Source organism: Oryctolagus cuniculus, chromosome 13 (assembly GCF_964237555.1).
Source record: "Oryctolagus cuniculus chromosome 13, mOryCun1.1, whole genome shotgun sequence".
NCBI lineage: Eukaryota > Metazoa > Chordata > Mammalia > Lagomorpha > Leporidae > Oryctolagus > Oryctolagus cuniculus.
In genome coordinates, this window is record NC_091444.1 from 11,410,143 (window position 1) to 11,482,231 (window position 72,089).

The window sequence follows — 72,089 nt, forward strand, 5'->3', positions numbered from 1 at the left end:
TGCTAATATAAAACTAGGAGAAAGGAGAGTGTTGTAAATTTTAAGTATTAAATGAGTTAAGCATTGAAACTTTAAATACTGTGTAGAATATTTTAGCTATTAAATTAGTTAATTTTAATGTCTCAAAATATTTAAAAGATGATATCATTTCAGGAAGCATTTAAAGTAGTCCTCAGTATTAATTTTGTTGTTAATACAACAAAAGTTATATATTTGAGGGGCCGGCACCACGGCTCACTTGATTAATTCTCCGCCTGCGGCACCAGCATCCCATATGGGCGCCGAGTTCTAGTCCCAGTTGCTCCTCTTCCAGTCCAGCTCTCTGCTGTGGCCTGGGAGGGCAGTGGAGGATGGCCCAAGTGCTAGAGCCCTGCACCCGCATGGGAGACCAGGAAGAGGCATCTGGCTCCTGGCTTCGGATTGGCACAGCTCCGGCCATAGCAGCCATTTAGGGAATGAACCAACGGAAGGAAGACCTTTCTCTCTCTCTCTCTCTCTCTCTCTCTCTCTCTCTCTCTAACTCTACCTGTCAAATAAATAAACAAATAAAATAAAATTACATATTTGATGCACTGAGAACAAGACTATGTAATACTGTTAAAACTACATATCCAATATGGATAAAATGAAGCTATGCCGCCTATTAGATACAAAAGTTAGTTCCAGATAGATGAATGGTCCCAATTAAAAAAAAAAAAAACTTACAAAGATTTAGTTATCAGATAAAAGTCAGGCTCAGGGAACTTTTGTAAAAGGATTAGGAATATAGCATATTAAAAATAATCATGGCCGGTGCCTCAGCTCACTAGACTAATCCTCTGCCTGGGGCGCCAGCACCCCGGGTTCTAGTCCTGGTTGGGGCGCCAGTTCTGTCCCAGTTGCTCCTCTTCCAGTCCAGCTCTCTGCTGTGGCCCAGGAGTGCAGTGGAGGATGGCCCAAGTCCTTGGGCCCTGCACCTGCATGGGAGACCAGGAGGAAGCACCTGGCTCCTGGCTTTGGATCGGCGCAGAGTGGCCATTTGGGGCATGAACCAACGGAAGGAAGACCTCTCTGTCTCTCTTACTGTCTAACTCTACCTGTCCAATAAATAAATAAATAAATAAAATAATCACACACTCCACCACACACACACAGAGTATTCCACAACATGTGAACATCTAGACATTTGCAAATAGATCATAGCAAAAGATATCATGTAGTTGGGAAAATGTAATCAAAATCCAAATGGTAGGATGAGCAGTCCAAAAGTGTCCATGATATATCATGTCAGTTTATAAAAGTGCATACTGATAAATAACAAACACATGAAGGTTTACAAATTTTATTTATGGCCAAGGAAATACAAATAACAAAATTCAACAGTGTATTATTCTAGTCTCAGATTGAATTTCTATTCAAATTGTGCAAACTTGTGTCTCCTTTGGTCAAGACAGTGTTGTGTAGACACTCCCATGTCATTTGCAGTTTTTACCATCTGTCTCTGATTTTATATCTGTACACCGTATTGGTACCCTGGATCTGAATCCAGATTGAGGATCTGAATCCATATCTGTTAATGACCATTGGGAGCCTTACCAGATTGGTAATAAGCCATGCCTGCACCATGTGTATGGTGCCCTTGTCTTTACCCACCCGTTTCTTTTGCCCTACTGATCTTCACCAGAATAGGGTCAAGCCAGACAGCATCAGGTGTTCTGAAAGAACAAGAGGGGAAGAGGATACAGTTATCACTCTCTACTTGCTTCCTGTACTCTCTGTGGCCACATATCTTTTATCCAGGATGTGAGCTATCCAGGGATTGCAACCTACACCGTCTGGTCTGATCCCAAGGTTGCTACCTCTAGAAGTGTCTATTGATCTTACTGTTTGACTCAGCTTTGGAAGGAAGATCACTTGCTGTACAAGGTTGAGGTTTTTAATAATGTCACTCACATGACTGGTGTGATCATATCTCTCTAGTTGCCAGAGGTCCCTTAGCACTCAAATACTCTTTATTACCACCCCTAACTTCATGGGATTCCAAACACTGAGGCACCTGGGAAGTCAGCATCTTTACGTGACAGTGAGGGGCTCTGTCTGGGATGTTATGCTGGTCTGAACCTCAGATCACTGCAGTGGTGTGTGTTCTAAAGCAGAAAAGGGAAAGAACCATGACCAGGAACACTGAGATTTAAATTTGCAGATGGAACCTAATCAGGTAGCTAACTCGTCTACTGCCACCCCCACCAAGCTCAGGGTTTGTCAGGATGCACAGCAGTGCCATGTTTCCTGTGCTTTGTGGTATAGGATTTAGCACTCGTACTGCCCTGATCAGTTGAGGGTACCATCTTACTAGCAGGCTTAGTGCCCTTTCTTCAGCTTGTCAGTGAAACTACCGACAGAGAGGATGGCCTTTGAAAAAAAGAATTCACTCAGAAATGAATGCTAAGGACTTGCAATCCAGGATGCAGAATCTATTACAAGCCATAGATGCATCCAGAGAGGTTGAGGTAAGGGGATGCTTGGAAGGTAAAAAAGAGTCCATGTAAGCTGCTCTGAAACAAGGACCACTGCAAAATTACGCCCATTCCTCTACTACTTGCCCCTGTCTTGCACTGAAATAAGTCAAAGCAGGAGGTATGCAGTGGATACAAACAGAAGTCTAGGATCTATGGTGAGCTTGTGACCCAGTGCTCAAGGGAGCTTCTCAGGGCAGATGGAGTTCAGGTAGCCTATGCCCCAATTCATACCACCTCTGAGGGACTCCCAAAGCACTTTGTCATGTATTCCCAGCTGTGGATTGCTCTTCACAGTCTGAGCCCAAGCATTGCTCAATGCTCTGTTTCTAGAGGAACGGGAACACAGCTCAGCTTTTTCCAGTCATTTCCTTATCTTAGGATATTAGATATTCTCTATATATTCTATGATTATTCTGAGAACTGAAAATTGGAAGTGGGAGGAAAGGAGGTGGGAAGGTCATTTGGATTTATCTTTCCACACCAGATACATCGTATATGTAGAATCAAACATATTTGTCTTTTTGTGTCAGGCTTATTTCATTTCAGATTCTGTCCTCAAGGTTCATCCATGATGTAGCATTTGTCAGAAATCCCTTCCTTGTTGAAGGTGAAGAATATTCTAGTCTGTGTTTATGCCCACTTAGTTTACCAATTCCTCTGCTGATAAACACTTGCATTGCTTCCGCATTTTGACTATTTTGCATAATAGTATAATAAACATGGGTGTACCAATACTTCTCAGAAATCCTGCTTTCGGATTTTTGATGTATATAGCCAGAAGTTAAATTGCTTTTTCATAAGGTAAATTGTGGGGAGCAACTCGGACTAGACTGTTACTGGAATTAAGACTTATTCTATGCATCTGCTCTCCCACAATATGGAGCTGGGAGAGGAGGAAACAGCTTCTACACAGCTGCCTCCAGTTCAACCAATAAACAGCAGGAGCTGCTCCTGATTGGAGGAGAGCAGCGTACTCGGCGTGTGGGTAGCAGAGTTGGGATTGGCGGAAGAGGACTATAAAGGAGGAGAGAGACAACATGCACCAGGAACATCTAAGGGGAACATCTATCTGAAGGAACACCTGAGCAGCCCCCGAGAGAGCCGGCCGGCGGTGTGCTGCTCCCCCGCGGAAGTGGGGAAAGTGGCAGGGGGAACCGCCCTTCCACGGAGGTGGAAGGGTCGGTTGCCAACCCGGGAAGAACCAGCAGCAAACCCGGGGAGGGCCGAGCAGACAAAAGAACAGCGCAGGGTCCTGTGTCGTTCCTCCACGAAGACGGGGAGTGACATAATGGTGCCGTGACTCGGATATGAAGCCTAGGCAGGGTTTAGTGTCGTTCCTCCACGAAGAGGGGGAGCGACATAATGGTGCCATGACTCGGATAGGAAACCTAGGCAGGGTTTAGTGTCGTTCCTCCACGAAGAGGGGGAGCGACAATAAATCTACTTTTTTATAAATTTCTTGAATAACTGCCATATTATTTTCTATAGTGTTTATATTAGTTTATATTCCCACTAATAATGTACAAGAGTTACAATTTGTTCACATCCTTGTATAAATATTTTGTTTCTTAATTGTAGCTATCATAATGAGTATGAGTGATAACTCATTGTGGTTTTAATTTTCATTTCCTTGATGATTAGTGCTGCTGATCCTCTTTGAGCTTACTAGAAATTCATACATCATCTTTAGAGAAATATCCATAGAAGTTCTTTGCCCCTTTGTGAATCAAGTTGTATTTTGCTGTTCCTGACTTCTGTGAGTTATCTATATATTTTGCATATTGATACTTTATCGGATATATAACTGAAAATATTTTCTCTTATTCTGTAAGTTAACTTTTCACTTTTTTTGATAGTATACTTTCATGTCTTAAATTTCTAGTTTTTATGAAGTCTAACATCTATATTTTCTTTTTACTTTGCATTTGGTGTCATTCCCCAAAATCATTACCACACCTAGTGTCATGAAGCTTTCCCCATATTTTTTCTTTATGCATTTTATAGCTTTAATTTTGACTTTGAGCAATTTGATCTCTTTGGATATTATCTTTGCATAACTAAGCATCCAGTTTCATTTGTTTGCATGAAGATATCCGGTTTCCCAGCACCATTTGTTGAAAAGATTCTCCTTTCTCCATTGAATAGCCTTTGCATTGGATTATCATGTTGAAAATAATTTGACCACAACAGGTATGTCCAGGCGAGTCCACAGCCAGGAGGCAGGACTCACATGAGTGGCAGAGGTCCATGTACTTGGATAATTTTTGCTGCTTCCTCAGGCACATTAGCAGGAAAATGGATCAGAATCTGAGCAGCCTGGACTTGAACAGTCACTCCTGTATGGATGCTGGCATCACAAGCAATGGCTTAACCCATTGGTTCACAATCCAGCCCTCACAGGATAGTGTAACAGAAAAATACAATCATGTCAACCAATAGTGCTAGAATAATTGGAAAATACATTTAAAAATGATGAGATTTAACTTTTTTATTTACAGTGTATATAAAAATTAATTTGAAATATAGCATAGACCTAAATGTAAGAATTAACATATAGAAGACACTCTTTATGATTTTGGATGAGGCAAAGATTTCCTAGAAAACTTACAGGAAGTATATGCCATAAATAAAATATGATATGAATAGAGTTGGATTTTAGTTGTCAAATTCCATTACTCATTATTTGATTGTTTTTATACATTTGTTGGAAAAATCAATCATATGCTGCATTTGTTGGAAATCAATATAGAATGTTTTAAATCTAATTTAAATCCTTCAATATTTAATATGGGAAAGAAACTTTTAGTTGAATGAACTGGAGTTAAATATTAATATCCCAAATTTTCATGAATTAAGGCATTAAAACTTAGCGATTTTGAATAGGATATCTTCAATGATTCAGTTTTTGCCCAAGTGCAGACAACTTTCAACAATACATTTTTCTGTAATTTCTGGAAACTGTTTAATGCCAGTTAATTTATATTAATATCAACAAATGTTCATTATTATTTGAACAACTCACGGTATAAATCAATGATAATAAATGTGACTGTATTCCTCAACTTCTGAAACTAGAGTGATAGATACATTGATGTGTATACATATTTATAAAAGTTTACAGAAGGCTCAGACTACTCACTATAAAATGCTGAAAATATTTATCACATTTTCTGACAGATATGAATAACATTCATATATTAACTAAGATGCATTTTAGCATAATATTTAAATTTTATGGTAGTATGTAATGTTTACACTTTACAGTGGTTCAAAATTTTACACGTGTGTTTTCTGGGTGCATTTTCCTGCCCCGGAGTCTGCAAGTGACGAATGTGACATGCTGTCTTCCTCTATATTGCATTGGAGAAATTGAGTCAAATGTTTGTACACTTGATGTCACTGCACTGTCTGTTGGTCAAGTTTTGATCTCACCAGGCATCAGGTTGAAAATAGTCGCATTTCTCAGAATCTTGCCTAAAAGATCCAAATATATCTAAATTTTCTTATTTGCACCAGGTTTCACTATTGTCTTAGCAGTTAACCCTTCTTTGAGGTCACAGGCTGGCAGCCAATTCTCAGTCGTAAACACTGTGCTGTCTTCAGAGTTAAAGTAGGAGGCACAGGACATTTAGACATTTTTCTAACTGCAACTTTGATGGCTATGCGTAAGAAGGCTGTATCGCCAGCGCTGCAGCTCACTAGGCTAATCCTTTGCCTTGTGGCAGCGGCACCCAGGGTTCTAGTCCCGGTCGGGGGCGCTGGATTCTGTCCTGGTTGCCCCTCTTCCAGGCCAGCTCTCTGCTGTGGCCAGGGAGTGCAGTGGAGGATGGCCCAAGTGCTCGGGCCCTGCACCCCATGGGAGACCGGGAGAAGCACCTGGCTCCTGCCATTGGATCAGCACGGTGCACTGGCCATTGGAGGGTGAACCAAGGGCAAAGGAAGACCTTTCTCTCTGTCTCTCTCTCACTGTCCACTCTGTAGACAGAGTGTAGGATAGAAGGCTGTATCAAGTACGTTTCAATCGCAGAGGTACTGATGTGTATATTCCTCAGGAACCTTTGCACAGAAGCCAGTGGATGTTCTGTCTGCTGCTTGATGATGGCCTAGTTCGGGGTTGTAGGTCAAAGTTTTGCAGAAAGTCTGGCTTGGCCTCCAAAAGGATGTCATGAACCTCTGCTTTATGACTCATTTCATTTTGGTAAACTATAAATTATTATTTTTCTTCACTGGAAATGCGTCTTTTTGTTTTTGTTTTTATCCCGAGAGGACTCCTTTGCCACACCCCCCTTTTCTGGCATCCATTACTTCTAGTGGGTTTATCACACATCCTGGAGGAAGTCCCACGCTGTGGATTAGGCTGCTTGTGTCCCTTGTTGTCTCTAACTGTGTCTCTGCTGCCCTATCCCTTCCCAATGGGCCAAACACATTCCTATGAATGCAAATAGGTCTGGAGGCCTGATGAAATTTATGACATGGAAAGTCTATGGAAGGTGTGGTATGCTTCCATCAGAGAGAAGGGCCTGATTTATTTGGAGTTTGTCTCTTGTGAAGAGGGCAGTGTTAGAAGAAGGACAAAAGATAAAGAGCATATGCTGCCCTGGGTTTGTCTTTCCAATGCATGCCGGGACCTCAACACAGGCTTGTTCGGCCCTAAAAATACTTGGGTGCCTTGAAATGTTAATTATTAACATGGTGGCTAAAGTGCTGTGGTGTGTGTTCAAAAGTAGGTTTTATATACAAATGGCCTTGTTAGTGTTGTCATAATAGCTTCAGAATTATAACAGTGTATTTGAATAACGTAAGTTATGAATGACAAAAATCAATCCACCCAGTGCATGGTGAAGTTCCAGTTGTAATCAAGATGATGATATACTCATGGGAAAATAGTAAACGGATTCTGATGGTCAAATGATCTCCTCCCAAGAATGCTTTATTTTATTATGTAGTAAAGACAACATGTTTTTAAAGATTTATTTTATTTACCTGGAAGATAGAGTAAGAAATAAAGGGAGAAACACACACACACACACACACTCTAACACAGATTGAGAGAGGTCTTGTATATGGTCTTTTACCACCACCCCCCACCCACCCACCCAAATACTTCAGTGGCCCTTGCTGGGCCAGGCTGAACCCAGGGGTCAGGAATTCAATCTGGGTTTCCCAAGGAGTAGCAGGGGGCCACGTAATTGAGCTACTTTCCATTGCTTTCCCAGATGCATTATCAGGGATCTGGGTCAGAAGTGAGCAGCCGGGACAGCACTATGATATGGAATGCTAGCCTCAAAATTGGCTTGTAGGTGGCTTAAGATGCTGCACCAGATTTTGGCCCTATTTGACTACATTTTTGATGCTAGACTTCAATATTGCTTTTTAGTCTAGGATGGAATTGTTAAGTGTTACCTTATTTTATTTAAACACTGTGACTGGTGGTGAGCATTCCCTGAAGCAATTAGGACACTTCTTGGAACACCTGCATTCTTTATGAGAGTGCCTGTGTTCAAGCTAATAAGATTAGCTTCCTGCTCATGTGCACCCTGGGAGGCAGCTGGTGATGGCCCGAGTAGCAGAGTCTCTGCCACTCGCTTGGCAGACCAGGACTGAATTTCTGTCTCCTATCCTCAACCTGTCCCAGCCTTAGTTGTTGGGGGCATGTGGGGAGCAGACCAGCCATTGGGAGAGTTCTGTCATTTGTCTCTCTTCATCTCTCTGCCTTTCAACTACATTAAAAAATTAAAACTTTTAAAACACCATGACTGAATGTCAATGAAATGTCTACTAAAAGAAATTTACAAAAAAAAAAAAAATCATTGCATTAGGAATGTCTTAAAGTCATTTAACAAAGTTCTTCAAGTAGGAAAAGTGGACATAAAGAATGGAAAATTAAAAACAAGGGTAAGTATTACTATTACTAAAAAAAGTAATTCCAGCTGTATCAAAAATTAAGTCACTTCTTTAAATTATATGAAAGAGAGCTGAACAGGAAGAGGAGTGACCAGGACAGAATCCGGCACCCTGACCAGGACTAGAACCCAGGATGCCAGTGCCAGAGGCAGAGGATTAGCCTATTGAGCTGTGGCACCTGTAGGACTCAGATGTCTTAATTAACATCTTAATTGTGAGGCTCACTACCCTCCCAGAATTACTTTTTGTTCATGAAATCAGAAGTCAGGCCAGCACCTTGGCTCAATAGGCTAATCCTCCACCTTGCGGCGCCGGCACACCAGGTTCTAGTCCTGGTCGGGGCGCCGGATTCTGTCCCGGTTGCCCCTCTTCCAGGCCAGCTCTCTGCTATGGCCCAGGAGTGCAGTGAGGATGGCCCAAGTCCTTGGGCCCTGCACCCCATGGGAGACCAGGAGAAGCACCTGGCTCCTGCCTTCGGATAGGTGCGGTGCACTGGCCGCAGCGGACCAGCCGTGGTGGCCATTGGAGGGTGAACCAAGGGCAAAGGAAGACCTTTCTCTCTGTCTCTCTCTCACACTGTCCACTCTGCCTGTCAAAAATAAAAAAAAAAAAGAAATCAGAAGTCTGTTTAAGATACAAGAAACATTTCATTTCCTGAGTAAAATTAAAAGAAATGTTTTTATTCCATCTTAAACATCAAAGTTTGGAGCACAAATGTCATGGATTTTCATAAAAGGTTTTTAAACAAAAGATGTCCAGATAAGTGTTTTTGAAACAGGCATGTGACTTTCTGTGTGTGTGTGTGTAATGAAAATCCTGGAGTTACACCTGCTCACATGAGGTTATGTTGCAATTAAACCAAATGAGTTGTAAACTTTGTAAATGAAAAGTGCAGTTAATACACTAAGCCTACTGATATCATAGTTTAATAATGCAGTGGATTGTGCTGACCGCAGCTGACTGGCGGCTGCAGCTCACTGCCTGTGCTCACCGTTATAAGGGGGTTTCTTACCACATATTGCTAGCCAGGGGAAGAAATCAGAATTGAATGTATGGGTGTATTGACATGTAAGTAAAACCATATAGGTGGAGGAACACCTGTATAAAAGCAATGAAAGAAAATGTGCAAGCACTCTGAAAAATCAGCATCACTGATAATTTTAAGTATAAAGGCATTAAATATTTCTGCATTATTAACTCACCTCCTGAAAATATCTTTGATGCATTCCAGTTAGTTAACTTCCTGCATTGACTTGTCCATGATATTCTTAATCAATTTAGTATAAAACTGCTTGCTGGGTATATTTTAAACACATTAGACAGGACTGTCATTTTCCAAATCATTAAAGGTGTTTTAATGATAGTTTTCCATTTTAACTTCTGCTAGCCCCTTCCGTTGTAATTTTATGCTTCAGAAACAGCAGTGATTGGCCATGTGTTTGCCTAGCTCAGACCTGTGTTCTGTCCCCCCACAGAGATCACGATTTTCACGTGGATGTTTCCCAGGAAGCTTACTCAAACAGCAGAATCGGGACAGAGAAGGCTTTCACTCTGTCTGAACAAACAACACATCCCTTTGTTTCCACCGCACAAACATTCTCCATCCCCATCTCTTGGTATCTCTTATACCGCCTTAGCTGAAGCTTCCTGTTTAACTCATCCTCCAGTCCAAACCACAGTAACTATGTTTGTTATCAGGAAATTGTCGTGTGACTTTGAGTAAAATCTCGATATATTTCTGCTGCTCTCTGGTTGAAATGAAATACGCATGATGGTAGTGACAGTGATGCTGACCCCTCCCCAGGATGAAATGGCACCATGGTTTCCTCTCCATTCTTGTCTGCCCCACGCTCTGCTCTCTGCTCTCTGGCAAGTGTGCTCTCTGTTGCTCAGCCATGTGTACCACAATGTGTTCCTGTCAAGACCTTAACATGTGCAAGTCCCCCTCTCTGAAGTGCTCAGTCCAGGCTCTCCCACTCTGGCACTCTGGCATCGCCTTCAGCGTCATCATGGGCTCTCCTGATCCTCCTCCAAGGCTCAATCTCACTGAGCTCCACCAGCACCTTGTACTTTCTGTATTGCCTTTCACACATAGATGTTCTTGCACGTAGCTTTCTTCCTGTTCAAGGATTATTTCTCTCACCCACCATTGATCGTCTGATTCCTTCACAGCTCTGGAAATTATATTAAAATAATCATTTGCTGAAAAGTACCATGGTGATTTTTCTTAGGGCAAGCAATTATTTCACATTTGATGAACTTGATGTGTATAAATCATGTTTTCTTAAGTAAAAACTTGGCACTGTCAAAAAAAATCAATAGAAGAGGAAGAAAAAAAATGAGAATGTGTGGGGAGCAACTGGGAGCAACTTGGACTAGACTAAGTTACTGGAATTAAGACTTATTCTATGCATCTGCTCTCCCACAATATGGCACTGAGAAGGGAGAAACAGCTTCTACACAGCTGCCTCCAGTTCAACCAATAAACTGTAGGACCTGCTCCTGATTGGAGGAGAGCAGCGTACTTGGCGTGTGGGTAGCAGAGTTGGGATTGGCGGAAGAGGACTATAAAGGAGGAGAGAGACAACATGCACCAGGAACATCTAAGGGGAACATCTGAAGGAACACCTGTGCAGCCCCCGAGAGAGCCGGCCGGCGGTGTGCCGCTCCCCTGCGGAAGTGGGGAATGTGGCCAGGGGGAACTGCCCTTCCACGGAGGTGGAAGGGATAGTAGCCAACCCGGGAAGAACCAGCAGCAAACCCGGGGAGGGCCGAGCAGACGAAAGAACAGCGCAGGGTCCTGTGTCGTTCCTCCACGAAGAGGGGGAGCGACATAATGGTGCCGTGACTCGGATAGGAAGCCTAGGGCGGATAGGAAACTTAGGAGGGAAGAAATGACTCGGATTAGGAAACCTAGGACGGATAGCAAACTTAGGAGGGAAGAAACGGGAAGAAATGGGAAATTACCGGAGAGAGAGACTAGCAAACAGCCTAGGGAAAAGCCGGACAAAAAGGGTGCCGGAAGAAGCTATTGAAAGCCTAGGCATAGACTCAGATACGGACTACGGGGGGAAGCTGGGAGAAATCTCTAAGGTCGAAAGCGAAAAGTGAAAGCTAGAACAAACAGACTCAGACGCGGACTGTGGGGAGAGGCCAGGAGAAATGAGGGAGGAATATCGTTGGAGGAAAGTTTGGGGAAACATACCGGGTAGAGAAAAGTGTTAGGGAAATTGAAGCCGCGGGGGGCAGGCCAAGGCGGAAACGGAAGCCACTTTGGGGTTCTCAAGTTAGCCCGGGAATGGGGGGCGAAAAGTTGAAGCCAGAAGCTGAAACGTAAGCCAGATTGGGATCCGTCTGATTAGCCCGGGGAGCAAAGGACGGGAAGCCAAACCGTGGGGCGGAGACGTATGCTGGGTTGAATTCGCCAGGCTAGCCCGGGGAACTTAGATTGAATGCTAGTGGCGGACACGTAAGCTACGCTGTGTTACTCGCGGAAGCCGCCGCGTGCAGAGAGAGCACGGGGCGTGAATAGATAGGGAACGGGGCTGGCACGAGGCCGTGGTGCAGACGCGAAGGGCGTGGAGACCGCGGAGCGCGCGAAGCCAAGCCGCGCAAAGCCGGGAAGCTGCGCAGATGAAAGAGGCGCGGGCTGAAGCGGCTCAGCTGGGAAGCCGCGGAGAAGTAGCCTCGGGGCGGGCAGCGGGAAGCTGCGGGGAGAAACAGAAGTTTGGAAGTGGAGTGAGAGAAATGGGAATGTTGGCAGACAGAAGTAAAATGGGAGAAATAGGAATGCCCGGAGATAGAGAAATAGAGAAATAGAAAGGCCTCCCTACAATACAACAATTAGAAGGCTTGGATTCGGTCTGCCCGATTAGTGAGGCGATGAGCACCTGGGCGGCTAGCAGCTTATGCGCCGCAGGTCACGGAAGACAGGCACGAATTAACATCAGTAAGGCCTCCCCACAAAAAGGCAATGAGAAGGCTTGGATTCGGTTTGCCTGATTGCTAGGTTTTGCAAGCCCCTGCAGGCAGAGCAGAGCATGCGCTGCAGGGCACCGAATACAGGCACGCATCAGCGCCTAAAAACCTCCTCACAACATGGCGAAGAGAGGACCCGGATTCGGTTTGCCTGATAGGACTTGTAAGAGCCTGTGACAACTCTAGCAAGTAGAGCAGAGTGTGTGCCACGGGACACCGAAGACAGGCGCGTATCAACGCCAAAAAATAAAAAGAAAGGGGGATCTGTGGGGAGCAACTGGGAGCAACTTGGACTAGACTAAGTTACTGGAATTAAGACTTATTCTATGCATCTGCTCTCCCACAATATGGCACTGAGAAGGGAGAAACAGCTTCTACACAGCTGCCTCCAGTTCAACCAATAAACTGTAGGACCTGCTCCTGATTGGAGGAGAGCAGCGTACTTGGCGTGTGGGTAGCAGAGTTGGGATTGGCGGAAGAGGACTATAAAGGAGGAGAGAGACAACATGCACCAGGAACATCTAAGGGGAACATCTGAAGGAACACCTGTGCAGCCCCCGAGAGAGCCGGCCGGCGGTGTGCCGCTCCCCTGCGGAAGTGGGGAATGTGGCCAGGGGGAACTGCCCTTCCACGGAGGTGGAAGGGATAGTAGCCAACCCGGGAAGAACCAGCAGCAAACCCGGGGAGGGCCGAGCAGACGAAAGAACAGCGCAGGGTCCTGTGTCGTTCCTCCACGAAGAGGGGGAGCGACAGAATGGACCACCAGTAAGGGTTCTTTTAACCTATATCAACAGTTATACTTGGAACTCAAATTCATTATTTAAAAAATTAACAGATTCTTTGATCTAGGTTTTAGTGAGACTCTTAAAATTTGGAAGGTATCGTCTATTCTCAGAGTCCCTTGGAGAATGACAAATTTCCTGGCAGGATAAACAGGTAAGAAAGGTTTAGATATCACACAGAAGCCAATCACCTTTCATTGATTTTCTGGATACAACAAAAGCTCTAAAAAGCTTCAACACTCTGAAGCACTGTACGTCTGACATGCTTGTAACTCAGCCTCTCCACCTCTGCTTCCTCCATCCCCTAACACCCTCCTGACTTCCTAACTTTGTCTTTTCATACATGTACACGCACTCTCATACAGATAGGTTTCTATGCATATGAGTCAGTCTGTTATAATCCGTTCTCAGACACCCCCTTTGCGCGTATTTTTAGATTTTGATAACTGATGTGTTTCAGACAAGCTTAGAGAAAACTATATTTAAGTTGTTTTGCTGCAATCATCAGTTCTGGCTAACATACCCTGGTTACCTAAGATGTGTGTCAGTTTCACCCCCTTTGCCCTCCCAGTGGGCAACTTAAGTTTCAGCTTACTTTTTCACAGAAAGCACTTTTATTTTTTAAAGATATATATGTGTGTGTGTGTGTGTGTGTATGAAAGGCAGAATGACAGAGATGGAGAGAGCAAGGGTGAGGGCAAGGACTCTTCCCCCTACTGATTCACTCTTCAAAAGGCGGCAACAGTTGTGGGGAAGCCTGGATGAGAATAGGAACCTGGCGCCCTCCTCGGGTCTCCCAGTGGATGCCAGGGAATTCCTCCACTGCTTTCCCAGACACATTAGCAGGAGCGAGATCTGAGGCAGTGCCGCTGGGGCTCCAGCTGGCATTCGGAGCGGGGATACTATCACCACGAGCAGTGCCACAATACAGGTCTCCAACTTACTCTTTACCATTGCTAAATTGCACATCTCCTCTAGATGTGTGTCTTGGAAGTCTTTAGTCAGGTCTCCGTCTACTTGCACCATGGGGTAGTATTCTGGGTAATGTGCTGTCTTGATTCCTCTCTTCATTTGTACTGTAACTGTGCAATTTGAGTTTTCTCCATAAAATTCCACTTTAACCCATTTGTCTACAGATCAGTAATTATCTTCCCACCCATCCAATGCTCAGTTCTCAGTCATCATCTCGCATAGTCTCTCAAACACATTTGACACGGTTGATTTTTCTTTCTTGATGCATTTTCTTAACTTGATTTCCAGTCTGTCTCCCCGGCCACGGACACCAGTCTTTCTTAATCTCTCTGTTGGTTCTTTCCTTGTGTAGACTTGAAAGGATGGGATACCAAGAGGTCTGGCACCTGAAACTCTTTTTAACTCTGTGTATTTAATTTGTTTTCAATTCAAAAGAATGCCTTAACATTTTATTGCTTGTAATTATTATATGCTAATATTTATACTTTAAGCATTAGGTTCTTCCTGAGAATACATAATATATGTTGTGATTTATGTACCTAAAATATGATTTAATCTCAGATATATATGTAAATTACTCAACTTGCTTTCACTTATTTATTTAGAATTCTTAATTTATATATTTGAAATAGAGAGATCTTCTACCTGCTAGTGCTCTCCCCAGAAGCCAGGACTAGGCCAGGCTAAAGTCAGGAGACCGGAGCTCCATCTGGCTCTCCCACCTCTGAGGCAGGGAGCCAAGTACTTGAGCCAGTACCACTGCCTCCTAGGGAGCACATTAGTAGGGAGCTGGGTTGGAAGCAGAGCCAAGCAGAATCTAGGCACGCTTATATGGAATACCGGCACCCAAGAAGCAGCATAACTAGTATGCCAGCCACCAGCCCCTTCATCCTGGTTTTACTCTCCACTTTTTTTTTTTTTCCATTTAATAACTGGAGTTTATATTTGTCTGGCTATTGAGAGAAAAGCAAAAAAAATCCTTAAATATTTTTATATTTATTATGTTATGTATCATTATCTATACTTATACATACATACACACCCACATACATACTGAGCCGCACACCCCATTTAGTTTCTTCCATACCATACTCACTAGCCTGTATCTGAGTAAATATCACAAATTGTGCTAGCTTTTCCTTTTCCATCTTCTCTTTTACTACAGTGAAGTGGATGATGTTCTCGTTAACAATAAATACTCTGGTTGTCTGGTCTCAGATCATAGCTTACAGTAACTTGGTGAATTTGGGTCTGTGACTCTTACCCCCTAGGTTTAAAATCTGGAACACAGGAACACAGTAACATTGCAAAGTCAACTTCTTTCTGTAGTAAGGGCCCACGTAGCCTTCCCCTTTCCACACTCGCCAACCCCATTTGTGGCATCTTCTTTCCAATTCACAAAACAATAATTCTTAAGAGCACCTTAAAAGATTGGCATTACTCTGATCAAAGCTCCCCACCACTGCCATGACATAAAACCCAAGGGGTATACTGTGGTATACAGGACTTAGCTGATCCCTCTGTTGGCCTCCGCTGCTCTCCCTTTCCCCATTCACCCTTCTAGAAAGCCTCGGCCAGCTTGACCCCATGCAGGGTCTGTGCACTTGCCGCACGCTTGGTGAACCTTGTCTCATTCAAGACAGTCTGTACATAGCCTGTCCTCATGGAGGTCCCCCAGCCTTCCAGGACTCAACTCGCTTCACTCATTTCAGTAGCATTTTTCACTAAGTGGCTCGTCTCTTTTATTCATTTTTGAATGGGCTGTCATATATTGAGAGCTAAGACGTTGATTTCCCTCTGCTGTATTGCTAGTAACACTAACAAAGGTAAAATGCAGTTTCTTAAACAATGTGAATCTATGGCTAAAGAGCTCTTGAGGACAGGGGGTTTCCCTGCGACTCAGGGCTTTCTTAGAACAGAGCCATGGAACTACATGCATAGCCGTCAGAGTTTGGAGCTTTGGACCCAAAGTTCTGTTTGAGTACTTTAGAACAAGCCATATAATTTTATCAAATACATAACTGTTTATGCATATGTTTTTTCTTATATATGTATGTATGCATTTGTATTTATTACATACACAGAGGGAGAGAGAGAGCATTGCACAGGCGTTTTCATTCTATTCTTTTTGCTTATCCCCGTGTGAGCCTTATGCCAGTTGAAGTGTCAAAGTATTGTGAATATTTGCCATTTGCTTCAAAATCTAAACAGAAAGAGAAACGCTAACTGTGTGGTGAATTGAGAATTCATCAGCTAAGCTCAGAGCCATCACAATTCATTGCTTCACGTGGAAACAACTTCAGTTAATTTTTCTGGTCATATCTGAATTTAGGGAGAGACAAAGAAGAATCGAAGAACATATTCTATATTTAAGGAATTGAGTTTTGTTCCCATGGAAACATTTTGGCAATGAATTTTGTAAAGAAAATGACTAAGCATTTTAGATTCTAATGCTTCTTTGTTTTTCAAGTTTCTAGAAGTCTTAAACAATTTAAATTATTGAAATTTCAAGTGTTTAATAATAGCAACAAATTGCATTTCTGCTGGAAACATGAAGGAAAAATAGTTCATTGCAATTATAGGCACTTTGAAAAGAAGATTAATGGTGGATAGTTCATGTGAATTTCATGGATTGTATGTGATTTACATTTCATTTCATTTCTAACTACATTTATAAAAATATCTTAAAAATTTTACAGTACTTCATTTTTATTGTTTACAACTTGAAGCGGGATTTATGTACATTTAGTAACTGGTTTGAATTCACATAAAATCATTTCAGCCCAAAGAATCTTCACTGAAAATAATTTTTTTTAAAGATTTATTTATTTTACTTGAAAGTCACAGTTACACAGAGGGAGAAGGAGAAGCACAGAGAGAGAAAGAGAGAGAGAGGTCTTCATCCACTGGTTCACTCCCTAAATGGCCGCAATGGCTGGAGCTGAGCTGATCTGAAGCCAGGAGCCAGGAGCTTCTTCTGGGTCTCCCACGTGGGTGCAGAGGCCCAAGCACTCGGGCTGGGGCCTTCCTCCACTGTTCTCCCAGGCCATAGCAGAGAGCTGGATCAGAAGTGGAGCAACCGGGACTTGAACTGATGCCCATATGGGATGCTGGCACTGCAGGTGGCAGCTTTACCGGCAATGCCACAGCACCTGCCCCCACTGAAATAATTGTGAATTCCTTCTGTTTACTTTGAAATGGATTTTTTTTCAGGAAAAATTAAAATTTGTGAAAAATATGCAAGTAAAATTTATGAAATCCCTTCTCATATCTTTTTTGAAATTTTAAACTCAGTAAGTTCTGGAAATACTCCTGAATTGTTTAAAATGAAGCTATAATTAAAAATAAACCAAAGAGCTCCATTACTCTAGGAAATCAAAGTAAATAAGATACATTTCCAATGCTTACTGATGATACTATTATGTAAATGCTTACATTTGATTCTTCTGTTTTCTATCTGGCCTCATGGCTTTATCGTTCAGAAATGAAACTTTGTTCATAAATTTTTTTCCTGAAAAAATTTCAATGTTTAAAGAGTAAACATTCTTGTAGGTTTTCCCTCTTCTTTCACCCTCTTCTTGACCTGTGCTAACAAATGCTACCTCACATCATACACAGCTGTATACAACCACAAACACACAAAAGCAAACACACTTCTTTACACTCTATCTTCAAATCATTATTCCATTTTGATATAGTATCCATAGGAGAAAAGATTTACATATTTTCTCTCTCTTACATTATTTTCAATTCTGCAACCATAACTTTCCTCTAAAACAGTTCTTTTATTTTTTAATATTTTATTTATTTATCTGAGATGTAGAATTACAGAGGCATGGAGAGACAGAGAGAAAGGCCTTCCATTCTCTAGTTCACTCCCCAAATGGCTGCAAGGCTGGAATTGGGCCAGTTAGAAGCTAGAAGCTAGGAGCCAGAAGCCTCCTCGGGGTCTCCTCCGCAGGTGGAGAGGTTCGGTCACCTGAACCATCTTCTACTGCTTTCCCAGGCCATAGCTGAGAGCTGGATTGGAAGAGGAGAAGCCAGGACTAGAACTGGCGCCCATATGGGCTGTCGGTGCTAGAGGCAGCGGCTTAGAGTACTACCCCACTGTGCTGGCCCTGCTGCTAAAGTTCTTGCCTTCCCTAACTCTTCTATATATCTTGCATGTTCATATGAAAAATTGTCACAGATTTGGTGATTGTGTATAAAGTTGGGCAGTTACAAGTATTTTTAAATGTCCGAAGTGAAGTAGCATTGAACAAGAGAAATGGGAATTTGAAAATTGAAAGATAATGTGATGTTTAAAGCTGGCTTTGTGTTTGACCCACATGAGCATGTTACTGTGCAGAAGGTAGGCTAGTCTCTCTGCTTAGTGAATATTTTTTTTTCTGTATAAAGCCAATGTAGGCCCTCAACTATCAAGTGAGAATTACTACAAATGGAAGTCAGAGGCAAGTGAAAATTTCTCCATTCCCTGTGTTCGCGAGAACAAGGTCCTGATAAGGGGTATGGACAATATTTGATGTCATTTTCCTTTTGATGAGATCTCAGAACAAAGATGAAGTTTTGAAGATTCTTGCTTGAATGGATGGTGCTAGACATGAGAGGCCCTACAGTCTGTGGGCAAATGACCTTTCCCAGCTCTGCAAAATGAATTTAAAACAAAGTTGCCCACATTTCAGGGTGGCCTCCAGGGTCCCAGTTGGTACTTTATTTGCAAAGTTACATCCTTGGTGGATTATATACATTTAGTGTCTTCAGTAGAGCATAGGCTATCATTCTAAGTTCAGATGACTATAGATCACAGCAATGTATTATATACTATACAAAAAAAAAAAAAAAAACTAGAAAAGAGGTGCTGATAGGATCCAAACATAAAGAAAAGGTAAGAAAATGACAAAGCTACTTGCATGTTTGAGCAGGGTTTCAGTTACTATATGTGTTGAAATATTGCAGGGTGCCTCACAAAATGTCAAATATTTCATGTTAATTGCAAATGTATTTAAGAAGTTCATTCCATGTAAGTGAAGGGTATTGGATTAGGGATTGGAACACAATAGTTCTCTCCAAAATGTTCATAATTTTGTTCAAATATAGATAAATTTTACCAATATTCTTAAAAAGAGTTTTAATACTCTTTAGTAATGAAAAGCCATTTTGAAAATATTAAATATTTAATCTCTTTTATAGTGAATATTTTAAGCATGCACTTACATTTCTGGTTTTTTTTTGAGATTCTAATTATGATTATATATTGTAAATCAAATGCTAATCCTAATGGATTTTCTCTAATATTATTATATTTCTTTAATAACTGCTACGTTTTATTCTGTAATAATGAGAAGGTAAATACATATCTTGAAAATTGATTTAATATATATCATGCAAATGGATATGAACCAATCATACATTTCATATACATAATAAACAATTTTTAAACATGGCAAAGCATATCATATATTTAAAACTGAAGTATATATTTCTGTGACAATTTTTGTATTATTTATAACATGGGTTTTAATATTCTTGGTTTTATGCTTTGATTGATAGTAAGAACTACCTAAAAATGTCCTTTATGCCAATACATCAAAGAAAAAAATGTCAATGTGTGGGAAAATATTTAGTGAGTATTTAATTCACCCAAAATAAGACTGTGTTTCCTTTAAAAGGAATTTGGCTAAATTCGGTATGCATCTATGATAAAAACCAGTCTGAGAACATTTCATTTTTTATTTTTCAATTTTTTTAAGATTTATTTATTTACTTGAAAGGCAGAGTTACACATACAGCATCCATGTGTTGGCCAAGCATTTGGGCCATCTTCTGCTGCTTTCCCAAGCCACTCTCGGTGAGCTGGATCAGAAAAGGATCAACAGGGACATGACCTGGTTCCCATATAGGGTTCAGGGATGCTGGTGGTGCAGGCAACAGCTTAACCCATTATGCCATAACATTGGCCCCCAACCAGCGTCTTAACCATTGTGCCAAATGACCACCTCTGAGAGTGAAGAGTGTGTGTGCAAAAACTGGCATTTCATAGAAATAACTGACATGATTGGAAGAAAGAGATTGGCAAATCAGAATAATTTCTCTTCTGTTTTGAAGATCAGCAATTAAAATAAGCAGTATTTCAGTAGGGAAAACGTACTGGATTTTGTAGGTTAAAATATGACGTCAGGCCTTGGGTTCTGTTGATGGCATTTTGAAGCATGTTTTTTTTTTTTTTATTTTTTTTTTATTTTTTTTTTATTTTTGACAGGCAGAGTGGACAGTGAGAGAGAGACAGAGAGAGAAAGGTCTTCCTTTGCCGTTGGTTCACCCTCCAATGGCCGCCGCTGCAGCCGGCGCACCGCGCTGATCCGATGGCAGGAGCCAGGAGCCAGGTGCTTTTCCTGGTCTCCCATGGGGTGCAGGGCCCAAGCACCTGGGCCATCCTCCACTGCACTCCCTGGCCATAGCAGAGAGCTGGCCTGGAAGAGGGGCAACCGGGACAGAATCCGGCGCCCTGACCGGGACTAGAACCCGGTGTGCCGGCGCCGCAAGGTGGAGGATTAGCCTATTGAGCCACGGCGCCGGCCCTTGAAGCATGTTCTTGAAGTCAAACTTCTCCTCTAGCTTTTGTACATCTGTGACAGCATTCGATGCTCACATAAGTTTCCTGAGACAGGTTCCATTATTATTCTTAGTTTAAGGCAAAGGGACATTAGTGAGGATAAATTCGTCTCCCAAGTTCATTTAGCTGATATGTGTCACTTTGAAAGTTTATGTGAAGGTTTATCTGAAGTTTATCTATACTGCTTTCTCAGGCCATAGCAGAGAGCTGGATTGGAAGAGGAGCAGCTGGGTCTAGAACCAGTGCCTATATGGGATGCAGGTGCCGCAAGCAGAGGTTAAACTACTGTGCCACAGCGCCGGCCCCCACACATTGTTGATCTGAATAATTCCAACATAGATTTTTCTGTAGGCATAAATATTCTCTAAAATTTATTAATTCTGGTATTTGACATTATTTATTGTATACTTCATAATATAAATGCATTGCCAGTGACAGAGATTATACCATAAAAACATAAGCTGTTCTGAATTTATAACATGAAAACCAGATTTAGAAATACAATAATGAAATATTTAATACTCTTCAAGCTTATAGAATGAATACATTTTTCTAGCTTACAGAGGTTTTTATCATCAGCATAATCATTGTGTTTATCTGAAGGTTATGTGAAAGTTTATCTGAAGGTTATGTGATATACATGTGTGTGTATATGCTTGCATAGAACAAATTATAGTTTTTTTGAATTGGAATTTAATTTATTAATCTTATAAATTTGTTTTAAGCTCTATTATTTTAAGCTCAGTTTACATTTGCAAATTGTGTTTTATTTCCCTTCTGATTTAATTAATATTCCACTGAACAAAATCCCCAAAACAATCATTTCCATTTACAAACATAGCTAATTAAATTACCATAACATTTAATTCTATGTTTCCAGTTAGGATAATCCTAACATTGGTGAAGCAAACTATTTCTAAGCAGTCAACGAAGTTTTAGAAATATAATGAGTCAAAATAACAAACATGGTAAATTAAATTATTTTACTCATTCCAGTATCATTTATAAACCTTAAGAATCCAATTATTCTTGTAAGCTGACTTTATATACTTAGAATTATCAATTACCTCTTTCAAATTAAAGCCATCCATTATACTTGGGTTCTTTTATATATCAATATCTATTAAATATTAATCTTCAATAATAAACACAATGATTATGCTGATGATAAAAACCTCTGTAAGCTAGAAAAATGTATTCATTCTATAAGCTTGAAGAGTATTAAATATTTCATTATTGTATTTCTAAATCTGGTTTTCATGTTATAAATTCAGAACAGCTTATGTTTTTATGGTATAATCTCTGTCACTGGCAATGCATTTATATTATGAAGTATACAATAAATAATGTCAAATACCAGAATTAATAAATTTTAGAGAATATTTATGCCTACAGAAAAATCTATGTTGGAATTATTCAGATCAACAATGTGTGGGGGCCGGCGCTGTGGCACAGTAGTTTAACCTCTGCTTGCGGCACCTGCATCCCATATAGGCACTGGTTCTAGACCCAGCTGCTCCTCTTCCAATCCAGCTCTCTGCTATGGCCTGAGAAAGTAGTAGAGGACGGCTCAAGTGCTTGGGCTCCTGTGCCCGCGTAGGAGCCTGAAGAAGCTACTGGCTCCTGGCTTCAGATGGGTGCAGCTCCAGCTGTTGCGGACATCCGGGGAGTGAACCAGTGTATTTACTGTGTGTACTGAGCAAATGTCTGCTAACCTGAGGAGGGACACAGTTGGGGATTGGCTATTATTTTTTTCTATAGGATAATCTGAAGCTTGAAAAATAATAAATCAATATTATTTATTAAAAGTTAAATTTATTTGTTAAATTTATTTAGTTATCTAATCCATTTTAATTAAATATCACCAAACATTATGGTGGAACATCCTAGAGATTCTACCTTTAATGGGAAATAAGCAACATTCAGGCCCTCTTGATGCCAGTAATTTTATAGATCATAAAAACAGTAACAATCGAATTCCAGGTCAGTGTAATGATATTGATATCTACAACTTCTGATCACACAGTCTTTAGGATGGGGTCCAGGAAGGCTTTAAATTATATTATAAAAATTAATTTCCACATATGTAGTCCCCTGGGATCTCTAATTGATCTGAGAATTGACCTACATATTTCTGTAGATTCTCTTTCCCATATCTCCTTCCCTTGTATCTCCTACATTCATAAAGAAATGCATCTTCTTGTTGTCCTGAATTTCATTCTGATGTATTACTTCAAGCAATATTGCACCTGGGATAGAACAGTAAGTGTCAATGAGAATTATTTTTTTCTTGTGGAAGCTCCTTCATGATTTATTGCATCACAAAATATCCCTGCCTTCTTTTGTACATAGTTTTATTGAGTTAATGAGGTTTTAGATGCCATTATTTAGGCCCTTGTTGAGATATTTTAAATTCAAATATCTCATAGAAAATTTGGAAAGTGGTTTTCCTCCTCCATCCTTCAAGGATTATTGTCAAGTAGCATATGGCTCCTCAGGAAGAGAGTTTTAAATATAAATCAAAGAAAATATCAAAAGGGCTAAAATGATTAAGCAATGCTTTTCAGTTTTCTGGCAACTCATTACGATGAGGGAGTAGCTAGAAAGGAAAGCTGTTGGTCTCACCTTATCCCAATTAGAATGGCTCTCATACAGAAATCAACAAATAATAAATCGTCGTGTGGGGACAAAGGTACTCTAATCCACTGTTGGTGGGAATGTAAACTGATGCAGCTGTTGTTGAAGACGGCACAGAGATACTTCAGAAAGCTGAACATACATCTATCATATGACTCAGCAATCTCACTCCTGAGAATTTACCCAGGGAGAATGAAATGAGCATGCGAAAGAGATATCTGCATCCCCATGTTCACTGCAGCTCAATTCACAGTAGGTAAGATATGGAATCAATCAAGATGTCCAGCAACTGAAGTCTGGACACAGAAAGTGTGGTACATATACACTATGGAATAGTACTCAGCCATAAAAGGAATGAAATCCTGTCTTTTGTATAAAAAAAAAGGGATGTACATGGAAACGATTATACTTAGTGAAATAAACCAGTCCCAAAAAGACAAATACCATATATTTTCCCTGATCTCTTGTAACAGAGTGCCAAAAATGTAATATATAGGAGTGAAATTGACATTTTGAGACTGTTCACAGCCCTGACTTTTTTCCTTCTTCTTGCTTTTGGGTGGGACTCTTTACTTTATGTAGGATTAACCTCCTGAGTATAAGGTAAACTGAAAGTAGGCCATTGTAAAAATTAAGAGAGGAGTTAGGAGTTAGGAGAGGAAGGAAGAGGCAGGATGGGCGTGTGGGTGGGAGGGAAGATCACTAAGTTCCTAAATCTGCATGCATGAAATACTTGGAATTTGTATACCTTAAATGAAATTAAAAAGAAAAAAGGAAAGCTGTTTAAAAAAAAGAGCTAAATTTGCTTAGGACTCTGAATCTTTTAGATAACACTGAAGTATTGCCAGGATAGTCAAATTTTTCTTGATATACAGAATAAACATAATATGTGATTTCTCTCATATAAAATTCCAGAACTCAATAAAATAAGCAATTTATAATTTTATGAAAGCAATTTCATGAAATATTTGTCCAAATTATGGTCATTTATTACTGTATATTTTATAACATTATTACTTACAACAGAAGCTGTTAGTTCATCTAATTTTCATAGTATGCAATTGTATCTTTCATTAACTGATAAGGAAATGATTCTGCAAACTAATAAGCAAATGCGTATCTCATTTATCCTTTACATTATTTACTTACAGGCGTACTTTGTGTTACTGATCTTCACTTTATGGCGTTCCACAGGTAATGTGGATTTTGCGGGCTGAGTTTGCCACGCCATTTATGTACAGGAGCTTCTGGCGCTCACATTTTCTGTGTAACATTTTGCTACTTCCTGAAAGGTGTAAACTTTTTCATTATAATATGTGTTGTGATGATCTGTGATCAATGACATTTGGTATTACTATTAACTATCTTGTGTTGCCACAAAGCATGCACTTATGAAATGGAAAACTTAAAAGATAAATGTTCTGTGCGTTCCAACTTCTCCATAGGCAGCCGTCTTCCTCCCCTCCTCTCCCTCATCTCCCTCATCTCCCTCCTCCTCCATTCCCTTCTGCCCCCTCCCCAACCCTCCAAATACACACACTCCTTTTAGTCTTCATTGTTCACTGAGATGCAACAATATTGAAGTGAGGCCCTAATTGAAATTAGTTCATCATTGCCATGTAAATAAAACCTACTGTTCTTTTGTAACATGCAACTCTACTGAATTAGTTTCTCAGTTCTAAAAACTTCTTGGTGAAGTGTTTAGGTTTTTTCCATGCACATCATATGATCTGCAAACATGGATGCACTGATTGCCTCCTTTCCAATTTTGATATCCTTTCTTTCTTCCTCCTCATCCTTAATTGCTCTTGCTAAAACATCAATAGAACATTGAATAACAGTGATGTAACTGAACATTCTTGTCTAGTTCCAGATTTGAAGGGAAATACTTTCAGCTTTTCCCCCATTCGGTATTATATTGGCAGCTTGTTTGTCATATATATGCTTTAGAATTTTGAGGTAAGCTCCTTTTATACCTACATGTTTTTATCAGAAGGGATGCTGAATCTTTTTTTTTTTTTTTTTTTGACAGAGTTAGACAGAGAGACAGAGAGAGAGAAAGGTCTTCCTTCCATTGGTTCACACCCCAGATGGCTGCTACAGCCAGCGCCCTGTGCTGATCTGAAGCCAGGGGCCAGGTGCTTCCTCCTGTTCTCCCATGGGGTGCAGGGCCCAAGCACTTGGGCCATCCTCCACTGCACTCCTGGGCCACAGCAGAGAGCTGGACTGGAAGAGGAGCAACCGGGACAGAACCAGCGCCCCAACTGGGATTAGAACCCGGAGTACCGTTGCCGCAGGTGGAGAATTAGCCTAGTGAGCCACGGCACCAGCCTTCTGGAATGCTGAATCTTATTGAATGTGTTCCCTGAATCCATTGATGATGACATGGTTTTGGTTCTTCATTCTGTTGAGGTGATTTATGACACTTGTTGACTTCTGAACAGTGAACCACTCTTGGATCTCTGGTATAAATTCTATGTGCTAGTGGTGTATGATCTTTTTGATGTAGTGTTGGACTCAGCTTGCAAGTGTTTTGTTGAGAATTCTTGCATCTATGTTCATCAGGCAGGTTAATCTGTAGTTTGGCTTTTGTATTTTTGCTTTGTTTTCAGTATCAGACTGATATCAGCCTAGTGAAAAGAATTTTACAAGTTCCAGTCTGTTTAATATTTTGGAATAGTTTGAGAAAGTACTGGAGTTAGACCTCTGTTGTTCTGTAGAATCAAGGAATGGACATTGTGGCAGCCTGGGATGCCAGCATATCTATATGGGTGCAGGTTTGTGTCCTTGCTGCTCCACTTCTGATCCAGCTCCCTCCTGGTGACCTGGGAAAAGCAGAAGATGACCCAAGTGTTTTGAGTCCCTGCCACACACATGGAAGACCTGGATGAAGCTTCCAGCTCCTGGCTTTGGCTTGGCCCAGAGCTGGCCATTGCAGCGGATACATGGGGGTTGAACCAACAGATGGATGATTTCTTTCTCTCTCTCTTTCTCTCTCTCTTTCTCTAACTCTGGATTTCAAAGTAAATAAGTACATCTTTTAACAAAATGTTTTGTAGAATTCAGTAGTAAAGCTTTCAGATTCTGGACTTTTTCTTGATGGGAGACTTAATTATTGCTTCCATTTTAATTTTGATTTACTCTGGGTTGGTTCTATGTATTTAGGAATTTATCAGTTTTTCAAGATTTTCTAATTTGTTAGCAAATCATTGTTCATAGTAGTTTCTTATCCCTTGTATTTCAGTGGTGCTGTTGTAATGTTTCCTTTTTCATCTCTAATATTTTTGAGGTTTTATTTTTATCTTTGTTAGTCTGTCTAAAGGTCTGTCTCTTTGGTTTATCTTTTCAAAAATGACCTTTTAGTTTATGATCATATATATATATATATATTATATATAGTTTCACTTATTTCTGTTCTGATCCTTATTATTTCTTGTCTCCTGCTCAGTTAGGGTTTGATTTATTCTTGATTTGCTAAGTCATTGAGAAGAATCATCATAACATTAATTTGAGACTTTTCTCTTATTTTAAGGTAAGCACATAATGCTACAAACTTCCCTCTTACTACGGCTTTGTTGTATCCCACAGGTTTTTTTAATGCATTTTCATTTTCATTTGATTAAAAATTTTATTTCTTTTGAATTTCTTTTTTTGACTTTTATTTAATAAATATAAATTTCCAAGGTACAGCTTTTGGATTACAGTGCCCCCCCCCATAACTTCCCTCCCACCCGCAACCCTCCCATCTTTTGAATTTCATCAGCAATGCATTAGTCATTCAGTAGCACGTTGTTCGGCTTCCACGTATTTGTATTCTATTGTTCTTTATGTTGATTTCTGGTTTTATTTTTTTGTGGTCTGAGAAGATGCATGGCATGATTTCAGTTTTTTTCAAATTGGTGAGACTTGATTTGTGGCCTAATCTATGGTCTATCCTAGAACATATTCAATGTGCTGATGAGAAAAAACTGCATATTCTGTGGCTATTGAGTAAGATGTTCTGTACATGTCTCTTAGGTCCATTTGCTGGATAGTACTCCTGAAATCTGATGTTTCTGTGTTGATTTCCTGCCTGGATGAGCTGTCCTTTTATGACAGTGGGATGTTGCAGTCCCCACAGCTGTTGTATTGGAATCTGTCTCTATGTTTAAGTCTCATGGTATTTCCTGTATATTTCTGGGTGGCCTTGGGTTGGGGGCATATATATTTATGATTAGCTTATCATGTTGCTGAATCAATCATTTTAACTATATAATGCCCTTTAAAGAGTTGTAATAGTACATGTGTAGAGATATAATATTTTTATATGTATGTATTGATTACTGAAGACAAATACTATTGCAAGTCAAATGGCTTCTGTTTCTTTGATTTCAACAAAATTGATAAGGTTCTTAGTCTAGTTGTTAGATGATAAATCACTAATTATAGTTTGTGATGCTGGAACATTTTGTAAATGTTGGCTCTTGTACCTTAAAATATGTTCAAATACTTGCATGTTACAGACATCAAAACTATTTACATTTTCATCTATTTTACCACCAAGGTTACTCAAACATTATATCTATAAAAATAACACACTTGTTCTGTCATAAGCCACAATCCTAATGGATTTAGCAACTATTGAAAACAAAATAAACAGCTCTAATTATCTCAATAAAACTATGTTTGCCCAAGTGAAGTTTACATTTGACTTTGAACCTGCTGATCAGCATGTTGAAAAATTCGTGTTGATGTGACTAAATTCATAGTAAAAAGAGTTGTATTGACTAAATAATTGAATTTTTGGTGCTGGTGAGAGATATAACAATGAATGAAGCACTTGTAAACTAGAGAAACCAGAGATATAAAATATAATGTAGGATTTGAGGAGTCTGGCCTAGCAGTTAAAATGCAGGTTGGAAGGCCTAAATCCCACGTTGAAGTTCTAGGTTGGAGTTCTGCCTTTACTTCTTAATCCAGCTTCCTGCTAAATCACACCTCAGAAACAGCAGGGTGGACCAAATGGTTGGATCCCTGTCACCCACGTGGATCAGCTGGATTGAGCTTATGGCTCCTGGCTTTGGCTTGATCCAATCTCTGCTGTTGCAAGCATTTGGGGTATAAACCAGTACATGGGAGTTTTCTCTCTCTCTGGCTTTCAAATAAATGAATAGATAAAAATCTTACAATCATAAGTATGAAATTAAATTCATCAATGGAATAGTATAGTTTCATGAAAGTAAAGCAACCTTATGAAATATCTGGCCATTAAATAAGATTAGTGTTGTATACCTTAAACTATAAGGTTATCAAATTGCTAGGTTCACTGGAGGACTGACATGATCTTTGTATTTTAAAATGTCAGCATCTTAATGATACACTGGAAACCACTTCCTTAATCAGTATAAATGTATGGGTTGATGATAAAGGCTAGATATTAATTGAACTAAGGACGTGGCAGTATACAATGTTCTTTAAGAGATTTGGGTATGGAAAATACTTGAAAGCCTCTAATGTAACAAATTGTGATTCCAGCCCTTTTCATTTAGAAAACCACAGCTGCAGAGCTGCAGGCCTGTGTTTCCAGCAGAGGAAACTAAATGTCACCACAAAGTCATTTGGAATAGAAGGAGAAGTAAGGATCATATGCAGTAGGTTTTCAAAGGCCACAGTGGCTGGTGTGAGACTTGGGGTTCCAAAAATAAATATCCTTGATTAATTTGATCTATGTAGTATACAAGGACCCATTTGGCAATTGCCTGGATCACCAGTAAAGAAATAACAACTAAAGGAAACATTGAATTTTGATGAATAGGACTTCCACCAAATAGCACTTGACCTAGGACATTTCAAAACAAGTATTTATTAAGTGCCTAATAGATGCATAAATACCAGATAGGAAAGAGAAATGGAAAAAAAAAGGTGAAAGTGGACATTTAGCCTGTGATTAAGACACACATGCATCCCTCATCCTAGTATCTGGGTTCCATTCCTGGTCCTGACTCCTGACTCCAGAGTTCTACTGGTACAGCGCCTGGGAGGCAGTGATGTGGGTCAAGTAATTGGGCTCCTGCCACCCCTAAGAGACCTGCACTGAGTTCCTGGATTTTCCTGCTTTGACTCAGACCCAGACCTTGCCATGGAGGCATCTGAGGGCTGAATGTGTGGATAGGAGCTCAATCTCCCATGCTGTGAAGGTTAAGCAAGTTCATATTAATAATGATAAAAGGAGAGTTACAATGCAGGAGGAAACAGTACAAAAGGGACAAAGGCATCCTGACTTTGGTTCTATTTTGTACTCAGCTGACATCTCTGAAGTTTATATGGCTGTCAGTGTGAAGACAATAATAAAACAGGAAAAAGGGACAGGACTTGGATAGATTTGGATTTCTGGGAAGGTTAATGTGCTTGCTCTGGTCTGAGACTCAAAGTGAGAGTGTAGACAGTAGTGACTTCCTCCGCAGATGTGACTCAAATCACTTAGCACTTGCTGGCAGCACACTTGTCCCTTCCTTCGTAGCTCTCACTGGGACAGCTGCAATAAACTTCTGTCTCAGTTTATACCTCCTTATATTTTCCATCGTTTCCTGTCTGCATTCATTACCAATAAAATTCTACAGAGTGGGGCCGGCGCATTGGCACAGCAGATTAAAGCCCTGGCCTGAAGCATTGGCATCCCATATGGGTGCTGGTTCTAGTCCCAGCTGCTCCTCTTCTGATCCAGCTCTCTGCTATGGCCTGGTGAAAGAGTAGAAGATGGCCAAGTCTTTGGGCCCTTGCACCCATGTGGGAGACCCGGAGGAAGCTCCTGGCTCTTGGCTTCGGATGTGCGCACCTCCGGCGGTTGCAGCCATCTGGGGAGTGAACCAGTGGGTGAAAGATCTTCTCTCTGTCTCTACCTCTCTCTGTAACTCTGTCTTTCAAATAAATACTATAAATCTTTAAAAGAATAAAATAAAATTCTACACAGTATTAATTTTTTAATTTAAATTGGATCATGCCAATTTGCTGCTAAAATCTTTCTAAAAATCCACATTTTTTGTATTTATTATGTGCCAATCATTTAACATTATTGTGTAACAGGAATGGACATATAATTGATTTGTTAAAATTCTCTGAGCGTAAAACAAAATGCTATAATGGACCAGAACACGAGTTCTGGCCTCAATTGGGGGATGCTGAAATGTGTCATTGCCCTGTCTATAATGGTGCAGAGTATCTGCTTCCTGCGTGCCCAGCAATCTCGTTGCATTGCACTCTAACTTAGTTCCTTCACCTCATCCACCAGGATCTATTGGTGTGTTCAACACACTTACTTCTTCTTTGTTCAGGACAGATGGTTTTTCAATCAATACTCTTTTTACATGACTATCCTATTCAAAGCTTTCCATTTTCTCCCAGCTCCAGGACACCATGTTGTATTTTTATATTCATATTGGTTTTCCTAACTAGTGTTTCTTAGGTTTGTTTACTTTTCTGTTATTTGATATCTCTCACAAGAACGAGGTGCTTCTTGAAGACTTATTTTAAAGGAAGGTTCTTTTCCTTTATCCTCACTCCCTGGATCCATGCACGGCACAGTCTAGACACCCACAGGTTTTGAATAAACCCCTGAGTGATACTGTTCACGTAATAGAACAGCCGAGATCCCGTGAGACTCGGAAACAGACATTTTTTATTAGGGATCAAAAATAAGAAGCAAATATAAGAGATATGGCAGCAGTAAACGGAGGAAGATTTTCGATTGACCCAGTGTGGATTGCATATCACTTTTAAAGTAGGTCATATTGACATTTGTGGAGGAATCATTCTTTATTATTATTGTGCGCATTGCATGATTTTAGGATATCTGGCTCAGTCTCCTGAATCAGTAATACTTCTGTCTTTGTGACAATAAAAAATGCCCTTAACAATTTTGAATGTTCCTTAGAGAGGTGATAGAGTTTGAAAGCCATTGATTTAGAAAAAAATAAATTTAAAAGCCTTCAGGTTTATTTTCTGAGTGGTAAGGTGGAAGCTAATGACAACTGAAGAGCTCTGGAGCTACACAGGCTGTAAATAATTAAGGGTTCATACAGGCCTGAAGTGTGCGGGAACTCTCCCTGTGTTTTGTTTAGGAAAATCCTGAACTGAGCTGGAAATACGGCTTTTGCATATGGCCAGCATTACAACATGTGCGAGCAGATTATCTGCAGTGAGCATATTGAGGGAGAAAGGGCAGTGTACTTGGGTTTGGGTGGAAACATAACTCAAATGTCATCTGTATTCAGGGATCAGCACAGAGAAGGTCACTACAAAACTGAGAAGAAGCAGTCAAACCTGTATATAATTCTGTTAGGTTTTCTTTTTGTTTCAATAAGAAGTTATTTAAATACCCTCCCGAAATACAAGGAAAGTAACTGCATTTCTATTTGGAAATAAGTCTTTCCCTCTTTGATCCTTTCTTCTATGAATTTTTTTTTTTTTTTTTTTTTTTTTTACTTATTTGACAGGCAGAGTTAGACAGTGAGAGAGAGAGACAGAGAGAAAGGTCTTCCTCCCATTAGTTCACTCCCCAAGTGGCCGCTGCAGCCGGCGCACCACGCTGATCCAAAGCCAGGAGCCAGGTGCTTCTCCTGGTCTCCCATGAGATGCAGGGCCCAAGCACTTGGGCCATCCTCCACTGCACTCCCGGGCCACAGCAGAGAGCTGGCCTGGAAGAGGAGCAACCGGGACAGAATCCGGCGCCCCGACCGGGACTAGAACCTGGGGTGCCAGCGCCGCAGGCAGAGGATTAGCCTAGTGAGCCGCGGCGCTGGCCTCTTCTATGAATCTTTTTTTTTTTTTTTTTTTTTTTATTATTTTTTTTGACAGGCAGAGTGGACAGTGAGAGAGAGAGACAGAGAGAAAGGTCTTCCTTTGCCGTTGGTTCACCCTCCAATGGCCGCCGCGGCCGGCGCGCTGCGGCCGGCGCACCGCGCTGATCCGATGGCAGGAGCCAGGAGCCAGGTGCTTTTCCTGGTCTCCCATGGGGTGCAGGGCCCAAGCACCTAGGCCATCCTCCACTGCACTCCCTGGCCACAGCAGAGGGCTGGCCTGGAAGAGGGGCAACCGGGACAGAATCCGGCGCCCCGACCGGGACTAGAACCCGGTGTGCCGGCGCCGCTAGGCGGAGGATTAGCCTAGTGAGCCGCGGCGCCGGCCCTCTTCTATGAATCTTAATATTGAATTATGACTTAATGAGGCAGTGCTGTATGATTGTATCTTTTAAAGAATAAAATAATCTTATTTTAAATAAGTTTCATGAAGTAGGATATTATTACAGAATGTTTGTGTCTCATACTTTTGCAGTGAAAATAAAAGATTATTTTAACATTTAATTTTGAAGAAAGAACCTTTAGCATTAATGAGTATAGTATACAGATGTTTCAAGTGTTAAACACACAGCTATGAGGACAAATCATTACCAATCCCTTGTCATTTGTGTAGTGGTTTCATTGTGAAAGTATATTAGTGTCCCAACTTATTCTGAAATTTTCAATTTCACCAAAGCTCATAGGTAAAACGACTGTTTGACATTTGAACAAAGTTTCTAGAGTAAGAAATCAGTGTGTTCAACATCTTGTTTGGAAATATGTATCCATTCATTGCTTCATTCTGAAGAACATTGTGCATCATGATTGCCATTGACATTGTGAAAGGCTGATTATAAAATGAACATCTGGAAAAAGCTGCCCTGCCCTTCCAGCCTTACTCCCTAGCATGTCGACCACACATCTCCTTTACGTTCCAGCCAGTAGGAAGAACACAGGAAAGGAGAGAGAATATCAATTTCTCCTCAAAGATGTTAACATGTAGTGGCAGGGGGACAGCATTGTGGCATAGCAGGTGAAGCCACTGCTCGCATTGCCAGCATCCCATATGGAGTCACCCTTGGTGTCCTGGCTGCTCCGTTTCCAATCCCGCTCCCTGCTCACGTGCCTGGAAAGGTGGGGTAAGATGGCCTACGTATTTGGGTGCCAGACAACCAAGTGGGACTTACAGATGGAATTCCTGGTTCCTTGCTTTGGTCTGGCCCAGATTTGCCTGTTGTGGACATTTGGAGAGTTAACCAGCGGATGGAAGGTCTGTATCTCTCTTGTTCTCTCTGTCTCTCCTTTTCTCTCGGTCACTCTGCGTTTGAAATGACTGAATATTTTTAAAAACATGGTGGCAGGAAAGTAGATAGTTTGAAAAGGGCAGCTAGGTCACATTTTTATAATGAATTCCAGTTCTGTATCTTTTTCTCCTTAAATAGTTCATATTTATGAAAAGAGATAATACAGAAATATTGCAAGTTATCTGCCAATAAAATATGTCACATTTATGCCATAATGTTTTGAGGAAATTATTATCTGTAATATGTAGTTCCTAGAATGCACGGATGTGTATACTGTCAGTATATTATTGATGTTATTAGACAACGTATTCAGTGGAGTTCCTGGTGCAGCCAGGAAGGCGACTGAATGGCAAAAAAGAGATTGAAAGAGAAAAGAGAACAAATGTGACATTGCTGCATCCATAGGTTGTAAATCCTTAGTGGGTGAACAGAACAAAGGCCTTTAGAAACTGAGAATATTCCAACAACATTATAAATGCAGAGCTATCTTAGGTAAGGTGTGCTATTACCGCACTCCGTAAGTCCCGCAAATCTTCACAAATATATATATACAAATTTCAGTGCTCCAAGCAAACACACCCAGTAGACAATTGAAAGGACATATTTGTTTATTTATGTTTGTATATGAGACCTGTGGATAAGAAATTGGTGCCAAAGTCTGTCATGAAAATTTTTCTTTATTTCTTCCTCCAGAAATCTCCATTAACCCCGGTTATGAACAGGACATTTTCCTTCCACACAGAATGTATTGGCTACATTAGGCCAATCCTATATACTTTAGGCACAAATGAAAGCCCGACCCTACTGCATTGACATATTCCATTCGGTTGCATAATTTGTTGTGGGGAGCAACTCGGACTATACTGTTACTGGAATTAAGACTTATTCTGTGCATCTGCTCTCCCACAATATGGCGCTGGGAGAGAAGAAAACAGCTTCTACGCAGCTGCCTCCAGTTCAACCAATAAACTGTAGGACTTGCTCCTGATTGGAGGAGAGCAGCGTACTCGGCGTGTGGGCAGCCGAGTTGGGATTGGCAGAGGAGGACTATAAAGGAGGAGAGAGACGGCATGCACCAGGAACATCTAAGGGGAACATCTGAAGGAACACCTGTGCAGCCCCCGAGAGAACCGGCCGGCGGTGTGCCGCTCCCCTGCGGAAGTGGGGAAAGTGGCCAGGGGGAACCGCCCTTCCACGGAGGTGGAAGGGACAGTAGCCAACCCGGGAAGAACCAGTAGCAAACCCGGGGAGGGCCGAGCAGACGAAAGAACAGCGCAGGGTCCTGTGTCATTCCTCCACGAAGAGGGGGAGCGACATAATGGTGCCGTGACTCGGATATGAAGCCTAGGCAGGGCTTAGTGTCGTTCCTCCACGAAGAGGGGGAGTGACAATTTGTGAAGTAAGACATGTATCTGATGAAGAAATTTTAATTTATATATTAAGTTAGATTTCCATCACAGTACACATTTCATTAAGACTAAAGAGAAATCAGAGCAATTAGAATATCACAAATAACTTACACTAAAAAATTCAAGTTGTATATCCTTAACACTTCTTACATGTTTATATAATTTAAAATATATTTTGACTAATCAAGATGTTTCATCTTCCTGTTAACAAATAAGAAATCCAAATTATTAGGGAAATTGAATGTATTTCATTCAAACTTAGTCTCTGTGAAATTATTACCATTAAAAATAAAGCGTTAACCAGCTTCTGTTCATTCTTGTGGTTATTAGGATCTGTGATATGACTACTGTGCCCAATGCCAGAACTAGATAAACCCACGTATGATGAACCATGAAGCAATTTCAGAAGAAAAGCGATAGAAAATTTGTGATGTCACAAATAGTCATAGGTTAATTTTTTATTGTTAGGCATATTGATCAAGAATGTAGATGGCCAGCGCCGCGGCTCACTAGGCCCTGTGGCGCCAGCACCCCAGGTTTTAGTCCCGGCTGGGGCACTGGATTCTGTCCCGGTTGCCCCTCTTCCAGTCCAGCTCTCTGATGTGGCCCGGGAGTGCAGTGGAGGATGGCCCAAATGCTTGGGCCCTGCACCCCATGGGAGACCAGGAGAAGCACCTGGCTCCTGGCTTCGGATTGGCACGGTACGCCGGCTGCAGCGGCCACTGTGGGGTGAACCAACGGCAAAGGAAGACCTTTCTCCCTCTCTCTCTCTCTCACTGTCCACTCTGCCTATCAAAACAAAACAAAACAAAACAAAACAAAACAAAACTGAATGTTAGAAGAGAAACATAAAAATATTAGATTGTAAAATTTCAGGAATTTGTGGCTTTGGAGGTAGGAAGGATTGCTTGAGAAGGATATTTCAGATAATTGCTTTCTACTTTCTTTTCAAAAACCAATTTTTTTCCAAATACTCATATTTTAGAAATTCCCAACTATACACAAGTTAAAATTGTTGATTTATGGAGTTTAAAGTACAGCATTCTATGCATAGACTTGCAAGCAAATCTTTACTGAGGGGAAGCTGGTGACTGGGTATCTTCTCCACTCCCCCATGGTTCCATGGAGCTTTTATATTTCTGACAAAGTTCTACACTTACAAATTGAATTTTTTCTTAAACTATTATAGCTAGCAGCATTCAGCATAAAGCATTTTCTTCCAATTGCATGAGCTCTTTAATTTCCATAGGAGGTGAAGTTGCCTTTCTGTTTTTCTAATCTGTTTTCTTGCTGATTGAGAAAAGAAGCCTCCCCTTAGCCTGTTCCAGCCAATAGGGTGGGGAGAAGAAAGAGAGCATGTGGATTTCCTCTTAGCGGCATTAAAATGTAGCAGCAAGCAACAGTTGTTCTCATATTTTGCTGGCCAAAACATAGCTGCATATTTTCACAGTTTTATAAGACGAAGTTGTTTCTAGCCATTTATGTGTGCCAAGTAGAACCCCAGGGTGGTATCGTTACACAAAGGTTCAGTAAATATTTGTGGGCAATCAGTAGGTGCGTTAACAGCAGACTTTTTCTTGGAATCCAGTAATATCAAAAACATGGGATTAGAACTCATCCCAGCAGGTTCTATAAATTGTTACCGTGAACTTTAGCTTCCAGTCCCGAATTGACAGTGGTGAAAAGCACAGTGTTTTGTGCTTGGTGAGAGTCACTGCTGTTTGTTATCAGACCGGCTCTGTTGGCTGTGAGGACAAGCTTCTAGGTATTTCCCCTCAGGCCTTTGTTGCCAGCCTGTTCTGTGAACTACACAATACCCATTTCATAAACCCATTGTGTGCCTAAGGCAGCCAGATTCAGCTCCTCTTCTGACGCAGAATGTTGACTGCCACAATGTGTATTTGAGACAGATGGCACGAGATTGAACAGAATGCAGACTTTTGTTCCTGAGGAAAATTAGGTGGCAGGAACAGAAATCTCTTCAAGTGGATGTGAGTTAATTTTTTAATGCAATAGACTTGAACTCTCTTCTAAGGCAAGAGTTCTTGAACTCTTTTCTAACAATTTGCAGGTGCATTCCATACACAGTTACTTCCTGTACCCCTCGATGATGTTGATTACAAAGTCTCATCTCCAAATTTATTGTAGTTAGATTAAAACAACCCGCAATTCTTGCCAAAAGCAGCTCTGTTGCCGAGGTTTCAGACCTTGGCATCTCATTTTCTGTTTAACAAAAGACAATTTGCTATGACAAGAAACCCAAAATTTTAAGTGACTGAAAAGGAAAGCTCCCTTACTCATTTACACAAAATCTAATACGATATTCTTTGCCAGACACTTTCCCAAGTAATTAACTGAAGGATCCATTTTTCTTTCATTAAATGTATCTTAGCTGAGCAGGTGTTGTGGCAAAGCAGGTTAAGCCACTGTTTGTGATGCTAGCATCCCATATCAGAGTGCCAGTTCTAGTCCTGTCTACTCCACTTTGATCCAGGCCCCTACTACTGCACCAAGTACTTGGGCCCCTGCCACCCATGAGAGACCCAAATAGAGTTCCATACTCCTGGCTTTGGCCTGGTCTAGCCCTAGTTGTTGCCGCCATCTTGGGAAACTGAACCTGTGAATGCTGAATTCATTCTCTCTGTCCCCTCAGCACACTCATAACTCTATATTAACATAACATGTTTAATTTCTAATTATATAGACCAAGACAGGGAAAGATCATCATTAATTTTGTTTTCTGCATTATCCATTGCTGAGAATTCAGTGAGGTGAACCCAAACAGGTTTCAGTTAGTTATGTTGGGGCCGGCTCTGTGGTACAATGGGTGGGACTGCCACCTGCAGTGCAGGCATCCCATCTGGGTGCCGGGGTTCAAGTCCCAGCTGCTGTAGTTCTGATCCAGCTCTGCTATGGCCTGGGAAAGCAGTGGAGGATGGCCCAAGTCCTTGGGCCTCTGCATCCGCTTGGGGATCCCAGAGGATTCTCCTGGTTCCTGGCTTTGGATTGCTGAAGCTCTTACTGTTGCAGCCATCTGGGGAGTGAACCAGCGGATGGAAGAGCTCTCTCTCTCTCTGCCTCTCTGTAACTCTGCCTTTCAAATAAATAAATAAAACTGAAAAAAATAGTTATGTTGTAGAATTTATAAAGGAAAAAATAATGTTAAATAAGTCAAGATGTAGCATATGGCAGACATCAAATTCTGGCTTATTATCATGCCAAGCATCTTGATACTGTTTGAAAATATAAAAAATTAAATTTCTCAGACTTCTTTTACAGGGCTAAAAAGATTTGGCTCAGAGTTATCCAGTCAAAGTATAGAAGACTTGAAAATTAGAGTATCTGGAAAATGACAATGGATATATATATATATATATATATATATATTTGTTTTTTCAGAAAACCTTTCTTTGGAATCTAGAAGTCCATCCTCAATACACTGTTTGTTTAGAAGCCTGTCAGATCAGCACTGGTATTTCTCTGAAAAGTTTCATGATACCTTTTTGAACTTACATGGGGTGACATCTTAAGAATATGATGATCTTTTAAGATATAATTTTTTAAAGACTAGTGGAAGGTTTCCCAATGAGACACAATATATCAATTTTGCCTTCTTTGTATGTTTTTTTGTGTCCTGTTTTAGCAATATTCTTTCTTTCATTAATGTGAATGTTTTGAATGCTTTTATTAAAGTTTTTTTTTCTAGGCAAATTTTGTAGTGTTTAGGTCCAAAATTCATTTCAATATTATTTTTTTCTGTACAGCATGTCACTTTTCTATTTCTTTTTCCCCTCTATGATATTAAGTTGTTACAGCATGAGTACAGCACGAGGATATTTTCCTTTTTTCATGAAACCACTTTAATGTTTTTATCAAAAGCCTTTGACCAGTCCAATACATAAAGGGTTGGGGAGCCATCACTCGTTTCTTCATAAGAAAAAGATAGACAGAACATTCCCAGCTTTTCTTTATCCATTAGAGGTCACAAGCCACAGCGCTGTGCTGAGGAGAACAGAGACACAGAGGTAGATCATAGCTCATTAGGAGCGGAAGACCAGGACCAGACACCACAGCTAAATCCAGTGTTGGTACGAGCACTTTAAACTGTAATTGGAAAGCTGTTGGGGCCTCTGGGCACACCTGCCTGAGGGCTGACAACGCTGATGTTTCTGGTATGGGGGAGACCACATTTTTATGAGTTTTAACTTCTGAAAATCTGTGGGTTCTTACTGGGAAGACAGGAGAAAAGTCCGTATGTGGTAGCAAAAAGGGAAAGAAAAAACTCATTTTGATAGCTGAAAATCTTTCTCTACCTTAACAATGCCTGCCCTCTAGGGGAACTGAAATAGGAAAAATATCTGGCTGGGGCTTTACCAGATCTTTACTTCCTGATGGGAAAGAAATACCCAACTCCAGCCCTACCTGGACTCCAGTGTCAAGGAAGCAGAGTTTCCAGTGTAGGCTTCCTGGAAGACTGGGACCCAGTCACAAGACTAGAACCCTTCTCTTCCTCGTACGCATCATCACATCAATACAGCTCCTGTGTAGTAAATGTGATTAGAGCTGGAATATCCACCAGTCTCAGGTCCTGTGCATGACAGATCTAAGAAACTCAAAAGATAATAAGAGAGACTATAGCAAGTCCAATAATGAAAGTTACCAACTCTGATAACAAAGATACAATAAGTAGTAAACATAGCCTAAATCCTAGCCCTAGACACATACGTCCTCCCGCTGAAGGCCTTTCTATCGTCATTCATTTTATCTGGTACATCATGTCCAGATTTCAACAAAAACACATAGGGAATGCTAAAAGGCAAGAAAAATATAGTATGAGGAAATAAAGGCAGAATTAAAATCAGATTTTGTAATTAACAGAAATTTATAACTGTGGTCAATATACAAAGTGTTTAATGGGCAATGGCTACACTACATAATAGTCAAAGGGTAATTAATGTGAGCAGACATAGGAAGACTATGAAAAAATCCAAAGGAAATCCATAACACGTGATAGAAATGAAGAATTTCTTTAATTAAAATATTGAAAATTTGATTAAAAGGCGGATACACACACACAGAGAGAGAGAGAGAGAGAATCTTCCATCTGCTGTGAATTAATGCTATAACTAGTACTCAAACAGTATTTTATAGTTTATGTTCTGTGTGGGTGCAAACTGTGGAAATATTTACTTAACAATATACTAAATTGATATTCCATATATAAAGATAATTGAAAATGAATCTTGATGTGAATGGAATGGGAGAGGGAGCTGGAGATGGGAGGGTTGTGTGCAGGAGGGGAAGTTATGGGGGGGAGAAGCCATTGTAATCCATAAGCTGTACTTTGGAAATTTATATTTGCTAAATAAAAGTTTAAAAAAAAGGAAAGGGTGGCAAGATATATTTGAAATCATAATGGCTGAAGATTTTCCAGTTTTAATAACGCACCAAACTGCTGATCCAGGAAACTCAGAGAACACCACGAACAATGAACAACAATGAACTCGCATTTAGATATATTATGATAAAATGCATAAAAATATCCAAACAGAAAATATTTTAATAAGACATAAGGGATAGCTTAGAGAAGAGTAAGGCTAAGAATTATATTGGGCTTCTGTTTTAAAGCTTGGCAAACAAGAAAAGAGTAGAGCAAAGTATTGAAAATATTGAAGAAAACTCTCACCAACCTAGAATTTCATACCCAGTGAAAATTCCTTTAAAAGTGAAAGGCAAAGATTTTCTTAGACAAATAATAATTGAGTTAGGATGCTTTTGGATCATGTGCCAAACAGTGGTGCAATGGTTGATTTCTGTAATTGTTCAGTGTCAATTTTCTGACCAATATCTAGTTTTCCTTCTTTTATTTATTTTCCTTTTCTCTTTTTAAATTTTATGTAAGATGCAGAATTATCATGTAACCCATCTATACAGGTTTAGGAACATGGTGGTACTTGCTGTGCTACCCTTCCTTCTCCTCCCTGTCTTATTCACTCTCTTAATTTTTACAAAGAACTGCTTGCAGTTTAGTTTATACTCCTCAGATTAGCTCTACACTAAGCAGAGAGTTAAGCAAATAGCTAGAAGAAAAAACCCAAACAAAACCCTGTACCTGAGCTGTAGAGAAAAGGCCATAAACAGTCATTGAATCTCACAATGTCTATTTCACCCCTAAAGATTACATTGTTGGTTCGCTATTAGTTACCACAGATCAGGGAAAATATGTATTTGTCTTTTTGGGACTGGCTTATTTCACGAAGTATAATGGATTCCAGTTGAATCCATTTTGTTGCAAAAAATGGGATTTCATTCTTTTTACAGTTGAGTAGAATCCCATAGTGTTTATGTACCAAAATTTCTTTATCCAGTCATCAATTGATGAACATCAAGGTTAATTCCACATCTTAGTTATTGTAAGTTCAGCTGCAAAAATGCATAGGGGTACAGTTCACACTTTCATATGCTGATTTCATTTCCCTTTGATAAATTCCCTAACGTTGTAATACTGAGTCATAGGTTATATCTATTTTCAGTTTTCTGTGGTATCTCCATACTGTCTTCCACAGTGGCTATACTAGTTTACATTCCCACTAACAGTGAATTGTACCCTTCCCCTACATCATTTCCTGGATTTACTGTTTGTTGATTTCCATATGAAAGAATACTGACTGGGTCAGGTAAAACCTCACTGTGGTTTGGATGTGCATTTCCCTGAAGGCTAGTGATCCTGAGCATTTTTCATGTGTCTGTTGGCCATTTGAATTTCCTTTTCAAAAATGTTGAAGTCCTTAACTGGATTGTTTGTTTTGTTTTTGTTGAGTTTCTGGAGCACTTTATATATTTTGGACATTAATCCTTTATCATGTGCATAAAGAAGATTTGCAAATCTTTTCTCCCATTCTGTCAGTTGCCACTTCACTTTGCTGAGTGTTTCTCTTGCAGTGCAGAATCTTCTGTTTTGATGTATTTTTTTATTTTGATTGCCTGTGCTTCTGGGGTCTTTTTCATAAGTTTTTTTTTCCTATGCCAATGTCTTGCAGAGTTTCCCCAATGCTCTCCTCTAGTAATTTCATGGCATTAGTTTGTAGATTTAGATCATTGATGCATTTTGAGTTGATTTTTGTATATAAGGGACTTGTTTCATAATTCTGCACACACAGATCCAATTTCCCCAGCACCATTTATAGAAGATACTGTCCATTTTCCAGGGATTGATTTTAGATAATTTGTCAAAGATTAGTTGGTTAATTTATGAGAAACTCACAACCTGCCTCATATTGAATGCAGAAAAGTTGGAAACATTTTCATTAAGGTCGGGGACTAGATAAGGATGCCCACTTTCACTATTGCTATTCAATATAGCCCTGGAAGTTTTAGCAAGGGCCATTAGGCAGGGGAAAAAAAATCAAAAAGATAAAAATTGGAAAAGAAGAAGTCAAATTATCCCTATTTTCAGATGACATGATTCTATACATAGAGACTGTTGAAACTCATAAAGATTAGGTACATTTAACTGAAAGTAGATCTTTGGGAGAAATAAGAATGGAAATAGTAAACAGGAAGAAGAAGGGTGTGAGCATGAGCAAGGAGGGAGGGTAGGGTGGAAAATATCACTACGTCCCTGAATCTGTACATATGAAATACATGAAATTTGTACAAATTAAATAAGTTTTTTTTAAAAAAGAAAGGATATAAAGTATCATTATGTTGTACCCAAATATAAGATAAATATCTATAACTCCAAAGACATACCACTAGAGTATGTTATAAACAGAACAGTCTGGTACTGGCACAAAAATAGACATGTGAACCAACTGAACAGAGTAAACTCTAGAAATCAATCCACACATCTAGAAACAACTAATCTCTTATTTTTCAGTGAGCTTTTAAACATATGATAATTAGACAAAGCAATAATATGATAATAAGATAATAATATGATAATAATAAGATCATAATAATATGATAATAAGATAATAATAATATGATAATAATAATAATATGATAATAAGACAAAGCAAATATCCTCTTTAGAGATCTGAGAACTGTGGGAACTTAAAACTGTTCCTGGCCCTGTGACTTAAATTTTGTTCAGAGAATCCAGTTAGTATTTACTGAAACTTAATTATGTAGGAACTGGTGCTGTGGCGCAGTGGGTTAACGCCCTGGCCTGAACACAGGCATCCGTTTTGGGTGCTGGTTCTAGTCCCGGCTGCTCCTGTTCCGATCCAGCTCTCTGCTATGACCTGGGAAATCAGTAGAACATAGTCCAAGTCCTTGGGCCCCTACACCCATATGGGAGACCTGGAAGAAGCTCCTGGCTTCAGATCAGCACAGCTCCAGCCGTTGCAGCCATCTGGGGAGTGAACCAGTGGACGGAAGACTTCTCTCTCTCTGCCTCTCTTCTCTCTCTGTGTAACTCTGACTTTCAAATAAATAAATAAATCTTAAAAAAAAAAGAAACTTCATTATGTAATAACATTATTCTAAAGTCTTAATACATATCATCTTTAAATGGTAATTCTAATATTACTTTTAGATACAGGTATAGCGACCAGGTACAGAAAGTATCTGTAATTCTCCATCACCACACAGCTTATTGTATTGGTGGAAGAGCCAGGTTTTGAAATTAGAGTTCGTCTCAACCCTATACATTGTATTTTTAAACCATTTTATTGAAGCACACTGTATGTACAAATAAATGCATGTAAGTGACTATTTTCCTCATATGTTTACATTCGAAACCAATACTTAAATTAGGAACATAGAATTACCTGCACCCAAGAATCTCCATTATTTCTACCCTTTCCAATTTGTCTTAAAGTGTGAAATTAGTATATTGTAATTTATATGGCATGATACACTGAAGCTTTATTTGTAACTATGTACCAAATGGTATGATCCAAACAATTTTATACCCTCTGGATATATTAACTATCACAAATAATGGAACATGTTATATTTGTTTTTAGGGGTGTGGCTTATTTTAGATAGCATAATGATCTTTAGTTGTATCCATTTTTAGCAGATGTGAGGATTTCATTTCATTATATCTGAGAAATATTCCATCCTGTACATATATATTTATGCATATATACACACATACATACCTATCTCATTTTCTTTACCCAGTCACAGTTGATGAACATCTGGGATCAATCCATAATTTTGCTATTGTGAATTGAGCTGCCATAAACATATGAGTACAGGTAATTCTTTCATATGGTGATTTCATTTTCTTTGGATATATTCCCAGGAGTAGGATAGCTGGGTCATATGTAGATCTGCTTTTAGTATTCTAAGGAAACTTCATACTACCTTCCATAATGTTTGTACCAATATGCATTCTCATAAACAGTGTATTAGGCTACTTTGTCTTACATATCCTTGCCAGAATTTGTTATTTTTTGAAATTTGGATAATAGCCATCCTAACTGGTAAGAGATGATACTTCATTGTGGTTTTTATTTGCATTTCTTTGATGGATAGTATGCCTGAACATTTTTTCATATATCTGTTGCCGCTTATATTTCATCCTTTGAGAGATGCCTGTTCATGTCCTTTGCCCATTTCTTTACTGAATTGTTTTGTCATTTTTGAATTTATAGATCTCTTTATATATTCTGGATATTAATTCTTTATCAGAAACACATATTTTCTCCCATTATATTGTTTGACTCTTCACTTTCTGTTAATTGTTTTCTTTGCCAAACAGGATCTTCTTGGCTTGATGTCATCCCATTTGTACATTTTTGCTGTTATTGCCTGTGCTTTTGGAATTTTATCCAAGATGTCTTTGCTTAGGCCAATGTCTTTCAGTGTTTCCCTGGTGTTTTCTCTAGTAATTTAATGGTTTCAGTTCTCAGGTTTAAATCCTGATCCATTGTGCGTTGATGTTTATATATAGTATAAGGTAGTGATCTTTGATGGTTTCACATATGGAAATCCAATTTTCTGAGCACCATTTGTTGAAGAGACTGCCCTTTCTCCAGGCAGTGACTTTAAATTGTGTGTGAAAGACTAGTGGTTGTAGAGTGGATTAATTTAAGGGGTTTTGATTCTGTTCCATGAGCCTGCAGGTCTGCTGTTGTTTCACAGTTTAGATTATAACAGCCCTATAGTACCTTGAAATCTGGCATTGTGATGCTTCTGCCTTTGTTTAATTGTTTAATATTTTGACTATTTGGGGTCTTTTGTGTTTGCACATGAATATTAGGTGTGTTTTTTTCTAGATCTGAGAAAAATATATTTAAAATTTTGATTGAGAGTATACTGAATCTGTAAATTTCCTTGGGTTCTATGGATATTTTGATTATATTAATTCTTCCCCATCCATGAACTTGGATTTTTTACCATTTTCTGGTATCTTCTTCTACTTTTTTTAATAAATGTTTTGTAATTTTCATTAGAGAGCATACTTGGCTAAATGTATTCCGAAGTATTGTTTTTTGCAGTACTGGGAATGGGATTGATCCTATACATTCTTTCTTAGAGCATTAATCGTGTATAAGTATCCTATGATTTATCTTTGTTGATTTCATATCCTGTGACTTTGCTAAATTCTCTTATGAGTTTCAGTAGTCTTTTTTGTTGAGTATTATTGTTCCCCTAAATGAAAGATCATGCCATTGGCAAACAGGCATGATTTGTTTTCCTCCTTTGTCATTTGTATTCCTTTGGTTTCCTTTTCTTGCCTAATGACTCTGGCTAAAAAGAACCGAGTTAAATAACAGTGGTGATGCTTCCATGTCTGGTCCCTGATCTTAGTGAAGATGCTTGTTTTTTCCCTCATTCAATATGATGCTGGCTGTGGGTTTGTCATCCATTGTTTCGATTGTGTTCAAATATACTCCTTCTATACAAATTTTAAAAGCTTTTTTTTATCATGAAGATATTGTATTTTATTAAATGTTTTGAATCTATTGAGATAATTACGGCTTTTAGCCTTTGTTTTGTTTATGTGAATTGTCACATTTAATTATTTGCATATGATGAATGCTGGGATCCCTGGTATAATTCCCAGTTGGTTTAGGTGAATGCTGTTTTCAAGGTGTTGGTAGATTCGTTTACATACCATTTTGTTGAGGATTTTTGCATCTATATTCATCAGGGATATTGGTCTATAGTTATCTTTTTACTCTCTCTCTCTCTGTTTTTTAAGTTAAGGTAATGCTATCCTCTTAAAAGGAATTAACAAGAGTCCTCTCCTTTGCAATTGTTTTGAATAATTTAAGAAGAATTATTATTAATTCTTCCTTAAAAGTTTGGTACAAATCAGCAGTGAAGTCATCTGGTCCTGTGCTTTTCTTAATTGGGAGGCTCTGTTTATTTATTCAATCTCAGTGTTTGTTATTGGTTCATTTTCATTTCCTTTGTCTTCATGCCTTAATTTTGTTATATATGTCCAGAAAATTAAAAATATCTTCTGGACTTTTCAATTCTTTGGTGAATAGTTGTTTGCAATAAACCCTAATGAGACTTGTATTTATGGGTTATGAGTTGTAACCACCTTTTTCATCTCTACTAATTTGAGTGTTCTCCCACTTTTTTGGTTTATTTTTTTCAAAAACCCAGCTCCTTATTTCTTCATTCAGTTTTCTTTTATTCTCTATATTTCATTATTTCTTTCCTTCTATAAATTTTGTGTTTGGTTTATTCTTATATCCCATATCCTTAAGATGCATTGTTAAATTATTTATTTTATACCACTTCAATTTTTTGATGTAGACATTTATTGCTGTAAACTTTCCTGTTGACATTGCTTTTGCTGAATCACATAACTTTTGATACGTTGTATTTTCTTTTTTAAAAAGCATTTATTTATTTATTTGTTTGAAAGTCAAGAGTTAGGTAGGGAGAGATCTTCCACTGTCTGGTTCACTCCCCAGATAGCAGCAGAGGCTGAAGCGTTTGATGATGAGTCAGGCTGAAGCTGGAATCAGGAACTTCATCTGGATCTCCCACATGCATGGCATGAGCCCAAGTACTTGAGCCATCTCCATTATTTTTCCCAGGACATTAGGAGGGAACTGGCTTGCAAATGGAGCAGCTGGGACATGAACCAGTGCCAAATGCAATGCCAGCATCACAAGTGGTGACTCTACCCCCTACTACACCACAGCTCTGGGACCAATATATTATATTTTCATTTTCATGCATTTCATGGAAGTCTTCTATTTTCCTTTTCAATTTCTTACATGAAACCTGTTCATTAAGAAACATGTTGTTAATTTTCCATGTGTTGTATAATTTGTAGAGTTTCTTTTATTGTTAATTTCCACCTTCAAATTCCATTGACATCAGAAAAGATATATAATATGAGTTGAACTTTTTTGAATTTGTTGAGACTTGCTTTATGGCCTATTATCTGGCCTATCCCTAGAATGTTCTGCGCAGTAATGAAAAGAATGTGTATTCTGCAGCTGTGGGATGGAATGTTCTGTAGATATTTATTATGTCCATTTGGTTGATAGCATAGACTCATTCTATTGTTTCTTTGTTGATGTTTTTCTCTTGTTGATCTGTCCATTGATGAAAGAGGGTGTTGAAGTTCCTCATTATTATTGTGTTTACTTTTGGATCCATTAACATTTGTTGTATAAATTTGCATGAAGATACATTGACTATAATTATATCTTTATATTTTATTGAACTCTTAATCATTGCAAAACGACTTTGTCTTTTTAATAGCTTTATTTTTCCTTGAAATCTATTTTGTCTCATCAGACTATTGCTTCTCTGCTCCTTTCTGATTTCTGTACGCATGGGTATCTTTTCCATCCTTTCAATTTCAGATGTGTGTCTTCAAGGGTGAAACATGTTTCTAGTAGGCATCATATAGATGGGTCTATTAGTAAAGCCATTATCCAGTTTACAGCTTTACGTGCAGAATTGAGTTTTATTATTGATAAATAATGATTTGCTCCTGTCACTTACCATGAATATTCCTATTATTTATTTTAAATTTCCTTTGTTATTTTATTAGCTTTTTCTGCCTTCAGGTCCTTAGATGACAATTATTATCTTTCTCTGTTTCTAATACAATCTTAAGCACCATTTCTAAGGCTGGCTGAGTGGTAACAAATTCTTTTAATATTTGCTGTCAAGGAAGGTCTTTATTTCACTATCAATTATGTATGAGAAGTTAACTGGATAAAATATTCTGGATTGCATTATTTTTTATGGTATACAGCTTGAACTATATATCTCCATTCTGTCATGACCTGTAGGGTTTGTGTTTAGAAGGCTATCAGTCTGATGCGAGTCCCTTTAAAGGTAACTTGGTATCCTGTCTTGCATGTTTTAGGATATATATTATTTTTTACTTGGGAAATTTAACTCTAATGTGTTGTGTTAAGGATCTTTTCTGATTATGCCTATTTGGGGTTCTATGCACTTCCTGTTTAGGAAATTCATAGCATTTCCAAAATGGAGAGGTTTTCTATTATTTCATTAAATAGCTTTCCAAGCCCTTCTTTTGTTTACTTTCAGGAATTCTTACGATGCATATGTTTGGTTGTCTAATGGTATCTTATAGATCTGAAGACTGCTTTCTGTCTAATGTTTTCTTCTTATTCTGGTCTAAGTTATTTCATAAGACTTTTCTTCTAGATTGGATATTCTTCTGTCTCACCAACTCTGTCATTAAACCTTTCCACTGTGTTTTTAATTTGACTTATTGAATTATTGATTTCTAAAATTTGTTTTTTCATATCTAATCTCTTTCCAAAATTTCTCATCCATGTCATGAGCTGATTTCCTTTTTTCATTCAACTGCTTCTCTGTGTTTTTGAGTAATCCTACAATCATTCATTTGAATTCTCTTTTAGGCATTTCCTCCATCTCCCCTTCTTCACAATCCACCATTAATTATCATATTCCTCTGTATTGCCTTCCTTTTTCATAGGTTCTGTTTCTCTACATTGATTTTCAAGCATCTGGGGATCTCTTGGTACAATCTCCTCTGGAGGATTTTTTTTTTTTTTAATTGAAGGCTTTATTCCTGGAAATGTGTTTCTGGGAATTCGTGGAGTGCCTATGGCTTATACTTGAGTCCCAGTGGTGTGTAGGTCAAGGGAGCTCTGGCCACAATTTCTTGGTGGGCAGGAGTCCAGACTGACAGCTAAGTTGCATGTGTTGGAACACCTCTGGCTACAGTCAGTGGGAGAGTGCATGTTGCAACCCACTGTGGGTAAATTAATTACATGAGGCAATTCAAAGATGGTGCCCAAAGGAAGTAAGGTGGGCGGAATCCAAAGTTGTTTACCACCAAAGCTAATTGGCTACACAACATTAGGGGAAGTGGCAACAACTGATAACGAGGGTATAGACATATGGCTAGTCCTATAGAAATCGCCCCATAAAGTGATCTTTTAAGTGATTGGTTGGTCCTTAGCCCTCCCCCAATGACTCTGCAGTTTTGTGCTTTAAAAGGCTCTGTTATGCATGAAATAAAGGAGTTCTTGCTAGACTTGGCTCCCCACCGCGTCTGATTGTCTCCGGGATCGGGAGGCTGGGGAACACGGGCAGGAGGCTGGGGAACGGGCGAGCGGCACACTTACTTTCCTTGGGCCCAGTCCATCCTGTACGGGTGGACTAAGACCCTGCAACCCACAGGCGTTTTCACTATCCCAGTGCTTCTCTGTGCCAGGGCGAATAAGTTTATTCATGGCCTAGAGTGAGCCCATGCTGCTAGTACACCCCACCCACCTGGGCATGTGCACCATAGGGAGTACAACCCCCTCCACAGTGTGTCCCTGACTACCTCCAGGAGATTCATCCCCAGAGTGATCGGAGTTCTGAGTCTTCACAGTCAGACTGGCTGAGTGCACACCAACGTAGCCACAGCCCCCCATTCTCTCAGCTCCTCCCTGTCCCATGCTCAGAACTCCCACACTCTCGGGATTCAAGCATCCTCCTTATTCACCCTGCAAACTTCCCTAGCCCTGGTGGCCTCTGGCGGTGGCAGAACTTTATGACTTCCCCTGTGTCAAGGCAGAGGTAAACTGGAGCTCCGCCTCAGCAGATGGAGTTTGGCTTTGGTAGAGGGAGAAAGAGGGAGGCAACGCGGCTTCCTTTCATGGAGCAAAGTAGTCATCCAGGCCACTGCCAGCTCTCCAGGCCAGGCTGGGATCCGGTGGGGATCTTGGAATAATCCTCCCTTAGTCAAAGCTGCCAGTGGCAGGGCCTGCAGTAGTCTCTCTCACTTTACGTTGGGAAGATAGAAGTTTCCAGCTTAGAGACAGTTGGATGCAGGAGTGACTGATGCCAGGGTGTTTGTCTCTCTTCGTTTCTTCATTGAGTTTCTGTTCTGTCCTGTCCATTCCCCACGGAAAATTTCTTTCAACAAGTTTCATGGGACTGTGGTTCTTCCATTGCTTTTCTGGTATCTTTCTGTGGCTAAGATCACATTGTATGCTTTTTTGAGATTCATTTATTTATCTTGCAAGGCAGTGTTACAGCAAGACAGGGAGAGACTGGAGGAATCTTCCATCCTGTGGTTCACTCCCCAAATAACCGCAGTGACTGGGGCTGGGCCAATCTGAAGCCAGGAGCAAGGACCTCCATGTGTGCCTCTCACATGGGTGGCAGGGCCCCACGCACTCAGACCATCTGCCAGTGACTTCCCAAGCAATTCCAGAGACCTGGATCGGACATGCAGCAGCTGGGACTCAAACTGGTGCTGCAGTATGGCATGCCGGCTTATCCCTTGAGCCACATAGGAATCCCTAAGAGTCCAGATTCATAACCAATATTCCCATCGGCTGTTAACCACTGTCCATCGACCTTTTCTTTTGAAATAGCAGAATTTCCCTCTTGTGATGTTAATTACACTTTTTTATAGGTTTACCAAAATCTTTGTTTTCAGAAAATAAAAAGAAGGAAAGTCTTCTCATTTCAGCTTAGTCTGCCAAATTTAATGGAAAATATATTTTAACCAGTAGTAAAAATACAGCACATTTGTAAAGAAAAAATTCCTCAATAGATTCAAAATAAGAATATGTAGAAAAAACAAACATAATAATTTTACAAGCAAATCTCAGATTTTGAAAATGCTATACAAATATTGCTGATATATTTACATATAGACTATGCTAATCAATATGTCTTAATAATAATTGATTTATAAAATTTTAAATAAAAATTTTGCTGAGTATCTAAAAATAAAAATATGTGAAAAAACAGTTTATTCATAATCACTTTACATCTACCTGAATGAACATTATAAAATAAAACATCATAAATTTTGGGGCTATATAAAAATATTCATAATAGGAATAGAACTTGTGGGCCAGTTTTGAGATATAGTAGGTAAAACCCGTCTCCTGTGATGCCAGAATCACTTGTGGATGTCGGTCCTAGTCCTGGCGGCTCCACTTCCATTTCCACTCGCTACTGTGTCTGGGAAAGCAGCAGAGGGTGACTCAAGTGGTTGGGCTCCCATGGACCAGGCCACCTCTGGCCGTTGTGGCCATTTGAGGAGTGAACCAGCAGATGGAAGTCTCTCTCTCTTTCTCTCTCTTTCTCTCCCTCCTCCCTCCTTTCTGTGTCTCCCTCTCTCTCTCTTTTCCTGTAACTCTGCCTTTCAAATAAGAAAGTAAATCTTTAAAAAATAATGCAAATTATTTTAGTTTTTGAGAAAGGCCTAAAAAATTTCAGTAATATTTCTTGGAAAATTATTGCACACACCTGAAGTTACAAGTAATTAAGTGTGGCTGACATGGTTGATTGACTTGTTCAGTTTCATCCCGAATCCTTGTACCATGTAGAAGCGTGCTTCCTTTGATATTTGGGATGAAGGTAGGTTTTAAATTCTGCTAGTTGTTTATGTTTGTGCAGGCTCTGGTTTGCAACTGAAGTATTCATAAACGAGAATTCAAGAATGCCTCTATTTTGCTGATATTCTTGGGAAACCAGCAGAGTTCTGGAGTCTGAAATCATGGTGGAAACTTTCTTAATCCGTGTTTCAGATTGTAGCTGTTGCAGCAAGAGGGTGCTTCAAAAAGCTAGTGGAAATGGAATGAATGATATACTATTTGGGCAAGAAGTATTTGAAATCCATACCTAGTTTTCTTCACAATGCACGTGTTCTATGAGATTTCTGAAGCCCCATCACACTTGCTGTTTGGGTTGTTAGGTGGTTTGAACAGACCTCACAATGGAGATATTTCAGCCTCTCAGTGATTGTGAGATACCGCACACATAAACACACACTATGTAACTAAGTAAACTATCAAAAGTGATTCATGTCATCTCTAAGCAAAAACTCTAATATAGTAATTGAGATAATAAACATTTAGTAATAGGGATTCTGATAGGCTTCCAGCTCATTAGTTTTGCAACCATCAGAGCTAAGAACTATTATGCAACGATACTCAGTGTGATCAATACATAATCAATACATAATCAATGCTCGCGAATTGTTACGGATTTTGATAAACTTCAGTAACACGAGTCATAGGAAACAGTAGAGCAGGATGCAGTCAGGGTCAAGAAGACACTGGAACTCTGAGTCTCTTTACCATGGGGAGAGTAATATGCTTGTGTTTTAAATATCTTCAAAAGAAGGTTTCTATAATTTACCCGGAGAAGCTGTTACAGCAAAAAGCCTCATGACTTTTTTCACACAGATGAGAATAATTTGCAATTAACCAATTGTGTGGGACAGAAAGTTACAAATGTTTTATGTGTGATTGGCCGAGTATTTGTTGGACTTCGAGATGTGACAACAAAGGATAGGAGGCAAAGATGTTGACTGACGGCTTGTGAGAGGCAGGAGACCTCTAAGCACGGAAGTCCTCGGGTGCGGTGAGCCTGCACTGCCAGCAGCAGCCTTTCTCCTCCTCCCCATGCCTTGCTGAGGAGTCCCTCTCACTCCTGTTCCTTATACTGAAGCGCTTCCTCCCAGGCTCCGCCTCCATCCCCCTTATTTCCCACAGGGCTAAAATCAAAATTAGACTAAAAATTAACATAAACAGCAGGGTAAATGTTACTACAAAGCGCAATGCTTTGGAAATCCTTGCAGTAAAATGTTATAAATTTCTTTGGAATTGTGAAGATGCTAAAACAAATAGAAAATAACATTATTTTTGAAAACCTAAATTCACAGACTTTGAAACATTTCAGTGAGCTTATATTTCAATAAGCTATCTAAAACATCTGAGAGTGTTTCCAAATAAAGTGCTTATTTTCTTCACCAATTCATGGACTTGACAAAGCTTATGCTTAGAAAAAAAAAAAAAGGATCTCAGAAATTCCATGATACTATGTAGAGTCAAGAATTCTGAGATTCATGGAGATGCAAATGTTGCAGTATATTATATATGACCTACATATATATCACTGAACAAAATATAAGATGCTAAATCATGTATTGTGAAAAGATAAAAGGGTCTCAACTTCCTTTAACTCTCCCATATTGGCTAGTGACAAAGAAATGCTGTTGCTGAAATGAGCCTATATATTTCAGTGTGGACCACGGGTTTCCCGTTATCGTGTAGGCTAATGAGAACTTGAACTAAACAGACCATAATAGTTATGGTTACCCTTGTAATTTGCAAAATGGGCCAATCACACACCAGATAATTTTGGACTGAGGACAAAATACATCATATACTCTTAAGAAGACACTTAGCAATAACTTCAAAATTATTCCTATAAACTTCTGCCCAAATGTTCCTAAAGATGTATTTGGTCAGTGTGCTGGATAATGTTTTGTAGGAAAAAATAAATAAAAGATGTACCAAGCTAAATCAGAGTAATTGGAATCTGGCTGTCATCTAATGATAATTTCTGAGAATATCAGTTACCATTTATACATTAATCAAAATGGAGGGTTTGTTGGTGACATAGTGATAAATGGAATTTATAACTGGCTGTGTCTTGCATTTGATCCAGGTGTCTGCCACCCCATTCTTTAGTTATTTCCCCTCCTTATTTAGTTTTCTACTTTAGAATCAATGTAAACTTCCTCAGTAACTGGTAGAATCCCTTTAGTAGCTCATGGGCATATGGATAAAAAACGCTTTTTAAAAATTAACCCATTGTATAAATTAAAAGCCACTCTTTATCACAGCAGTAACGAGATAATATCTCCATGAAAGTTTAGAAATATGCAGGAATATTGACCCATGGTTATTGCCAAATATCTCTACATTTGGCCTTAACAGAAAAATGTACAAGTCACTGACCCATTGCATTAAAGGGTCGTCCTCACAGGAACTGGCTGGTGGCTTATTCCAGGACCCACGGATGTTTGGGAAGATGGCACCTGCTGCATCTCTTCCTCTTATTTTCTCAGTCTAGTCATGTCAGAATATTCTGGAGTAAAATAAAATCGTTTCACCTATAAGCTTCACTCATTTTTAGAAGGAACACATATCATATTTTTTGTGTTATTCTGACCTATCCAATAAATAACTCACACGATTCTCAGTGTTGTTATGGGCCGTCTAAGAAAAGCTCCTGCTACAAGCAGGTTGGTGGTGGTGACTGTGACACAGTTTCTCAAATAATTCTCCCAGGAGATTTTTCTGCCTGCATTGCATTGTGGGGCCCACGTTAGTCCCTCACGACGCTAGAGGCTCCCTAGGTTTCCCAGGAGATCTCTGTTCTTTCCCTGTGGCAGCATCAGCCCTTGGCTCGGCATTGAACTCAGTCACGACTGCTGCCTGGTAGATACATGGTTCTGCATCACGTTCTCCACAAGTAGGAATCGAGGCTTCTAGGATTACCAAGCAAATCACACGTGACCTTGCAGGAGAGTGGGCGGATAAGGAACCTGTGCATTGTACTTCAGAATGCACCTGTTTCTGCCCACTTCCTCCAAAAGGACACAGGCAATTTGTGAATGGCAGTTAATGCTATGGTTTGAGCTAATAGATGATGACAGACCTAAATAATATTGAGGAATTACTGTTTCAGAAGGGTTTGGAGAAACATTTGATTTAGCTTTCCTTTTTTTTTTTCTAATTTCAATAGTGTTTAAAAATTGTGCGTATCTATGTGATATTTCAGTGTTTGCATATATTATAAAAGTCCAATCATGTATAATATATTTATACTTTCATATGTTTAACATTGCTTTATAATAAAAACATCCAAAATCTTATCTTCTAGCTTTTTAAGTAGAAAAATACACAGTACATTAGTGGACATTGCATGTGGATATATTTTTCTTTCAGTGACATTTTGAAGTGGTTAATAGTCTAACGTTTTCCAGTATTGTTTAAACCATTTCAGATAATAGAGAAACATGGAACTTTTCCCCTGGATACAAATTGAGAGATGTGAAATTTTTTATGAGAGAGAAAGTGCTTTTTTTAAAATTGAGAGATGAAGATAAAGAGGTATAGAAAGGTGGAGAGAGATCGAGCTTCCATCTGTTTGTTTACTTCCAAATGCGCAAATGTTTTATGGCTGAAGCTGAAGCTGAGTGGAGAAATCAGTCCAGGCTTCTGGGTGGTAGGTGTGCGCATTATCAGGAACTTAACTTCATTAAGGCTAATTGGGAGAGCGTGGATTCTGGGTATTGATTCAACTGGCAGCAGAGACCAGTTTTGATCCTCACAAGAGTGGTATATACCAATAACGACAGTCAGTCATTGGACTTATTCTATCATGGAGGAAGGAACAGGCTTTTCTCTTCTTTGCTTTTTAAAAAAAGATTTATTTTACTTATTTGAAAGTCACAGCAGAGAGAGGAAGAAGGAGAGGGAGAGTGAGGTGAAGGGGGAAGGAAGGAAGGAAGGAAGGAAGGAAGGAAGGAAGGAAGGAAGGAAGGAAGGAAGGAGAGATTGGTCTTCCATTCACTGGCTCACATGCTCACTCTCCAAATGGCTACAATGTCTGGGGCTGTGCCAGGCTGAAGACAGGACCCAGGAGCTTCTTCCAGGTCAACCCACGTGGGTATAAGGGCCCAGGCACTTGGGTCGTCCTCTACTGCTTTCCCAGGCACCTTAGCAGGGAACTGGATCAGAAATGGAGCAACCAGGACTCCAATGAGTGACTATGTGGAATGCCAGCATTGCAGGTGGCAGCTTAACCCACTTGACCACAGCGCCAGCATGAGCAGTGTTTTCTTTATGGAATATTTCAAATATGAAACTTGAAAGTATTTATTGAACTAAATTAGGAAGAATGTGAAGATTGAAAATACATCATCAATTTAACAAAATATTTAAGTGTTATTTTAGTTTTTCAAAAATTATTCAGTGAAAATCATTTTTAGGAAGCCAAGGTGAACTGTTATTTATTCTTATATCCCGTTGCTTTTGTTAAATATTCTGTCTTTGTGAATATTGAAGAGACAAAGAATGTGATGTGGAAAATCTAAATCCAAAATTAACAACAATCTTAATTAAAAAGTGCCAAGTAAGATTTCAAGATATTTCTACAATACATAAGAAATTCTATTAGTACTTTTTCACATGGAAACATGTTTCAGATGTCTTATCCTTTGGGATTCATTCTATGTACTGTACACACATACACACACACATAAACATCTATTTAGAAAGACCCATTATACTGGAATAACATAAACCAATAAGCAGACTATATCACAATTGTGTGAAATTTGTATGGTAAAAGAAAATTCTGCAAGATTACCATCTACACATAAGTTTTAGCCTTAGATTATGTATTTCCACCCCTTTGCTCTTGTTCTTCATCAAGTAGATTTAAGTAACCACTAAGAGTAGTATATATGAATAGATGTCTGACCCCGTAGGACGACCGCAGTGTATAGACCTTGGTTACACCAGTGGGCTGGCGCCTCTGGGGCAGAAAGGAAGTGTGATGTGTGGACACAGGACAGGGAGCACCATCGTGCTGTGTAAAGGAGGACCCCTCCGATTCAGACCCTCCCGTCTTCTCAGTGCAGTGGAATAGCAACTACTTCCATATAAATGGGGAGGGGACTTTGAACAGAGGAGCAGGAATTAAGCGCATTAGTATAGCAGTTTTGCTCTTAGCAGAACTGACCTGTATTTTCAAGTCTTTTCCACACTCAGATAGGATTGATTTCGTGAAGAAGGGCTTCTCTGCCTTTGTCTTCACTTGTGTGGGGACAAAGCACTTCTATCTGGCATTGTAGAGGTTCGTTTATTCTTGGACTCGTGTTTTGTTCCCCCATCATTAAAACACCCATACAGAAAAATGAACACAAAATAAATTTCTGGGAACAGGATTGATCTGTGTAAATAACTGTTTCACCAACAAATGCAACTTGATACCATTAATAATTATATTCTTATTTCAGGGAAATAGTATAAAAGAATTATTTTTGGTAAGTAAAAAGAATCATTGTTACAGTTTTCCATGTTAAAATACTAGCTTTTAAACATATTTCAAATAGTGCGTGGAACAAATGAGAAAACCAAGATTTGTTATTTACAGCAACACGGAAAAGGAAAGAGTGAAAGGGAAATGGGACTAAAGAATGCTGTTCAGGGGAGGGCATTTGGTGTAGTGGAGAATATGCAGCTTCCGGCACCCCCATTCCATGCTGCTCTGCCTGACTTCCAGTCCTGTCTCTGTCCTGATTCAGTTTGTAGTAAAGTGTACCCTGTGCAGCAGCAGGGGAGTGCTCCAGTGCCTGGGCCCCGGCCATCCTAGAGGCTTGAAGTGAGTTTCTAGTCGCTGACTTCAGCTTGGCCCAGCCCCTGCTGCTGCAAGCTTTTGGACAGTGAACCAGAGAATGGGAAATCTTTCTCTCTCTCTGCTTTTTAAATAAATAAATTTTAATGAGGTTCTAGTTTCATGCAAGCACACTTTTTAAAATACTGTGACTATTTTGTATAGAATAATTACTTTACGGGTACAAGCAAGTAAAATCATTGTAAAAATCTCATTTTTTTCAATATTCTCATTGAATATGCAATCACATTAACACTTATAAAAAGTACTGCAGAGGGGCCAGCGCTGTGGCGTAGTGGGTTAAAGCCCTGGCCTGAACGCTGGCATTTCATGTAGGCGCAGATTCTGATCCCGGCTGCTCCTCTTCCAATCCGGCTCTCTGCTATGGCCTGGGATAGCAGTAGAGGATGGCCCAAGTCCCTGGGCCCCTGCACTCACGTGGGAGACGCGGAAGAAGCTCCTGGCTCTTGGCTTTGGATCAGCTCAGCTCTGGCCATTGTGGCCATCTGGGGAGTGAACCATTAGATGGAAGACCTCTCTCTCTGTCTCTACCTCACTCTGTAACCCTATCTTTCAAATAAATAAAATAAATCTCAAAACAAAAGTACTGCAGAAAGGTAATCTATTGTTCTCAGTATTTAAAATGATCTTGGTTGCAGTACTCTTTCAATTCATTTTTAATTTGACTAATTGCCATTCATTTAATTTGGGCAAATGGCAAAATATTTAGATATATCAAGCATGATTAAAATGTCTCCATTTTATCTACTTGCATTATATATCTTCTTCCATGTCTCCCATGTGGGTGCACGGGTCCAAGCACTTGGGCCAACTTCCACTGCTTTCCCAGCCTGTAGCAGGGAGTGGGATCCGAAGTGGAGCCGCTGAGACATGAACTGGCTCCCATATGGGATGTTGGCACTGTAGGCAGTGGCTTCTTAACCCATAACCCACTATGCCACAAAGCTGGCCCCTCTTCATTAAGTGTTAATGTTTCCAAAAAGCCATCCATACTATCAAGAATCTCTCGTTCTTATCAATAGTTACATAGTATTTACATAGTATTAACCCCTGAGTTTATGTAATCTTTTGCATTTTAATATATCTGGAATATTTCTCTTCCATTTTAACGGTCTTTTTTATTTTTATTTATGTACTTTAAAATATTTGTTTACTTGTTTAATATATCTGAACGAATTATGGGGTGGGGCAGAGAGGCAGAGATGGAAAGAGAGAACTTCTCCTGGTGCTTAACTCTCCAAATGGCTCCAAGAGCCAGGACTGGCTCAGGTGGAACCAGGAGCCAGGATCTCCATCCTGGCATCCCACATGGATGGCACTGGCTCAAGTGCTTGGACCATCATCTGGTGACTTCCCAGGTGCATTTGCAGGAAGCTGCATTGGTAAAGAGAAGCTGGCCACTTACCAGACTATGCCACAATGCGAGCTTCCATTCCTTACTTTCAGTGATTGTTTTAAAAATTCATTTTTAGAGAGAGAGAGATAGACAGGCAGATAACCCATCTGCTGGTCTACTCCCCAAATGCCCACAATGGGAGGATTGGACTGGTCTAGGCTAAAGCCAACAGCTGGTAATTCAGTCCAGTTCTCCTACATGGATAGTGGGAACCCAATCACTTGAGCTGTCCCTGCTTCCTTCTAGGATATGCATTAGCAGGAAGTTGGAATCCAAAGCCAGAGGAGGTCTTACATCTGCTGGTTCACTCCCCAAATGGCCACAATGGCCAGAGATGAGCTGTCTGAAGCCAGGAGCCAGGAGCTTCTTCTGGGTCTCCCACACGGTGCAGGGGCCCTAGGATTTGGGCCATCTTACACTGCTTTCTCAGGCCAGGGCAGAGAGCTGGATAGAAAGTGGAGCAGCTGGGACTCGAATTGGCGACCATCTGAGATGCCGGTACTGCAGGTGGCGGTTTTACCTGCTACACCACAGTGCCAGCCCCATGATATAGTCATTTCAGATATTACATTTACCTCTTATAAAGGAATATAGTAATGCATTGGATGTCCACGTTCATGGCAAATGCATGATAATTATTATAATATAATTCCATCAGTTTTCATGTTAATGTGATATTAATATAAACAGAATAGATTCCATATAGTTCATAGATACAATTCTAAGAATATAATTGTACTTCTCTTCCTCCCTTATCTACTATGTCAAGACTAACTACCTAAAAAGGCTTTGGTTGAGTCAAACCATAGTGTAAAATAGGAAAGTGGGAAGTTATGTAAATATTACAAATACATTTTATGTGGAGCCCTGCTAACTTGAAATCAGTGTTTTCAAAGTCTGCTAGTCATTACTGTGTGAAACACAGCTCCTCTAAGTAGGAAAGACGCATTAGAAGGTAAGTTTTATCTCAGCTGAGTAGTTGTTTTATGACCTGATCAATAATTTCAAGTCTTCCATTCAAATCAATCAAAAATAATTTGTATAGAGTGAATACATATACTTCTGTTGCATTCGCTTAATTTAAAGGTGCTTGCAATTCCATGAAGATCAAAGGACAGAGAAAAAGAACCTAGTTTTCATGGAAAGAACACATGCACACACATTTAATAGAACCCGGGGAATATATTAAAGACTCTGAACCTGATGGAACCATAAGGATTGCTTTCTTCTCAGGAACTACCTACCAGCCCCCTTTTCTCGCCCCATTTGGATCTAAAGTTATGCGAGCATTTTGGAAGAATATTTAACTAAGTGGAATCTCATCAGGAAGCACTTCAAAGAAGTGCTTTTTAATGTTCAAATATAAATGTACTTTGATGGCCTTTCTTTTATCAAGCCCACTGTTAAAATGCTGCCCTAATACTTCCTGCCCCCAAAGCCTGGTCTGTTTAATCATATGATCTCTTTGAATAACCTTTGATGCACAGGCTGATTAAAACCAAATTTGAAAGGAATCCACATGGCACTGAGGCGGACTTGACCTTGGCAAAATTCTCAACTACATAAATATAGTTTCAGATATCCCCTCATCTGATTGTCATTTTCTGTTTTAATTTATTGAATGGGCTGTTCATACTTATTTGCTGCCCCTCACTTCCTTTTGTCTTTTGCAACTCTTTGCAGCTTTCTACAAAAGTTACCTGTCTCAGATAACGTGAAACGTGCAAGGACTGAAACTTTTAGAAAATCCATACTCAGATTCCCTCCTTCCCATGTGTCGGTGAGGTGCCATGGAATAGACCCCTTTTGAACTTCCACTATCTTGTGAAAAATTGAAGTTTATATATAATCATCTGATATTATCTATATTTTTACATACAGTAAATTCCATATAATTTACATAAAATAATCTAGAGTTTAATGTATTTTACATTTTTGATCTTTAGATATTTTTTAACTGATTCCAATAATGGTTCATATAAGGAACTGCTTTTCATTTAATCTATTGTGAATAATTCAGTTAGGAAAACATATAGGCTAACCTGACTTGAACATCTTTCAGTTAATTAAATTAACCTGCTGCACATAAAAAGGGCCAGTTAGGTAAAATATGTCAAGTAAAACACGAGAAAACTTAGAATCCAACTATTACTAGGGTGGTACCAGCTCTAAGTATTGTCAAGAATCTTCCTGTGGTGTCTTCTTAGTGAATTCTCAAATTATTCCTCTTTTCTGTTTCTGATGTCAAATAAGATAGAATTTCATGATTTTTATGAATGTAGATGGCTAAGGAATACTTCTTAATAATCAACTGAAGAGGTAACCATAACTTGATGTTTATAACAAGATAACGCATCCATATGATTTCTTTACAATGTGTAGTTAGCATTCCAATAAACAGTATGCAATGTATGCCAATCAGTGGCTGGCTAAATTGCAAAGCTTGTACTGTGTAATGTAAAATTCTCATTTCACATGCTTTTCTTGGAAGGAGTTTTTTTTTTTTTTTTTTCCCCATTGGCTCTTGACAGTATTTTGCTTATCACATGGTTATGACATTCAATATTGGATATTGTTGCTTTAAATTTAGTAATTACCTTTGCTTTACTTCATTATAATTAGCATACTTTACTGTAGATTTTGTGTTAGCCCTACATACTTGTAGGAATATTATTTGATTTATAATTTGCTAGTAACAAAACAAAAATTAACTTTTAATGAATAAATGTATGCAAAAACTTAACAACTGATTTTTTCTGAAAAAAATGTAAATATATATATTTAGCTAAATAAAAGAATAAAACAACTGAATTGAGCTGTGTAAAATTGAATATTTCAAAGAGTACCTATTTCAAAAACTGGAATGCAGAAAGAGACCATTCTTTGTTGGCAGGAATAAAAAGAAGTAGATGATCTGGAGGGAAAATAAGTTTACAGAAGCGTTGGGGCAGTTGTTTTTGTTTGTTTGTTTGTTTGTTTACAGATAGAGTTAGACAGTGAGAGACAGAGAGAGACAAAGAAAGGTCTTCCTTCCGTTGGTTCACCCCAAAATGGCCGTCATGGCTGGTGCTGCACCAATCTGAAGCCAGTAGCCAGGTGCTTCCTCCTGGTCTCCCATGCGGGTGCAAGAGCCCAAGCACTTGGACCATCCTCCACTGCCTACCTGGGCCACAGCAGAGAGCTGAACTGGAAGAGGAGCAACCGGGACAGAATCCAGCGCCCATATGGGATGCCAGCGCTGCAAGCAGAGGATCAACCAAGTGAGCCATGGCTCCTGCCCCTGGGGTAGTTTAAATAGCTGAAGCAACCCCCAAAGAGACAGGAGTGAGCGATCCAGGAATCCAGATGTCAGTCACTATTGACAAACTCTTCTGGGTACAACCTAAGGATGACTTGGCAGCACAATGCCTTGTTTAATTATATCTCATCATTTCTAGTCTACATTGGATATAATTCATCTGTAGAAGTGTTATTTGATAGAACACATTAGCCACCAGTTAATCAAAACTTCTACACTGTGTTTATACTACTTTATCAGCTTTTTGATCTTCCCTATATAGAACATTGCATTTTCATAATCTAATGTCAAATACTTAAAATTTTAGAAAACCACCATTTTTTCCCTCTTACTCAAAGAAGACCCACTATAACTTTTTTAAATCTTTTTTTTTTTATTTTCTGGAGATATTACACTTTATGTTGAACTTAAAAAATAAGGAAGAGGACTGATATATTTTATATCTGTAGGTTGTGAATCATTTATTTTTTTATAAAGGAAGATAAGCAGTATTTATTTTCTACCCTTCACAAGAAGATATGAGAAAAAAAATTAGGCAAGGTTGCTTTTGGGAGATGTTATTCTCTTTTAAGAGCACTGTTGAGGCTCTGGGCAAGTTCTTTAATTAACACCAATTCTATCTGTCATTTCAGCTCCCCCAAAGTCAATTATCCACATGAGTAGTTCTAAGCTTCCCAGACAACCTTTGAACAACAGAGAGGAGTTATCAAAAGTGTGAAAGACCAGATTCATTGCTCGCCCCCTTCAAAATGGTTATTTATTTTGCTATCACAGCCTTCCTGAATGCATTTTGCTTTACAGAAATTGTGTGACAGTGTAGCCATAGTTATGAAATCTATTTCACTGTACGGACTATTCACTGACATTTATGTGAATGTTTTAAGTCTTTGAGTTCCTATAGAATAATTCTTATTTAAAAATAATAGACACTCCAGTGGCGCGCTTGGTAGCATGCAGTACTTAAAGGAAATAATGGTTAGGGGCCAGTGCTGTGACACAGCAGGTTAATGCTCTGGCCTGAAGCGCTGGCATCCCATGTGGGTGCCGGTTCCAGAACCGACTGCTCCACTTCAGATCCAGCTCTCTGCTGTAGCCTGGGAAAGCAGTATAAGGTTACCCAACTCCTTGGCCCCTGCACCCATAAGAGAGACCCAGAAGAAGCTCTTGGCTTCAGATTGGCACAGCTCCGGCCGTTGCTGCCAATCAGGGAGTGAACCAGTGGATGGAAGACCTCTCTCTCTCTCTCTGTCTCTGTCTTTGTTTCTGTCTTGTCTGTCTCTCCTCTCTGTGTGTAACTTTCAAAAAATATATCTTTTAAAAAAAGAATGGTTAGACAAGAATAAAATTAATTGAAGTACTACAAATGTTTTTCACTTACAGCTACTGATTTCTTTAGGAATTTTGCTTTGGTATAATGTAATGTCCATAAATATTATCAATTAATGAATAATTTATAATAGTTAAAAGAAAATTCTTAGATGTGAGTGCTTCATATTTATCCCATTTCTAATAACTCTAAAATGGGTACTTGGAGCATTTGGCATGGTAGTTAGGCCAGCAGTTAGGTGACCTGGGTTCGAGTCCTGGCTCTGCTCTGCAGTCCAGCTTCCTGCTTTTGTCCATGCTAGGAAGCAGTCAGGATGAAGCTAAGGAGCTCGGTTCCTGTAAGCCACACATGAGACCTGGGCTGAGTTCCCAACTCCTGGCTTCAGCCTGGTCAAGCCCAGGCTGCAGCAGTCATTAGGGAATGAACTAGCAAATGGGACAACTCTCCCTCCCTCCCTCCCTCCCTCCTTCCCCCTCTCCTCCTCCCTGTCTCCCTCTCCCTCTCTCCCCCTGTCTTTTTCTCTCTCCTGCCTACCCTCCCTCCTCCTCCTTTCCTCTTCCCTCTCTCTCTCCCCTCTTTTTTTCTATCCATCTGACTCTCAAATACATAAAATAATTTTTAAAAATAGGGCATTTTGTTTGAATGTCTTAAGTGTGGTTCTCTTACTGGAAAACGAGGTTTGCAGGTAGATTTAAATAAACTTCTGTATCTACAAAAGCATAGCATCTTGTACATAGTAAATGTTTAAGGATTTGGGGATATATAGATAAATTTTGTAAATAGAAATGTATTTCTGACTAAATCCATAAAAGTTATTTTGTTTATAATTTTATCAACAGGCAAGTATTTTTCTGGTTTGTTTCATATTATAGATAAGTTTTTACTATAATAGGCATAATTGTTTTTGTATACATCTAGTTATTTGAAACATAAAATATCATGTAAATATATTTTAAATGTCAGTCTTTCTAATTCTGAATTATACATTGGACAGAATAGTTTATTAATCTAGTTAAAATACAAACCAGTTATTTTTGTACTATAGTAAATCTATTTTAAAATAAAAATATAATCAAGAAAAAGTTGTGTATAGCATCATAAATCTGTTTCAAGCTAATAAGTTGTCCAAAAATGAAAGATTTTCCCTCCCTAAGGGATTTGAAGACAGACCATTCTTTCTTCTTATTCCAAGAAGATAAGGAGTAAAAGTAATGTGTGTCCTGTTAAGGTTATCTTGTACATGAGTCCTTCCACCTTTCCTTCCTGCCTTACTTTCTAAGTGTAATGGAGTTAGTGTGTGAGGAGTTACTCAAACATTACAGTATTCATACTAACGTCAGAGTTAAGGGGAGCAGAAACAAACCCATTTTTCAAGATTATCCATCACGTGTACAATGAGGAAGATGCCATCGCAATCAGGATAGATACTCACCGTGATCAAATCAGAAACCAGATAAGACTGCAGAACCAAAGGAATTTTCTCCTGGATGTTAAACTTTTCAGACATAGCAACAATTTTCTGTAATTAGCAGATAATTCCTAAATAATCATCAATAATTGAATGAATGATAGAATATTAAATAGCACGAGACATTAGCCAGCAGAGAATGAAGAGGAAGGGCGGACAGCATTGAATCAACCTATCATGGAAGAGGATATAGAATAGATCCCCATGGACTCCACCTGTCAAAGAGTTCCTTCAAATACCTACTGCTAAAGGGCTCTATCCTGGGGCTCCATCTGTAAATCATTGTATTAGATCATAATTAAAATTGTAAATATTATTTTATCTCAGTGTATAGTACTGTTTTTGGAAATAGGATGCTAATGTACCTCTGAAGGACTATCCCTTTTCACTTTCTATCCTTATACCTGGTATAATTGACCTCGTTCCTGAGTTTAATAATTATCAATCAACTCTTTGATTATTTAGAGGGAGATGCATGGGCATATTTTCTGTTTTCTGCTGGGAACCATCCAAATAAAAATGGTGTGAGACAGGAGTTACTGGAGACCCGGAATAGAGACCCTCCCGATTTATTTAAAAAAACATTAGGCTAATCATTCCTTTACATATTTCAAAGGATGAATATGTCTCTCTGCCTCTGTCTCATTTGTGCTGTTAAAATAACAATAAAATAAAACAGTAAATTTTGCCATACAAACTCAGCAACAGGCATAAGAAATCTTTTTACTATCTCAGTATATGAATGCATAGAGAATACTGGCATTGTTAACCTGCCTGAAATCATTGTTCCTGTCAGATAGAACTTGATGTAGAGTAATTATAAAATGCACCTCATTGCTGTATTCTACTTGGCAATTAAAGTATAAATCCTCTTGTCTCTATCCATTTCTCTTCAGGATAATCCCGGTTCCTCCCATACCTTCTCTGGTGATCGCCTTCTTAAAAGGTAGAGTATTTGGGGTGCAAACCCCACTTCACTATGTATTTCTTTAAAAATATTTTTAAAATAATCATCTTCACTTAAAAAAAGTTATTTTAAGCTTATTTGTTGCAGACAAAAACTTTAAGGAGTAATTTTTATTTCATAATAAAATACTTTGACAATAAATGCTTGAAAGGATATACAGTATTCAGAAAATTATGTCCATATGGCAACATATTTGGTGACTCATGGCCCATAATATCAGTCATTTTGCATGGCTACACCGCTAGCCAAATGTACAGACTTAATTAGCCACACTCCTCATCTGTGAAAGGGTGTTTTTAAAATGAATCTGGTTCCCGGAGACAGTGAGGGTCATTAACTCTTTGGGGCCTTTTGGGTACCATCTGAAAGGCGCTTCTTCTCCCAGATGCACTTTTCCAAATCATACTCCAATGGTTCTTCTGGTGTATGCATTTACCTGCAGGCACTACAGAGAAGGGAAAATGCTCTTAGTTTGTTATTCCTGGTTTTCTCTCATTCGTTTCTTTTAAATTTAGAAACAACTAATGTTACTTGTGACTACATTAATACATAGGTATTAAATATGTTAATACTATTTTCTAAAGCACAATAATTATGATAAAATAGATGCTATATGACAGTAGGGATCTTAGATACCTGGAAAGGATTGGTTCCCAACTATATATTCATTTATGTGACAAGTAAATCAACTTCAGAAGGATCGATGTATGTTTTTCAATTAGCTGAAACTCAAGCATCCATAATTTGCTACTCTATTTGGAAAATCTGTACCCTGAGGAATACAAAAACTGCACAAGCGTTATAGTTGTTTTTGTCACAATCTCCTGAATTCTTAGCTCTTTAAGTGGGAAAATATGAAAATATATCCACTTGTTATTCATCTTGATTTTTCTGCTTATTAAAAAAAAGTCATTTCAAAAGCTGAGGAAATTCACTTGTTTTGAAACAGTATTTTTATTTTTCTATAAGAAATTTGTTATTTTTATTTACCTATATATTATGGAAGACATGATTTTTTATGGATGTCAAAATATTTTTCAATTTGTCATTTGTTTTCATTGATTTCTGAGCTCCACATATCCTTGGTTTTAAATTTATCAATAATAGTTTGAGTGCATTTTCTATAATTGATTTATCTGTAAAAATGATTTTTGTTGCACACAGTTATCAGTCTATCTCCTGGAATACTTCATTGCAATCATAGAGAACTTTTATGCTTTGCTATGCTAATATTTCCAGGTCATTCCTTTATACATTTTATTTTTACTTAAAGCAGTATTTATTACCTAAAGCTTTTCTGGAATACTATTTGGAAGAATGAGTAAAAAGTTTAAAAAATATTTCTGTCTTTGAAATCAATAGCTGAGAGGAAAAGTTTATATAAACACTGGATTTCAGTTAAGTCTATGCTCCAGTTTGATTTGTTTCTGCAGTTTCAAATGAAGTAACTAATGAACCAAAACACAGAAAGCACAATAACAGATTTGATATTCATAAAAAATTTAAAAATAGAAACGAGCTGTCATGGCACTGCATCACCTCTTCAGAGACTCATCCTTATATCTATTCTGTGTACTCCTTGATTTGTCTCCCACCTGGTTTCCTTCTTCAAAACATGTTCAACCCTCCCTCCTACCATCCTGTGTGCGTGTGTGTGTGTGTGTGTATTTTCTGTCCTCTTTTTTTCTTTCAATATTACTATAATCAACATAAGAAAATCCTAAAACAAAAAAAATAATTTTTTTGTATTTTATAAATCAAAACAGGTCTTGACTACTGATGCATTTTTTCCCAAAATACATGGCTTGAGACTGAATAACTGTATTTTTTTTGTGTGTGTGGCTCTTCTTTTTGGTTTCCAACCTAAACACTTATCAAAAGGACTGTTTATTGAAGGAGAAATTACTGGTAATAAAATATCCACAATAAGAGCAACAATACTCTATACATTATGTTTCCATCTGACCCTGTGTGCATCTTTGTCTGTCTTTGTAATGGCTACAAATGTGGCTCCTGAGGCTCCCGGAAATTAAACAGGGTGACTGATGAAGACTTGGAATCAGAGTGAGCACAGGCAGGCCCATACCCAGTTCACGATTTCCATTTCTATACCCTGTATTATGTAGGCTATATTTCTGAATGTTTTGCAGAGACTACATAGTTAGTGTGTATTTCTCTTCCACTTAGTACAGAAGTTACCTTGATGACAGATGTTTCTGGCATGCATTCATGACGATGTAAGGGAAAGGAGGAGGACTGATGTGTGTAACATGCTGTGTCCTGGGAGGTTTTGATTGGCTTCCTAGTTAATTCTGTCTCTGGTTTTTGGGGGATTGTTTGTTTTAGGGAATTTTTTTTTTGTTTTTTCGTGATTAAGTTTTTGTGTTTCCTGGTGCATATGTATGGCGTATATTTAAGTGTACATTATTTTGTAACGATTTGATCCTATTGACTGCTTTGTCACTAGCGTTTTTAAGTCATGCCTACTTAGAAACTTGTTGATATTTTCCTTAAAAATGCCACAGTAACACCTTTTTTTTTTCTTTTTTTTAACTTTTATTTAATGAATATAAATTTCCACAGTACGACTTATGGATTACAATGGCCCCCCCATACCGTCCCTCCCACCCACAACCCTCCCCTTTCCCACTCCCTCTCCCCTTCCATTCACATCAAGATTCATTTTCGATTATCTTAATATACAGAAGATCAGCTTAGTATACATTAAGTATGGATTTCAACAGTTTGCTCCCACACAGAAACATAAAGTGAAAAATAATAGATGATTTTTTTAAATGATGATGAAATCAGATCAGACCTATTGTCATGTTTAATGCCAGTGAGAGTCAAATTGGGAATTGATAATTTCTTTTCTTTTTTTTTTTACAGAAGATCAGTTTAGTATGCATTAAGTAAAGATTTCAACAGTTTGCACCCCCATAGAAACACAAAGTGAAATATACTGTTTGAGTACTCATTATAGCATTAAATCTCAATGCACAGCACATTAAGGACAGAGATCCTACATGAGGAGTAAGTGCACAGTGACTCCTGTTGTTGACTTTACCAATTGACACTCCTGTCTATGGCATCAGTAATCTCCCTATGCTCCAGTCATGAGTTTCCAAGGCTATGGAAGCCCTCTGAGTTCTCCGATTCTTATCTTCTTGAGACAAGGTCATAGGCAGAGTGGAGGTTCTCTCCTCCCTTCAGAGAAAGGTACCTCCTTCTTTGAAGACCTGTTCTTTCCACTGGGATCTCACTCACAGAGATCTTTTGCCAGAGTGTCTTGGCTTTCCATGCCTGAAATACTCTCATGGGCTTTTCAGCCAGATCCGAATGCCTTTAGGGCTGATTCTGAGGCCAGAGTGCTATTTAGGACATCTGCCATTCTATGAGTCTGCTGAGTATCTCACTTCCCATGTTGGATCACTCTCCCCTTTATTTATTCTATTGGTTAGTGTTAGCAGGTACTAGACTTGTTTATGTGCTCCCTTTGACTCTTAGTCCTTTCATTATGATCAATTGAGTAACACCTTTTTTGATATGTCATCTTGTAGCAATGCTAACATTCCAGGTTTAACTTTTTGCTTCATTGATAGTTTTGTTTTTAATTGCATTCCTTTTACTCTTTTTTAAAATGCTATTATATGACTAGAGTCCTAAAAGATATTTTATTTTTGAAATTCATAAAACATTATTTATTAATGTTTTAGTGGCCATATTGACTCTATGAACACACACACACAATCCATTTTTAGAAAAACATGTTTACTGACTAGAAAAATTCATTAGAATTTTATTTCACTTAATGAACATTGTCAGTGATGATAGGTAGATAGATGATAGAAGGATAGAGAGAGAGAATTTTAAAACTAATGTGCAATGCTAAGTTCCTAAGTATTGTAAGAGTCTGTTCAAAATGTATAGGGAGGTTTTCTTCTAATGACCATCTTAATGGCACATCACAAGACATGGTAGATGGTACCTGTGAAACGGAAGAAAGCTCTATGTTAAAGGAATATTGTGGACTTTCTCCTGCATAAAATTTACTATGAAATGTAATGGAAATTATGCTTTTTATCAATGTATTTATTACATTTTCAGATTTAAGGCAATGTAGGTTACATGGAGTTGCTGCTGTTTGTCACTTTTGACCAGTGAATTCTAGGCATCTGAAGCTGAATCCAAGGCTTAGCATAAGCAGCTGAATCCTGAATGTTGGCTGAAGATATTTTTAATAACACAAAAGCAGATAATCTCAAAATAATCCATCATCCCTCTGTTTTATGTATTTCCTTTTAATGTTTCCTGTAATAACCAGGCAAATAAACCTTCTTTTTGTTTCCTTACTCTCTCTGTTGTAAATTTTGAAACTAACCCTTATTTTCATGATCACAGAAATATTTTATGTCCAGACTCTTTGCCATTTTTTTTCTGACATTAGGATTAAAGGATGTTAAAGCTTGCATGGAGCTTGGAAATTATTCAGTCCTAATCCATTTGCATGTATGTGGGAGGGTCTCAGAGTGTTAAGCAAAACTAGGGTCAGCTAAAAGTAGATCATTATCACTCATAAAATACATGTATAAATTTATCATACTCTATCCTATAAATCTTTAAAGAAGAAGATAATACTTTAAAGCCGATTTATTATAAATCTGAGTCCCAGGCGCTGGGTTAAGTGCTGGAAAAAAAAATAAATCAGTAGACACTTAAGCAAAAAGTATATACACTCCTGGTTTCCAGACATTAACTTTATTTTATTTTATGCTGTATTTCCTCAACATGTAAAGTGTTCAATATCACTATCAGAGAAATGCAAATCAAAACCACAATGAGATGGCATTTCACCATAGCTAGAATGGCTATTAGCAAAAAGACACAATCAGTGGTGAGGGGATCCAGACAAAGAGATGCTGTGATAACTGTTGGTAAGAATGTAGATGAGTATATGCATCAGTGACAACAGAAAAAAACTCATCAAAAAACTGAAAATTAAACAACCATATTATCAGAGATTCCACTACTGGATATACATCTGAAGGGAATGAAACTGTGTTGAAGAGATAGCTACAATTCTGTGTTTATTGTGGCACTATTTGCAATAGCCAAGATACTCAATCAACCTAAGGACCCATAAACTGATGAATGAATGAAAAATAATTTGGCATATATACAATGAAATCCCGTCATCTGTGACAACCTATTAGAAACATGTGAAGAACACAGATGGAAAATTAGTGCATGGTCATGCTCATATGTGCATTGTAGTAGAAATCTCAGTAGTTTCCAGAGGTTGGGAAAGCTACCATGGAAGGAGGATGAGGAGGGCTGGCTGATGGGTACAGTGTGGTAGAGTAGAGTGACTTTAGTTGACAAGAATGTATTACACACTTAATGTGATTGGAAGAGGGGATACTGAATGTTCTCCCCACAGTCATAAGTATTTGAGGTGATCAGTATGCTAATTGCCCTGATTTGATCACTACAAAGTTTGTATATATTGCAATGCATCACACTGACCCTCATAAATGTGTGTATCTTTATGTCAGTTTGCACCATTGTCAAAAATTACTTAACCATATGTGGAAATTTTCACTTCTGTACTCTGTGTCCTATGACATTGATCTGTGCATTTGTGCAAGTACCTCACAGTAAAATTTTCAAATTAGTGTCTTTCAGGAATAGTCTTCCAGTTCCAGTTTTGTTCTTTTTTCATAGTTTGGATATTTGTGTTCTCTTGAAATTACATAAAATTTTAATAAGGGATTTTCTATTCCTATGTAAAAAAATCTTTGGGATTTTGATATGGATTACATTAAACATGTAGATCACTTTGGGTAGCATTAACATCTTAACAATGAGAGCATTGACTTACTATCTGTGAACAGGGGATGTATTTCCTTATGTTCATGTTTTATTTATTTCAGAAATAGTTTGTAGTTTTTACTGGATTTATATTTTATCCCTTCATTTGAGTCAACTTCCAAATACTTTACAGTTTCTGATTTATTATAAATTGTTATCTTAACTTTCTTTTCAGAGTACTTATTATTAGGGT